The following is a 71609-nucleotide window of genomic DNA, read 5'->3' on the forward strand; positions in this document are numbered from 1 at the left end:
GCCAGGAAATCTTGACCATCTTTGATCAACGAGCTAGTCCTTTAGAGGCTTACTAGGGACAGTGTGTTCTCTATGTATCCACACATGTATTTGAGTTTCCAATCAAAACAATTCTATCATGGATAATAAACAATTATCATGAACAAGGAAATATAATAAGAACCATTGTATTATTGCCTCTAGGGCATATTTCCAATGGTTGCAAGGTCATGATCGAATCTGCGTGCCAAACGATTCTTCAACCATCTTACATAGTCCTTATTGTGTGCATTTGTCTCGGCTGCTCGTGAAAGCACATTGGGTAAGTTGATTTGTCGTGTCCCCTTCACGTGTTCTGCACCACAAGAGTTGATTATTGGGATGTTAAGAAATATCGTCAAATGGGCTTGATTGACCAATTCTTCGAGTGCACAAATCCACTTGCCAGCAAGGACCGGCTTACCAGCCAGCCTTCCCTCATGGCGAGAGAGGGGCACAACTGTAGGTCTAAGTTTCATGTATTTGCTACAAAACTAAACCACCTCCTTGTTTAGTGTCGCTGATGTGTTGGTTTCCCTCCAAGCTTAAAGGGTGATGTACCACAGCGACGACAAGTACTTCACTCAATTAAGAAACCAAGGTATCAATCCATTAGGAAGATCCACAAGACTATGTAAGCACACTATGCACACAAATAGCAAATCCTCGCAACCCAACGCGTGGAGGGGTTCTAAATCCCTTGTGGGTAAAGTAAGGATAGATTGATAGATGCAAATAGAATGCATCAAGGTATTTTTTGGTTTTTTGAAAATATAGATCTAAAAATAAAAGAGCAAATAAAGTAGAAACGCAAATAGAAAAGTAGAGATTTTAAATAGACGATGTGAAGTTGACCCGAGGGTCGTAGGTTTCACTAGTGGCTTCTCTCAGGAAATAGCAAACGGTGGGAGGAAAAATATTGTCTAGAAATTGATAGAAAAGCAAATAATTATGACTATATTCAATATAATGAGCATGTATGTTGGCATCATGTACAAGATAAGAAGACCGACTTTTGCGTGCATCTACTTCTATTACTCCACACATCGACAGCTATCCAGCATGCATCTAGTATATTGAGTTCATGGAGAAATGGAGTAATGCCTTAAGAACAATGACAGGATGTAGATAGTATCTATTCATGTAGGAATATACCCCATAGTTTTATCCTTGATAGCAATGATATGTGTGCGTCATGTCTCTTTCTGTCACTGAGATTGAGCACCGCAAGATGGAACCCATCACAAAGCACCTCTTCCCATTGCAAGATACAAGATCAAGTTGGCTAGACAAAAACCAAATATCAGAGAAGAAATACGAGGCTATAATAATGAAGCATGAATATGTTTTCATAGATCTGATCATAAACTCACAATTCATCGAATCCCAACAAACACACCGCAAAAGAAAGAATTACATCATATGGATCTGCAAGAGATCATTGTATTGAGAAACAAAGTGAGAGAGAAAGCCATCTAGATACTACATATGGACCCGTAGGTCTGATATAAACTACTCACACATCATCAGAGGAGCACCAATGAGGATGGTGAACCCCTCCGTGATCGTGTTCCTCTTTAGAACGGGCTCTAGATTGAATTTCGTGGCTCTGGAACTTGCAGCGGTTGAAACAATTTTTCATCGACTCCTCTAGGGTTTTTTGAATATTGGGGTATTTATAGAGATCAAACGCGGCGGAGGAGGTGCCCGAGGGCCCCACTAGATACCAGGCCACACCAGGGGCCTTTGGCACGCCTTGATGTCTAGTGTGTCCCCTGGACCTCGTTTGCTGCTCATTCTTGGTTCCCAAGTTTCCTTCTGGTCCAAAAATTCTCCATTAAGTTTCGTGGAAATTGGACCTCATCTAATATGGATTTTCCGCGAAGGAAAAAACAGCAAAAAATAGCAACTGGCACTAGGCACTATGTCAGTAGGTTAGTCCCAAAAAATGACATAAAGTTGCTATAAAATGATCATAAAACATCCAAGAATGATAATATAACAGCATGGAACAATAAAAAATTACAGATATGTTGGAGACGTATCAATCCACTACGGTATAACCTTGTAGGATTCTTGCCTCTGGATGACATCGATTCTCACAATAGCGCTTCAGTATTGCCATGTACAGTTCGATGGGATACATGTTGCGATGGAACACAGGACCACAATACTTTATTGCATCAACAAGGTGCATAGTGAGATGTACCATGACATCAAAGAATGATGGTGGAAAGAACATCTCTAAGTTTGACAATATTCTTGCAATATCAGCTTGCATATGATCCTCTGCAATATCTACCACCTTCTGCCATAGTTTGTTGAAGAAATCATAGAGATCAACGAGTGTGTTTCTTATATTCGTGTCCATCATATTCCTTATGGCCACCGGAAGTACTTGTGTCGACATTATATGGAAATCATGTGACTTCATGTGAGACAACTTCCTTTTAGACAAGTTGTCATCCACGAGAATTCTGATGTTTGCAGAGTAGGAATAGGGTGTCTTAATTCACAAGAAAATTGAAAGAACTCTTTTACTTCTACTAAAGTAAGATTGTAACTTTGGTGTAGGTGGAGAAATTTGTCATCATATTCCGCTTCATTCATGCATTTTGATTAACCACCAAGCATATCAAGTCGTGCACCGTCATGAACCATTTTTTCCTTTAATCTTGAGCAGAGTACCAAGGATGCTTTCACATATATTCTTCTCTATGTGCATGACATCAATGCAGTGACATACACCAAAGCACTGATTTCTTCTTAAACACTTGGTCCTTGGGTGTTTATTTGACGTCGAACTAGATCCCTTGCCAAGCACAACTTTAAGTTTTTTAACCATGTTATGGACTACTTTCCCATCATAGGGTCTTGTGTATGCTGCATTCTCTGCAATACAATCAAATTCAGCTATCATTTTTTGGTAAGTCTGGTCTCTCCTTAAGAACCTATGATGATGCAACTACACGGTTTTGCGTGAGTTTGATAGAAATCTACTCGTTGTCCTATTCATGCTTGTGACACATCCTACTGGTCCCTCCATTTTATGCCCCAACGTGTAGGCTCACACTGGCATATATTGAATGGTGTGCAGCAGCAACACATGTAGCCAAAAACTCCTTTGTGTAGCCATCATAACATTTCACACGAGGCTCCCATGATGTCAGAAGTTCTTCTACCAGTAGCTAAAAGTAAATGTCGATGTCATTTCTAGGTTGCTTCGGGCCTTGGATAATCATCAACATAATGATGTATTTTTTCTTCATACACAACCAAGGAGGAAGGTTATATATGCACAGAAGCACCAGTGAAGTGTTGTGTTGGGTACCCATATCCCCAAATGGAGTAAATCCATCAGTACACCCCCTAGCCATATATTTATACGATCATTTGCAAAGTCTTTAAACATGTCCTCAATTTGTTCCCACTGAGCCCCATCTTTTGGGTGCCTCATATATTTATCCATAGTTCGCTCATCATGATGCCACCACAACCTCTTTGCCTCTCTAGTGTTTGAAAACAAATGCTTCAAACTTAGAATTATAGGAAATTACCAAACAACCTTGAATGGGATTCCTGTCATGATCTCCTCGTCCATTTTGTACTTGTCGTTTGCTCTCCTACGCTTGTAGCATGGATGCTTGCATACGCGACATGAACGCAAATCTTTGTAGTCATCACGATACAACATACAATCATTCACACAAGCGTGTATCTTCTGTACTTCAAGTTCCAGTGGACAAACAACTTTCTGCGCTTCATTCATGCTTTTGGGGAGCACTTTATCTTCTAGAATAATGTCTTTGAACCGACTCAACAACTATGTGAAGGCCTTGTTTGATAGATAGTTTTGTTCTTCAATTCATAGAAGTGCTTGTGTGACATTAAACTTGGGATATTTCTTTTTGCAACCAGGATACAAATCTTTCATGGAAGCTTCATCAATAGTTGGCAGCTTCTTCTACTCAGCTAAATATGCTTCTAGGCCCAGGAAATCCGCAACCGTAGCAGCAAAATCTGGCATATTATCAAGGTCGATGTGTTTTCCTAACACTCTTGGTTTTTCTTTGTGGGGGGGGGGTTGGCATGCTAGTCTTCTGTATGTAGCTTGACGTCTGAGCCCCAAGGTTAAATTCAACACCCATGCGACTCTGATCAGGGTTTGTCACCTTGTTGATTGGCACCTCGCCAACAAGCAGGTTATTACCTTCATCCATAACCGGCTCTTCACTGTGTCTAGTCCATCATGTGTATCCACCCATGAATCACCTCTTGTATAAGTGTAACTGGACCTCCTCAATTGGACGTGACACAATATTGGTACAATCCTTGCATAGACACATGACATACTCTTCTTCGCCAATTCTCCTCTTTGTCCGTTTAACGGAAGCCATGAACTCCTTCGTGACATCCACATAACATGAGCTTGTCTGATCCCCCATCCATTCTGATCATTCCATATGCACACGCGAGGGGTAATTCAAAAAAACATTAATATATGGATTAACGGATGCACAAAGATGCGTGAATAAACCACAAGATTTTATTTTCAAAATTTATTGATGGTGATGCATAATGTTATCCAGTCGTGCGATGACACTAATCAGTGACCAGTCAATTTACACGTATCATCATTAGTATCCTTATATTAATTTAATACCTTAATTAGTCCACTCAATGAAAATAATACCTTAATTAATTAGTGCGGCACGTCGAGACAACAGGATCAAGGGGTAGAGCTTATTGGGGACCTATCTGAAGTCCGAGCTCCACTATCCCGCCTACGACAGCGAGGGAGGTGCTCCAATCATGCTGGTGCCAACCACGAAGATTGAGATCCTCCTATATCTCCCGCTGCTGATAGAGAATTGACCTCCTATCATGGCGTCACCGCTGACCGACCGAGGATGGGCTTCCTATAACCTACCGGGAATTGACCTCCTATCTGGTAGTCGTTGCCTCGGTCGCCGCCCATATCTGTATTAGCATATCATTTCTTTTGTCTCCGTACAACGGTTGTTTACCGCCCCATATGGTCATATGTACCGAGTAGCACATCACAAACATTCATGTTAAGGAAACCGTGTATTACGCATGTTTCCATCTCAAACGATTTGGCTTGAGAAACCGTGTGCTGTATACAACAGAGTGCAACAAATAGTTCCCCGGACCGTTATGAGATCCCCATAATTTCCCCTTCTTCCCCAAATCCCTAAATATCCTCCATATCCCTAGCCCCCAAATTCCCTAGTGTGGCGCTAACGTTGGGGGAATGCGTGCGAGTGGTGCTGATGGTTTCAGTGCAACTAATCTAGTTCGTACAGTCACTCTTGGCAGCGCCATTGGCGATGCCACCACGACGGCGGTCACTAACGAGCACTTGCCAAAGGTCATCAAGAGGCCGGTGTACTATGGATCCGAATCATCTTGTCAGGTCCCAATAATTCCTCATCTTTTTTACATGTCCAAAGCAAGCAGCTCACTCAATCCGTCTTTTAGGAAAGCAATGAAATGTCGGATCTAGAGTATCACTCCAGCAGACTCCCGCAACATGAGTTTGATTCCGAGTTTTGCACCACCGAGAAGTATCAATAGCTGAGTTGTGTGCACGAACAAACTCCCGCTTGACATGTATGCATGGAGGCATTCCACATTGGTAGACGGTTTCTCGGTTACCCCTTAGAGGTTAGTGCTAAGTTGATAGAGGCGAAGGTGACCCGTATTTCGATGAGATGGTGGATATAGTTTTGGTGGAAGTCGGCTTTCACGATTTGATTAAGAACATGTGAATATGTCACGCCTTAGCACTCGCTAAACCATCTCCGAGAGGTTATTGACCACACCAAAGCATGTTCAACCTGACCATGAAGGTCTATTTCGTGCACGCAAATGAATAACAAGCAAGAAACTAAAATTTCAATCTGGATATTGAAAATATAAGATAAAAGTTTATTGATGAAGTGTGGTTCTCTGACGTCTTGGTCTGGTCGTAGAACACAAATGAAGAACGTGAAGTTGCATCTATGGCGAACTTGTAATCTAAACAGAACCCAAGTCTAAACGACGCTCTAAGGGATGTATATATGGGGGAATAGAGGGGAATTTCATGACTCCTTGGAGGAGCGTTCTCAAACCAGACCTAACTTAGTTTCCCCACACATACGCACTCTAAAAACATCCTATAATGTGGTATTTTGAAAATACATTAGCCTGGTCCAAAACTAGGGTTACGCAACGCCCACAATTGCCAATGGATGAAATTTAGGATGTGGCATCTTGTATATTTCGTCCAAACCTTCACGCTCTCATTATGGTGGCTTCAAAGTGCGAAAATCGCCACTAGAAACTACGTTGTTCTTTCCCACGTGTGCGCCTTGTTCTCCATGCTTGATTCCGCTCCAATGGCCATCCTATTTGTCCATGCTAGGTCCTTCAATCATAAGTAAAACAAAAATATCTAATTTAGGAAGCATCATATGTTCATGAACATTAGATGAATTTCCAAGAAACGAAAGTTTGTGTTAATTCAATTGGCATGCGCAAGCTCTAGTAATTGGTCCAGTATGTATATCAGCAAGGGTTGTGGGTGTAACAATGGTATTGATGTCCTCATCATTCGCCCCTTCTTGAAATTAAGTAGTCCTCAACGAAAGCTCATCTTCCTCACCCAAATAAGGCTTCAAATCTGCAATGTTAAAAGTGGTACTAACCCCAAACTCTTCATGCAACTCAAGTTTATATGCATTATCATTTATTTTCTCTAACACCTTGAAAGGACCATCAGCACATGGCATTAGCTTTGACTTGGGCAAATAAGGAAATCTATCCTTACACAAATGTAACCAAATAGGATCTCCAGGTGCAAAGACAACATGTTTCCTACCCTTATCTCCAACAAGTTTGTATTTAGCATTCATACACTCAATGTTTTCCTTAGTTACCTCCTACATTTTTGATATTAATTCAGTACATTTTTTAACATCAAAATTAACCTTCTCCGAAGATGGAAGAGGCAACAATCAATAGGTGCATGAGGTATGAAACCATACACAGTTTCAAAAGGGCACATCTTAGTAGGAGAATGCAATGAACGATTATAAACAAATTCAATATAAGGCAAGCATTCTTCCCACATTTTCAAGTTATTCTTCAAAACAGCCCTAAGCATAGTAGACAATGATCCATTGACTACTTGAGTGCGTCCATTAGTTTGGGATGACATATAGTACTAAAAAGCAGTTTAGTCCCCAACTTAGTCCGTAGACATCTCCAAAAATGGCTACGAAATTTAGCATCACGATATGAAACAATTGTATTTGGCACACCATGCAAGCGAATAATTTCACGAAAGAATAAGTCAACAACATTAGCAGCAACATCACTTTTATGCCATGGTATATAGCGTGCCATTTTTTTAAATTTATCCACGACAGCAAATATTCTATCCCTCCCCTTCTTTCTTCTTGGTAAACCTAAAACAAAGTATATAGATATATCCTCCCAAGGAACACTAGGTACAGGCAAATACATATATAAACCATGATGATTGAGTCGTGACTTAGCTTTTTGACATCTAGTGCAGCAGGCAACAAAACGCTCAACATCCCATCTCATCTTTGGCCAAAAGAAATGTGTAGCAAGTACATCCTTTGTCTTCTTCATGCCAAAGTGTCCCATTAATCCTCCTCCATGCACTTCTTGCAACAACAGAAGACGAACGGAGCTAGCTGGAATGCATAACTTGTTAGCACGGAACACAAATCCATCATTAATGACAAACTTGTTCCAAGTTGTCCCTTCTTTACAATTCTGCAACACATCTTCAGATTCAACATCATGCACATATTGTTCTTTGATGGTATCCAAACTAAATATTTTGAAGTCAAGTAGTGAAAGCATAATATATCAACAAGACAATGTGTCAACAATAACATTTTATTTTCCCTTCTTGTGTTTAAAGACATAATGGAAAGGTTCAATGAATTCCACCCATTTAGCATGTCTACGGTTCAGTTTTTCTTGACTTTTAATACGTTTCAAAGATTCATGATCAGAATGTATAACAAATTCTTTGGGCCATAAATAATGTTGCCATGTTTCCAAAGTTCGAACAAGAGCATATAATTCCTTATCATAAGTAGAATAATTAAGACCAGGCCCACTCAATTTTTCAAAAAAGTATGCATCAGGTTTACCATCTTGTAATAACACACCTCCTAATCCAATTACACTAACATCACTTTCAAGCTCGAACGTCTTATTAAAATAAGGAAGTTGGAGTAAAGTAGCATGTATTAACATATATTTCAACATTGTGAAGGCTTCTTCATGTGTCTTACCCCAAGAAAAAAGGCATGTACTTTGTAAGCTCATTGAGAGGTGCAGCAACGGTGATGAAATCTCTCACAAAGCGCCTATAGAAACCAGCGAGGCCCAGAAAACTCCTCAATTCCCTATGGAGTAACAACATAGCCAAGCTAATATACTCGGTCGATGCAAAAGGTGCACTTCTCAAGGTTACCAAACAAACGTACATCACGTAGAGCAATAAAAACAACACATAAATATTCCCACTGTTCCTCCAAGGATCTATTACAAACCAGTATATAATCAAAATAGACTACCACAAATCGTTCAATCAAAGCACGTAAAACCTCGTTCATTAATCTCATGAAAGTACTAGGTGCATTAGTTAATTCAAAAGGCATGACCAACCACTCATATAATCCAAACATAGTTTTAAATGTTGTTTTCCATTCATCTCCCAATTTCATATGAATTTGATGGTATCCACTACGCAAATAAACTTTGGAGAAAATTATAGAGCCACTTAATTCATCAAGCATACCTTCTAGGATCGACATTGTATGAGGGTCACTCCATCATTTTGTAATGTCCGACCGTGTACTTTGTTCGGTTGTTGATTTATATATAAAGCGGGGCGAAAGCCTGTTTCGAGAAAGAGTCTTGTATAACGGGGCTCAATTCTCCTCCACTAATGAAGTGAGACTAAGCTTTCCATTACCATGGCATGACACCCCACATGAGCTTTGAGATTTTCAAAATCTATTTTATATCCGTCTAAAGCCTATAATTCAACACAAGTAAGGTGATAATTTTAAGAATATTAACAGGGGAAACGATTTCCATCAGTCGACCGATAATCACGGTGCATCCATTGCTTCCTCCTAAACATAAAGCAAAGGGCAAGAATCTATTTTAACAACACTGTTGTTGCAAATCTTGGCGACGAGACTATTGTGATATGATACGACTTCGTTTTATAGAAATATGATCATGTAAGGCCTTGTACAATGCAAGGTGCTTAGGGGAAGTGCGTAGAGAAATAAATCAGGATTTACTTAAGCACCGGTGCTTATTTGTACGGGTTAGACGCTTAGTTAGGCGTCTCTTCCGTAAAAATAGGCATTGATGCTTTAGAAAAACCCGGTTTATTTTTTTAAACACCTCTCTAAGCACCTAGCGTTGTACAAGGCCTAACAAGTCCCGTGTTGCAAAAAAATCCGCACTAAAATGATTGTTGCAAAAATAATAAAAAAAGATGCAACAAAGCGTCTGTTGTAAAAAAAACTGCAGCAAGACGTTTGTTGCAAAAAAAACCTGCAACAAGACGTCTGTTGTAAATAAAAAAATCTGCAATAAGACATCTGTTGTAAAAAAACTCTGCAACAAGATATTTGTTAGAAGAAGTTTTCGCAACAAGACATGTGTTGTAATGATGAATGGTGACGTTAGGCCATTTGATGCGTCAAATCTAACGGCTCACGTTCGATCTTTTATAGCGTTAAATCTGAGTTGATCTTTTAGAAAGATCAACGGGTCCACGTCCCCTATTAACAAAACATAATATTTTGTTTTTGAGAGGGCAATATGCAATATTTTATAGACGCTTGATCCATAATAGATACATACACACGCCCGCGCACACAATTCTATGTAAGATCCACTTGCACACACATTTGTATTACGTCTGTAGGATCCCTATAAAATCCATGCTTTTGACAGCAGTTAATCAAGTGTATATGACCAGAAAGCAGATGTTTCAAACACATATATACCCACTCTCTGAACCTGCAAATGCAGCACGTGATCTGATTTCATGGCGCGTGCGCTGCAAGCAGTAGAGTCTACAGCTCATCTCCCGGCGCGTAACCTAGAGCGAGTGGAGATGCCTGACCTTCTCGATGGCCTCCTTGATCCTCCGTGTCGGCTCCTCATATAACATTGCCGGGTTATCGAACTGAGCAGCAAGGCTTGGCTCGTCAAGGAACGCGCGGAAGGTGTCGGCCACAGAGCTGGAGAGTGACTGCAGGTTGTAACCACCTTCCAGGAAGAAGACACAGCGGCCGCCGCACAGCTCCCTGGCCAGCTGCTTGATGCTCGACGCCAGCATGTAGAACGTGCCCGTCGTGAACTGCAGACCCGCTAGAGGATCTAGCGCGTGTGCGTCATAGCTGACAAAAGGGTGGGTCAAGTCAACTTCATGTGTTTGTGGAACATCAATAGTGTAGATATAATACTATGAAGAATTTTCATTTTCTACGTGATTGAGATTCGGAATGAGAAACCACAGTGTATTTGAACAACTCCAGAGAATATTGACTTTCGTTTTTGGCATGTTTCTATTCTCATCTCAAGATAATAAGGGCATGTACAATGATATTATCTTAAGAACGCCGCATAGGATAAATGATAAGGTGAAGGAGAGAGAACTCGAAAAAAAGATTTGCCTTCTCTTATTTGAGAGAAGACAAGAGGTGATCTCTTGACACAATGTCTCAGCATGTTTTTAGGAATAACTTATTATAAAAAATAAGGTCAAGAGATGACCCATTGTAGACTCTTTTTTTATCATCTTTAAATTACATGTAAGATTTAAAATAAAACCATCTTATCAACCATTGTATATGCCCTAATGTGGTTCCGAGGTGTTAACATGTAACTACCTGTTGTACTCAGTCCAACCTGTACTTCTAGATCATTGGATCTCTAACGACTCCCTAGCCTGCGTGCCGCCTTTCCCGGGACGTCTATCTCTCCCTCTCGAGTAGTCCATCCGTTTCTAAATATAAGTCAGTGACTATATATGAAGCAAAATAAATTAATCTATACTTTAAAGTATGTCTATATACATCCGTATATACTTTCCTAATGGAATCTTTAAAAAAACTTACATTTAGGAACGGAAGGAGTACATATGTAACAGCGTTGTCTATTATTCAGTGTGAAGGATATCTATCTCTCCAACTGGGTATCAGCTTCCAGGCACCCTCCTCATGGCCACCGATCCCTCTGCCAGCCCCGGCACCTCCCCGGCCACCAGTCTGCTTCCTCGCCGGCCACACCGCTCTGGCCACCAGTCCTGGCACCACCGCTGCCTCCTCTCCCTTCGTCTTCGGTACCCCTCCTCCCACCTCTCACTTTGCGCCTCTTTTTTCTTCCACCACGTCGCAACCACCACCACCGCCCGCTGCCCCACTCCCTCGCCACCCCATCTTCCATGACAGCATCTAGAATCACATCGAATTCCTCCTCAATCCCGACAACCATAACTACCATAACTATCACAAGTGGAAGTCTTTCTTCCTCCTCGTCCTCCTCCGTTATGGAGTCACCCACTTCATCGAGCAGCCTCTTCCTCCCAATGCCGATGCCCACCTCCGCGAGTTTGATGCCCACCTCGTCCTCTGGATCTACTCCACCCTGGCTGATCCGCTCATCGATCATGTTGTCGGCGCTACCACCACCTATGATCTCGGGGGGCCCATCCGCGACTATTTCCTCGCCAATCGCGCCGCCCGCTACATGAACCTAAACCGGCAATACCACAATCTGAAACAGGGGGATTTCTCCATCTCCGAATATGCTCGCCGCATGAAGCTTCTCACCGCCGGTCTCACCGACATCGACTACCCCGTCACCGAGGTGGACCTCACCACTCAGTTCCTCCACGACATCGATAAACGGCTCGACACGATTCACGTCGTCCTCGGTGACACGGTTCCTCTCCCGCCATTCGTGTCAGTCTTCTCCCGCATCAAGCTTGCCAAGGAGAACTTGTCGCACCGGGAGGCTGACGACAGCGCCACCATCCTTGCCGTCACCGTGGCTCCTTCCTGGCACGGCGGCCCCGCCCCAGGCTCCTCCTCCGGCCCCGGCAACTCCTCTGCTCCCCGCTACGGTGACCGCATCGACCGCGGGCACGGGCCTCCACCTGGTCGTGGCCATGGCAATCGCCAGGACAGCGGTGATCGCGACCGCGGACGGGGCCGCGGGCGCGGCCGAGGACGCGACGATCACGGCGCACGTGGTGCACCCCTCCAGCTCCCGTACAATCCCTACATGGGGTTCTTCGCTCCGTACGGCACGGCGATACCCTCCCCTCGCCCTGGCTAGGTTCCCCAAACTCTGCCGGCGTCCTTGGTCCACCGCTAGGCTTCCATGCACAGGCGTACCCCGTCCAACACATGCTGTCTCCTTCCCCTCCATCACCACAACAACCTGCATGGGATCACCTCGCCATGCTCCACACGGCCTACAACACCAACGGACACTCCACCGCCGGTGCTGCAAAAACAACTGGTACCTCGACAGCGGCACTACCTCTCCCATCACCGGCAACCCTGGTACCCTCGACTTCTCGAATTCTGAATTAAGGCATAATTTCTCTAGTGTTGTGGTTGGCAATGGTCATCATCTTCCCATCGCCGGCACCGGTTCCACCACCCTCTCCCCTTCCCCCTTCCACCTTCGTTACGTTATCTTCTCCCCCAATATTGTGACCAATCTTATCTCTGTTCGCCAATTTACTCGTGATAATTCCTGCTCTATCGAATTTTACCCCATTGGTTTTCTTTTAAAGGATCTGTGCACCAGGATGGTTCTCATGATCTCCGCTCGCTCCGGCGACATCTACCCATTCTTCGGCAATAATTCAACGTGGCCTGCTGCCCTCTCCGCTACCATCTCCACCGCAGATCTGTGGCGCCGGCTCGGTCACCCCAGCTCCTAGTCCCTTTCCTCCATCACTAGCGATTTACTTGTACCCTGTAATAAGACTCCCACCACACCATGTAATGCCTGTCAATTAGGATGACAACCTCGCCTCTCCTTCCCCTCTTCTAGTAGCCGCACATTTGTGCCTTTTGAGTTGATCCATTGTGATCTCTTGACATCTCCCATTGTAAGTTTTTCAAGCTACAAATATTATTTGGTTGTGTGAGACGATTACTCTCTTTTTTCTTGGTCGTTTTCTCTACGCAACAAATCGGACACCTCCCTTACGCTGCAACGTTTTTTCTCTTTCGTTCAGACCCAATACAACACTATCATCAAGGCGTTACAATGTGATAATGGCGGGGAATTAATCAACTCCTCTCTTCGCAACTTCTTTTCCACCAATGGCATCGCCTACCGCTTCTCGTGCCCCCACACTTCCCCTCAAAATAGCAAAGCAGAATGGCTCGTACGCACAACGAACGACGCCATTCGCACTCTCCTCGTCCAAGCGAACCTCCCCCCTCCGTTCTGGGTCAAGGCCCTACACGCAGCCACCTACCTGCTCAATCGCCGCCCCTCCCGTGCCATTCATCACACGCCTTACTTTCGTCTCCATGGTGTCCACCCCACGTACGACCATCTCCGCGTCTTCGGCTGTCTGTGCTACCCGAACCTCTACGCCACCATGGATCACAAGCTCTCCCCTCACTCTACTCACTATGTTTTCCTTGGCTACCCCCTTGAGCACAAAGGTTATCGTTGCAATGACCTCACCCCACGTCGCGTTATTGTCTCCCGCCACGTAATTGTTGACGAAAACATTTTTCCCTACACGCCCGACACACCGCCAGCTACGCCATCCACGACCGTACACAATCCCCACACCCAGCCTCGCCTGCCCGCCCCTGCTCCCCACGATCCGCCTACCTCGTACCGCACCAACCCGACCGAACCTGACGCCTCTCATCGCTCCCCACCAATCGTGCCCACCTCTGCGTCTGCCAGCCCCACTTCCAGCGGATCACCCTCACCCCACCGTGCGTCTACCACTACTGAATCCTCCTCGTCTGACACGCCTGGCTCGTCCGCCATCAACCCACCATCCGAGTCTTCCTTGGCCCCCGCGTCCACCTCCCAATCTGTTGGGCCTCCTACCCACTCCTCCTTGGATCACGCGCCAAACTCGCCTGCCTCCTGCACGATCCCCACAGGCTCCTCCTCCGTTTCCGCACCAACCCACCGAACACCTCCCGACGTTCCCCCACATGCAATACCGATCTGTTATGACCAGAGGCCCAGTTAGCCAAACTGGCCCAGTTATCTTAATAATATTAGGGGCTTAGCCCAGTTTATTAGACGAATATCCAACAGTTAGGTGTAGCAGAGATGCGCATGTTGAGATGGATATGTGGCCACACAAGGAATGATCGGGTACGGAATGACGATATACGAGAGAGACTTGGGGTAGCACTGATTGAAGAGAAGCTGGTCCAGCGTCGTCTCAGATGGTTTGGACATATTCAACGGAGGCCACCGGAAGCGCCGGTGCATAGCGGACGGATAAAGCGTGCTGAGAATGTTAAGAGGGGTCGTGGTAGACCAAACTTGACATGGGAGGAGTCCGTTAAGAGAGACCTGAAGGTTTGGAATATCGACAAAGACTTAGCCATGGACAGGGGTGCGTGTAAGTTAGCTATCCACGTTCCAGAGCCATGACATGGCTTCGAGATCTTATGAGTTTCAACTCTAGCCTACCCCAACTTGTTTGGGACTGAAAGGCTTGGTTGTTGTTGTTGCTTAGCCCAGTCTATTATAGCCTAGGGAACTTACATATAGTCATGTAATCAGCACTTTTGAGAATAAGCAAAGATCAATCTATTTTGATCGACTCCAACTAGGAGCTGGTGCCCTAACCCTAGCCGCCGCCCCTGCGCCGGCGACCACTGTCGATCCCCTCCTTCACCTACAACCTCCGGCCAAGACCCGGTAGAACCCTAGTTTCTACCAGTTTGGTATCAAAGCGCTTCGGTGCGATCATCTCTTCGCCGCCACCCACCTCAACCCTCCCGCTACCGACCGGCACCATCGCCCCGCTGGCCACCACAGCTGGCACCCCTTCTTTGCCGCTGCCGGTCACCTCCGCCGCGCCGGTTCCCACCGTCTTCACTCCGGAGGAAGTCACCGAAGCGCTCCGCGATCTCGCCATCGCGGTCCAGGGCATCCACCTCTACTTGGCTGGGCCCTACGGGACGCCGCCGGCCGTGCCACCCGCCGCTGCTCCTGCCGGGGCAACCGCCGCACCCGGCAGCCTCCGCGGCGCTCGAAAGGGTCGCTGCAGCTGCAGTCGCCTCCCGCCTCCAACCCGCCCTGGCCGCAGTGGCCATCGCCGACTTTCGCGACCTTCACCGCACCCGTTTCCCCCCTGCAGCAGCCGCTGCAACCGCAGGCGCCCCCGCCGATCCACTCCAGGCCGGCTACGACCGCGCCAATGGGAGTCCCGATCCACCAGGTCCGGTTCCCGCCTACGTCGTCACCGCTTCCGGCCTGGTTGTCCGGGTCGTCACCGCAGCCAACGCCCACTCTGCAGTACGGCGGGCCCTCCAGCTCCGCGGGTCCCTACGCCGGCCTCGATGGGCAGCCGTTTCACGGGGGACCCCGTGCGTCCACCGAACCGGCGCCGCCCCCCATGCTGCTCCACACCGCCGACCCGTACGGCCACGGCGGTCATACTTAGACACCGCCACGCTTCGCCACCTTCGACGGCACCGAGGATCCCCTCAACTGGCTTAATCAGTGTGAGCAGTTCTTTCGGGGGCAACGCACGCTCGCGTCGGACCGCACCTGGCTCGCCTCATATCACCTCCGAGGCGCCGCGCAGACGTGGTACTACACCCTCGAGCAGGACGAGGGAGGCATGCCCCCATGGGAGCACTTTCGCGAGCTCTGTCTCCTTTGCTTTGGGCCGCCGATACGCGGGAGCCGGCTGGCGAAGCTAGGCCGACTCCCCTTCACCTCCACGGTGCAGGACTTCGCCGACCGCTTCCAGGCCCTGGCGTGCCACGCACCCGGCGTGACGACTTGTCAACGGGCCGAGCTCTTCGTCGGCGGTATGCCAGATCATATCCCCGTGGACGTAGAGCTTCGGGGACCGCAGGACATCGATGGCCATGTACTATGCCCGCGCGTTCGAGCAGCGGACGATGGCTATGCAACAGGCGTTCCCGGCCCACGCACCTCGCCCACCCCCTCAGCCGGCTATGTCTGCACCCAGCCGGCGACAAGGACGCCCGCCACAGGAGCAACTCGACCGTTCCGTCGGCTAACCCCGGCCGAACAAAACGAGCGTCATCGTCAGGGGTTATGTTTCAACTGCGATGAGCCCTACGTGCCAGGCCACGTCTGCCCGCGCGTCTTCTACCTGGAGGCGGACGACTATGTTGCGGAGGATACAGCTCCCTCCGAGCTTGCCAAGGCGGCGGCCCCGGCGTCAGCCACCGCTCTCGTGGCCTAACTGCATGCCCTTGCCGGCATACGAGCGGAAACAACGATGATGTTGCCAGTGATGGTTAATGGGGAGCGCCTCTTAGCTCTCCTGGACACGGACTCTACACACAACTTCCTACCCGCGTCTACTATGCGTCGCCTGGCCCTCCAGCCGACGGGCGGCGAGCAGCTCCGAGTTACCGTGGCTAATGGTGCCCATCTCCGCTGCCACGGAATTGCGCAGCAGGTTCCCATCCACATCGGTAACGAGTCCTTCGCCATCACGTGCGTCGGCATCGACTTGGGCGACTACGACTTCATCCTTGGCGGCGACTTCTTGCGGACGCTCGGACCCATCCTTTGGGACTTCGACGCACTGACCATGACTTTCTGGCGTCAAGGGCGCATGGTGCAGTGGAAGGGCGAGGGTGGCACTTCTCCAGCAGTTCCCTCTCAGTTGTCGACCGTCATTGCAGACTCCGAGCTGCCCCTGTTGGCTCATCTCCTACAGCGGCACGACGACATTTTACCGGTGCTCTTTGTTCACAAGCTCGAGGGCTCGTGGCGTTTCTGCCTTGATTACCTCGCTCTCACTGCCAAGACGACGAGGGTCAGTTTTCCTATATCGGTCGTGCAGGAGCTCCGGGAAGAGCCGTCAGGGCCACGCTTATTCCCTACGCTCGATTTGCGTTCTGGTTCCCATCACGACCACTTTGAGTTTCTGGTGATGCCTTTCGGTCTCTCCAATGCATCGGCGACATTCCAGGCCTTGATGCACCACGTACTTCGGACCAGCTCAACCCTCCGAAGGCACCTTGGGAGCAGCTCAAGGAGTTCCGCCAACATTTTCTAGACGTCCAGCTCGAGGACGAGCTGTTTGGGCAGGCGGGGAGAAATGTTATGACCAGAGGCCCAGTTAGCCAAACTGGCCCAGTTATCTTAATAATATCAGGGGCTTAGCCCAGTTTATTATAGCCTAGGGAACTTATATATAGTCATGTAATCAACACTTTTGAGATTAAGCAAAGATCAATCTATTTTGATCGGCTCCAACTAGGAGCCGATGCCCTAACCCTAGCCGCCTCTTCCATCGCGCCGCCGCCCCCATCTGTGCGAGATGGCACCCCTGCGCCGGCGACCACGGCCGATCCCCTCCTTCCCCTACAACCTCCGGCCAAGACCCGGTAGAACCCTAGTTTCTACCACGATCGCACCTCCCCTTAAGTCTCATCCCATGCGCACCCGAGCCAAATCTGGTTTCTATCAACCAAGACGTCTCTTTCTGGCCAATACTTCCCCACACTCCATATCTCCGATTCCACCCACCTACCGATCCGCCCTCAAGTCACCGTCAGTCGATCTAGTGTGAAGGCTGAGTATAGGGGCATCGCCAACTGAGTCGCCGAAACATGTTGGGTGCGGCAACTCCTTCATGAGCTCATGCGTCCACCATCCCGGGCCACCATTGTATATTGCGACAATGTTAGCGCCTCTTACCTTGCCAGCAATCCGGTGCAGCACCAACGAACCAAGCACATCGAGATCGATCTTCATTTAGTTCGTGACAAAGTGGCGCTTGGTGACACTCGTGTTCTTCACGTCCCTTCAAGCTCCCAGTTTGCCGATTTATTCACGAAGGGCTTACCTACACCGGTCTTCACCGAGTTTCGTTCCAGCCTAAACGTCCATCCCAATGGCGTTCCGGCTAAGGGGGGTGTTAACACACCTGTTGTACTTAGTCCAACCTGTACTCCTAGATTATAGGATCTCTAACGACTCCCTGGCCTGCGCGCCACCTTTCTCGGGACGTCTATCTCTCCCTCTCTCGAGTACATATGTAACAGCAGTGTGTATTATTCAGTGTGAAGGAAATTTATCTCTCCAACTGGAGGAACTCACCCAGCTGAAACGAGGATGATATCGGGCTTGAACCGCTGCGCAGATGGAGCAATGACATCATCAAAGGCGCACCTCATTGAGTAGTCACCTGAGCCACCGGGCAATGGCAGGTTTAACGTTGTTCCTTCGCCACTGCCCTGACCAATTAGGTTCATCTTACCAGTACCGGGATAGCTTCCTAGCTACATAAATCAAATTCAGAAAATGAAAATGACTACCATGGTAATGGTAAAACAAGTCAGCAGCAAGTATGTAAGGTGATAGTCTGATAGACCTGGTGGGTTGAGAGGAAGAAGATGTCTGGATCGTCATAAAAGGCATCACATGTGCCATTGCCATGGTGAACATCAAAATCTATTATCATTACTCGCTTCAATCCATGTTGATGCTGAGCGTACCGAGCTGCAACTGCAATGTTCCCAAAGACGCAAAAGCCCATGGGACCATCAGGAACAGCATGGTGTCCGGGTGGCCTTATTAGCGCAAATCCAAGAGGTGGACTTGGGCCCAGCTTTGATGCTGCAACCTAGGAAAACATACAACATTTCTCGGGAAACGAGCACTGCAAAGGAAAATTTACTGAATCAAGAAAGAAGAAACACACTGAAACCACCGAGGAAATAACAGGAAGAAAATTAGTTACCACTGAATCAACCAATGTAATTCCAGCACCAGCTGAAAGAAGTGATTCTGTGAAAGTCTACATAAACAATGAAATTACTTAGAGAAAGAGAAGGAATATCTAAATTTTGATAAGTACAATTGTACATAATATCAGCCAAGGAAGTAAAGTACGAACTATCCGGAGGGTCAAAGAACACTAAGAACTATCCTCCTGGTCAAAGGAAAGTATGAACTATGAAATTACTTAGAGAAAGAGAAGAATATCTAAATTTTGATGAGCACAATTGTACATAATATCAGTTAAGGAAGTAGAGTACGAACTATCCGCGGGGTCAAAGAAAACTAAGAACTACTCTCCTGGTCAAAGGAGAGTATGAACTATCCTCATGGACAAAGAAAAGCACGGACAATCCTTGAAAAATAATTCAAATAACGATAATGCTTATTTCCAGACGTACTGGCTTTTGTGATAGATCCGCTAGCCACTACTAGGATTCGAACACACAACCTGTTGGTCGCAGCCATGACGCGCTACCAGCTGAGATGAGTAACTGTTATGTTTCATGTGCAGATTAACTGGTATTTATACCTTACAAAGTGACAGCAAGAAAGGAAGACCACAGTGCCTTTGACGAGAGGACAAAACCATTTGCTCCAAGTTTTTTAATGGACTGATGCAACGTGTTTTGTACTCCACCTGTCTCTTTTTTGTAGTGATGAATATTTTTCTACAAAAATAAATGTTTTGCTCCTATAGAATTCGAACATCAGTCTTTTTCTCGTGTGTCATCCCTCGGTAAATTCTCTGTAACGAGTCCGATAATTATACGCACCACAAACATGATAGCTTATGTACAAATATCGTGGTAGCGCTTTTTACCCCAGAACAAAACTAATGTAAATGTATCATTGATATATTTTTGTATGAATAGCATGATAACTCACACATCGCATATCTGATAACTTATGCACCCACGTCCTGGTAACTTTAGTGACCGAGGGTGGGGGGGGGGGGGGAGTTGATGAAATATACGCCGGTAACTTTCGTGTGTGAATAGCATGATAACTCACACATTGCAGACTTGATAATTTATGTACCCCGGTCATGGTAACTTTCGCAACCAAAGGGGGTTGAGGAGTTTATGACCTTTTATGCGAATAGCATGGTATCTCACACATCACAAACCTAATAACTTATGCACCCCGTCCTGGTAACTTTTGGCAACGAGGGTGCGGGGGTGGGGGTAGTTGATGAAATATCTCCTCCGTAACTTTTGTCTAAATAGCATGGTAACTCACACATCATAGACCTGATAACTTATGTACCCAGTGCTGGTAACTTTGGTGACGGGGGTGGGGGTGAGAGTTGATGAAATATCCCCTCCATAGGTTTTGTGTCAATAGCATGGTAACTCACACATCGTAGACCTGATAACTTATGTATCCCGGTCCTGGTAACTTTGGCAACGGAGTGCGGGGGGAGTTGATGAAATATCTCCTCGGTAACTTTTGTATGGATAGCATGGTAACTCATAATTCGCAGAACTGATAAGTTATGTATCCTGGTCCTGGTAACTTTGGCGACGGGGGTGGGGGGCTGTGAGTTGATGAAATATCCCCTCATTAACTTTCATGTGAATGGCATGGTAACTAACATCGAGACCTAATAACTTATGTACCCCGGTCCAGGTAACATATCCCGGTTTTTACTTCTATGCAAATAGTACGGTACTAGACCTGATAACTTAGGTACAAAAACCATGATAATATACCCCGGTTTCCGAAATATACCCCAATAACTTCTGCTTAAATAACATGTGAACATATGTACCGTAAACATGATAGTCAACGTATAAACACCGTGGTAACTTTTGACCAAGGGAAAAAAGTTGTTAAAAACTTACACCTATAACTTGCATGGAGAAAGAATGGTATTTTTGCACATCACATAGCTAATAACTTACACTCAAACATCATGGTAAATTTTCACCAGGGGAAAAGTTGTTGAAATATTGGCCGATGATTTCTGTGCAAAGTTATCATGCTGCCCATGCTAAACTTACCACACGCTTCTCACACTCTACTTATCAGCCTTATAACGATATAGTTATCACCCTTTTTTATCTTGTTTTTTATTAGGGCGCTAATGTTGAAGTTACCAGGATGGTCATGTCATAGTTATCACGTTGCTTATGCAAAAGTTATCGAGACTATTTTTTAGCTAATATGGTAGAAAGAAGAAGGGTTCAAATAACCCCAATTTTGTATTATGGACAACAAAGAAAGATGGGTTAGTTGGTTAGTGAGTTTAGTAGTTTCTTAGGAGACCCAAGTTCAATTCCTGTTATAAGCAGTTTATTTCTTTTTCTCTCCTATCTAGACTAACTGATATAAAACCGGACTAGGGAACAAAAATCGGTGGGAAGAAAATCAGGGAGAAAGAGAATCGGGAAAGCGGGACGAGCGAAAGGATCGTCCGGATCTGTCGCTAACGTCCGGTCGACTGGACGTTAGCATAGTCCAATATAATCCTATCATAAGAAGTCATTCTCTTATTAACGTTGCACTCAACAATATCATCTTGACTTCCTTTATCAGAAGTAAGACTAATAATTTCCCTATGTCTTCCATTTTGTTTACGAAAAAGGGGCACAAAATGCTCCATCGCATAAACGAAACTCTATTCATTTCAATAGATTAAATGGTGTATCTGTTACATCATTTAAACAATGGTTTGTCCTATTGTTCCTTTCAACTTGCACTGAGAGATTGAGAGGTGCCAGAACAGTTCTGAACTGCTAGGTGACATGTTTACAGGCAGCAAGCTATGCAGCTCTACCTAACATTCACAGCATGAATATCAAGACCTCAACTAATCACCAAGTCACTAGATGATACATTTTTTTCCTTTTTTTTCGAAGGCAAGACTAAAATTTAAATTAATTTAATAGGAATAAATCATACCATCAGTATAAGCACTGAAATTGAAGGTTTGTGAGTACAGCCTCTGGCAGTGCATTAATGAAACAGTAAAGTGCACAGAAGACTGCCTATGAATGGCTTAGAAGAAAGGGAAAAAAATTTTAAAAAGTGCATAGAGTATTACAGTCTGTGTAGCATATGTTGGCCCAGTTCCTTCGATGAATATCAAACCTTCATCCAAAGCCTTACTCATAGCCTGCAATAGTGACCTCTTTAAAGCTGTATTTTTTTTAAGTGAGACCGTAGAACAATTGTCCTACGGCAAATATATTAATAAAAGCGTATATATACAGAGGAAAAGAAAAGAACCTATTCTATCAAACTCTTATTACATTTATCCAATGCCAGCTCTTGGGAAATTCATGATTAAGAGGATAATCTATAGATGATGTTCAATCCAGCTAAGCAGCAAATCCTTGAATATTTTCTTGATTCTGTGTTGAAGTAGCAACAAGTCTGACTTTAACATAGCCTTCCAAGAATTGATTGAAGGAGGGAGAGCTCTAAAAATCTTGTCACTTCTTTGCATCTGTTAGGAATATGCAACTTAGTATTCCCATGAGGCCATAGGCCGATATATATACATGTACAAGTGTGGACTATATGCAGAAAACCCCTTATATAATGGGATAAATACGAAGGGGTGCATGGCTATATTATATATACTCTAACACCCCCCGTGAAACTCATGGTGGATGAACAACACTGAGTTTGGAGAGGTAGAAGCCATGTTGCGCTCTAGTCTGGGCCTTCGTCAGGAAATCCGCCAACTGTAACTCGGAAGGCACATACTGAAGAGCAATAACCTGATCCTGCACACCAGCACGCATATAAAAAGCATCAACACTAATGTGCTTGGTGAGCTCATGCTTCACAGGATCGCGCGCAATGCTGATAGTACCTGTACTGTCAGATAAGAGCAGAGTAGGTGTAGTGACAGAAACACCAAAATCCTGAAGTAACCACCGTAACCAAGTCACCTCTGCCGTCAAAAGAGTCATCGCTCGCAACTCAGCTTCTCCACTCGAATAGGAAACTGCGGTCTGTTTCTTCGCCTCCCAGGCAATGAGAGAACCACCAAGAAAAAGACAGTAAGCAGAAAGTGAACGGCGATCTGAAGGATCACTAGCCCACGTAGCATCCGAATAGGCCTAAAGCTGTAAAGAACTAGAGCGAGGAAAAAATAGACGGTGAGAGATCGTGCCCCGAAGATATCGGAGAACACGAAGGAGGTGACTATAGTGAACCGAGGTGGGAGCGGAGACAAACTGACTCAGAATATGAACCGGATACGAGATATCCGGATGAGTGACAGCTAGATAGACAAGACTGCCAACAAGATGACGATAAAGCGTCGGGTCAGGCAGGGGGTCACCATCAGTATCACGAAGGTGAACATTGAGCTCCATGGGAGTCTGAACAATGCGCTCGTCAGCAAGAGCAGCACGAGCAAGAAGATCCTGGATATACTTTTTCTGGGATATAAAAAAGGCATCAGAGGTAGAAGAGACTTCAATCCCAAGAAAGCAACGAAGAGGTCCAAGATCAAACATAAGAAACTGCACTAAGACGGGCCTTTACAAAGGCAATATACTCGGGGTCATCACCAGTGATGATCATGTCATCAACATAGAGAAGAAGAAGAGCCCGACCACGAGGAGAAAGGTGGACAAACAATGCTGGATCATGAGCACTGGCTGAAAAACCAGCAACAGTTACCACAAAGGCAAATCGCTCAAACCAGCCGCGGGGTGCTTGCTTAAGGCCATAGAGAGAGCGACGAATACGACATACCATGCCATCAGGAACCGAATACCCAGGTGGTGGCTGCATGGACACCTCCTTACGCAGCTCACCATTAAGAAATGCATTCTTAACATCAAGCTGAGATACAGACCAGTGGCGTGCAAAGGCCACGGCAAGAAGTGTACGAATAGTGGTCATATGGGTCACATGAGCAAAAGTCTCGTCGTAATCACAACCATGCTCCTGCTTAAGGCCACGAGCCACAAGACGAGCTTTATAACGCTCAAGAGAACCATCGGAGCGAGTCTTAACCTTGTAGACCCACTTACAAGTGATGGGACGGACACCTTCAAGAGCAGCAATCTCCTCTACCATCACGAACTGCCATTCAGGATGAACAACGGCCTGACGATAGGAAGTCGGCTCAAGAACAGCAGCACCAGCGGTGGGAAATCCAAGGCGATCAACAGGCGGACGAGGACGAGAACGCAAGCCATAGGGAGGCTGAGACGAGGATGACGACACATCCGCATAGGCATCCACATGACGTGAACGATGAGTGTAACACTGAGGAAAAGATGGAACAATGCAAGGAGGATCGCCAAGGTAGAATCAGGGGGTGAAGACGAAAAAGTCACCGGAGATGAAGGTGCAGAATCCGGTGACATGCTAGGGGAGGAAACCGTGGGAGATGGTGGTGGTAAATCGGCAAGAGGTGGAGAAGCAGAGGTAGGAGAACGATCAGACAAAGGTTCGATGGGGGTGAGAAGTGTGTCAGGAAAAGTGAGGAAAGAGATATGCTCCACTGAAAAGGTCAAGGAAGATGGGCGCGGGTAGAAGGGACGAGACTCATCAAAAGTCACATCCCGAGAGATAGGCATCCGACGACCGATAGGATCCCAACAACGATAGCCCTTATGCTCATCACTATAGCCTAGGAAGACACACTCAACAGACTGAGCGGTCAGTTTGGTGCGTTCTCGAGGGGCAAGAAGAACATAGCAAACACAACCAAACAAGCGAAGCATCGAATAATCGGGAAAACGATCAAAAAGACGCTCGAAAGGAACATCACCCTGTAGAGCAGCAGAAGGTTGTAGATTGATGAGATAGGTGGAGGTGGAGACGGCCTCAACCCAAAAATGAGGCGGGAGAGAGGCAACAATCATCAATGCACGAGCCGTCTCAAGAAGGTGACGATGTTTGCGCTCAGCAACGCCATTCTGAGCATGAGCACCAGAACAAGAGAATTGAGAAAGAGTCCCTTGCTCAGCAAGAACACCACACAACATCTTAGAAATATACTCACCAGCGGAGTCAGCATGAAACACACGAATGGGCGAAGAGAACTGAGTGTGAACCATGGCAGCAAAACGCTTATAAATAGACAACAACTCACTACGAGAAGTCATAAAATAAAGCCATGTGTAACAAGAGAAATAATCTATGAAAATAATATAATAGCGATGACCCCCTTTCGAAGTGAAGGGAGCCGGACCCCATAGATCAGAATGGACTAAATCAAAAGGACGCTTAGACATTGACTCACTATGTGAATATGGTAACTGAATCTGTTTGCCAAGACACAACCCTGACATTCTAAAGAGACATCTCCTGAGACAGACCCGAGAAGACCTCGACGAACTAAGGACGACAAACGAGAACCACAAAGATGACCAAGTCGATGATGCCACTGCTAGAAGGAACCGGTAGCGGAGGAACTGGCGATAGTGGTGGCAGCGGAAGGAACATGAAGCCAGTCTAACTCCCAAAGACCCTGAGAATCACGGCGGTGAGGGCCAGCCCCAACCAGAGTGTGCGTGCGACGGTCCTGGACAGAACAAGAGTCAACGTCAAGGATGACGCGACAACCAGAATCAGTAAGTTGACCAGCGGAAAACAGATTCATGGTAAGTCGAGGAACATGAGCAACATCAGGGACAGAATAAGAAGTAGTAAGATTGCCTCTACTAGCAACAGAAAGAGTACCATCAGCTGTGAGGACATGAACATGATATCGAGCGATCGAAGAGAGGACAAAGTGGAAGAATGAGAAGACAAATGAAAAGAAGCTCCAGAGTCCAGAACCCATGGGGATGTACCTGACTGTGTAGAAGGTGGTTGCTCAGTGCAGGAAGCATCAGTCACAGAACCAGCAGTACCCGTCGAAGAAAACCTGAAGCAGCGAGCAGACGCGTAAGTCTCAGAACATCCTGCTCAGTCAAAGCGGTGGCTGAAGAGGTCGAGGTAGTAGAAGAAGTCCCTGAAGATGATGACCGCGCCTTACGCAGGTGTTTCTTCTTCTGGAAGCACTGAGACTCGACATGACCATCCAGGTTGCAGTAGCCGCAATGTGGACGGGGGCGGCCCAAGCCGCTAGGAGGAGTGGGCAAGAGTGGCGGAGCACTCGAGCGAGAAGGAGTCGGTGCAGCATGTGGCGTAGTGGGAGCTCGAGCAGCGAGCACAGAGGGAACCTCTAGTAAACCAGCGCCACGTAAGCGAGTCTCCTCAGCACGAGTCTCAGAAAGCGCCTCCATGAGAGAGATACGGCCACGAGCAAACAACTGAGCACGCCGAGGCTCAAACTCCTTACGAAGCCGAGACAAGAACTCATAGACACGATGAAACTCCAAATTGGCCTGCACAGCTGGCAACACGGGCAAGTACGACAACCAGCATTGCGGAGAGAATCAATCTGGCGCCAGATAGCAGAACTCTGTGCATAGAAATCATCAACAGTGGAGTCACCCTGTTGAAGAGCATGCTCCTGACGGACCACAGAGAGGTATAATGCATCACCAGAGGGCTCATAGCGCTGACGAAGACAGGTCCACATCTCAAATACAGTAGGAAGGCCCAGAAACTCAGAGGCAAACTGAGGCAGAACACTAGCAGTGAGAACATCTGCAGCACGAGCATCATCATCAAGCCACTGGGTGTAAACAGACAGAGCACCATGATATGCCTGAAGAGCCTCCTCATAAGTCAAAACCTGCTCATCATAAGTACAAACAGGAGCCTCATCAGCAAGCTTAGCTGCATCCTTCGCAGCCTGATTAGCATTCGCAGGAAGAACCGGTGGCCTCGGTGGAGTGGGGGCCACAGGAGGAACCGGACGTGGCGGACAACGGACCTCGTCAGAAAGAACGCCCCATAGACGGATGGCACGCATGTGAATGCGCATGAAGCCAATGAACTCGGTGTAGTTAGTGCCATCAAAAATCACCGGACAACGAGGAACAGCAATGTAGCCTGATGCAACAGACATTTTTTTTTGGAATATGCAGCGCCCACGGCGGCAACAGATCACGAAAACCAGTAAACGGCAGAAGACCGGCGGGATCCGGCAATTTGGAGGAAGATCAAGCGATGAAATCCTCGTGCTTCAAACGGGGCCGGCGGATCTGGCGATCTGGCGAGCCAATCGGGGCCGGCTGGAGATCGAGCGGGGCCTGCGGGAGCAGGAGGAGGAGATCGAACGGGGCCGGCGGATCTGGCGAGCTCCGATCGGGACGAGCAGAGGCCTCGAGAAGCTTTGAGCGGGGACGAGCAGAGACCTCGAGCAGCTTCTAGCGGGGACGAGCAGAGGCCTCGAGCAGCTTTGAGCGGGGACGAGCAGAGGTCTCGAGCGGAACGGGCAGGAGGAGATCGAGGACGGGCTTCGATCGAGAGCAGGAGATCGAGGCGGCGACTTCGATCGGGGAGGAGAGACGGATCAATCGCACGAGTTGCAGCGTGCAAAAAATTGACCTAGCTCTAATACCATGTTAGGAATATGCAACTTAGTATTCCCATGAGGCCATATGCCTATATATATACATGTATAGGTGTGGACTATATGCAGAAAACCCCTTATACAATGGGATAAATACGAAGGGGTACATGGCTATATTATATATACTCTAACAGCATCCAAATATGCCAACATCCCATAACTATGATTTCAATAGCAATTCCATGAGGCAGTCTGAATGGCCATGTTGATCTCATCAAAAACTGATATTCCTCTGTACTTGAGTCCCAAAATGAAGTCCCAGCAGTTTAATGCAAAAGGGCAATCCCAGAATAGATGGAGGGATGTTTCCTCTATGTTGTCTTGGCACATTTCTTAATTATATGAGGGCAGGTGGAAAGAATTTCTATGAAGGATGTTTCTTGTGCTGGCCCTGTCATGAAGGAGGAGCCAGAACAAAATCTTGTATCTGAGAATGACTGAACTTTTCCACGGGACTTTGAATAGCTGATCTGCCAATGGGTCCAGATGTTAATCTCTTGTAGAGTTTCATGGAAGAGAAATTAAATCCTCCCCAGGGATACTTCCATTTGTCCTTGCTATCAGAGAGCTGCACAACATCTTGGATGATTAGTTGTAGTTCCTGAAGCTAAAGCTTGCAGAGAGGTGTATGAAAGTGTTGATTAATCTCAGAGATTTGGCTGAATTCCTGGTTTGAAATGTGTTCTTCGGAGCAAAAGGAGAACAGCTAAGGATATTTGTTAATGAGTTTGCCTTGACCCCAATCATCTTGCCATAGAAGAATAGTGCTTCCCTGTCCAATGACACCCTGTGCTATAGTTTTAAATTCTAGTATTAGCTTGGCAATACTCTTCCACCAGAAAGATCCTCCAGGTTTCGGGGTCGCCACGCCATCAGAATAGTAAGTGTTCCAGATCAATTTAACCCAAGGGAGGTCCTCAGCATTGAAGAACTTGTGTAGATATTTCATAAGCAGACATTTGTTATGGACTGTCAAATTCAGAACCCCCAAACCTCCCCTATCCTTTGGGAGACAAACTTTGTCCCAGGAAATGAGAGCAGTGCTTTTTTTCTTCTTGTGCATATTTGCTCCAGAAGCATAGCCTTAGGTACTTGTTCATCTGCTCTAGAATTCCAGTAGGAATCACCAAGGTATTCATAAAGAATGTGAGCAAACTGGTGAAGATTGATTTAATGAGAGTTAACTTATCTCCATAGGAAAGGAGTGTTGAGCAACCAGCCAATCTTCTATCAACTCTTTTTAGAACTGGTGCAAAATCTTCCAATTTAGGTTTGGACAAACACAAGGGGAGACCCAAGTAAGTGAAAGGCAGGCTTCCAACAGAGCACTCAAGGATATTAGTCAGTATCAGCATTTTATTGTGATCAATGTTGATTGGTACCATGACAGATTTATCAAAATTAACCCTTAAACCAGTGTAGGCAGTGAAATGGAGCAGATGGTTTTTCAATTGTTGGATCTGAGCTGGGCATACTGGCATAATTAACACAGTGTCATCAGCATACTGGATAACAGGAAAATCAGTGCATGTTTGATTTTGAATAGGTGCTTTGATGAGGTTATTTCTCATGGCTTCATTAAGAATTGATTGAAGCAAATCAGCTTCTAGCACAAACAGTAGGGGAGACAAGGGATCTCCCTGTGTAACACCTCTTTTGCAGAGAAACTGTTTTCCTGGCACCCCATTAAGCAGGACAGAAGAAAACCCGGAACTGAATAGCATGTCCATCCACATCAGCCATCTGTTACCAAAACCCCTTGCTTTCAGAATATCTTTGATAGTTTGATGCTCAATAAGGTCAAAAGCTTTTTCAAAATCTAACTTCAAAATGGCAAGTTCTTCTTTTGAAGCATGGCACTGATGGATGAATTCACATGCCCAAGCTAGACAGTCCTGAATAGATCTTGCTTTGAGAAAGCCATATTGATTAATATGAACCAGCTTCAGAATGACTTTTTGCAATCTGTTTGCCAAGAGTTTAGTGATGATTTTAATTGAGCAATTTAACAAAGAGATGGGCCTGAAATCATTGGCATTGATTGGACTGTCTTTCTTGGGGATGAGAGTGATATATGATGAGTTAATAGACTGAAGGTTGATCTTTCCTTGGAAGAAATCTTCAATGTGTGCATAGAAATCAGGGGCAATTATCTCCAACGATGCTTGACAAAATTGGTATTGAATCCATCTAGGCCAAGGGCTTTGTCACTTGGAAGGTGTTTAACCACATCATCAATCTCTTCCTTGGAAAAAAGTGCCTTGATAGCAGAGATCAATAGTTGGCTGGATCAGCTCATCCAGGTATAGCATGTTAAAGGTGGGCACAGAATTGCTAAGTCTTTGCTTAAAGGCACTCCATAGAATGTTTGCTTTGGTTGAGTGATTACTCTGGGAAGCACCAAATTCATCCTGAAGCTTGTCAATATGTTTCACTCTGTATTTAATGGTAGCTTTTGCTTGGCAGAACTTTGAATTTGCTTCTCCAAACTTGGCCCATCTGATTATGGCTCTTTGCTGCCAATAGATCTTCTGTAAGTGTAGAAGTGATAAAAGATGATCCTTGAGAATTGCTCTGCCATTCCATTCTGCATTTGTTAAAACTCTGAATTCCTCAATAGTATGAAAAAACATGATTGTCTCATTGGTAGCCTGAATAGAAGAGGTCAGTTTACATATAGATTGAGCCCAAATCTTCAGTCCTTTTCTTAACCTCTTGAATTTAGCAGAAATCCTTTTAGCACTGTCTGCTATGTGGGTTTCTCGTTCCCAAAATCTTTAAAACCATTAATTTCCATCCAAAAAATTTCAAATTTGAATATTGCAGCTTTGGGAATATGAGTGCCAATTTGAATAAGACAGGGAGTATGATCAAAGACTGGTCTTGCTAGAGACAGAGCTAAGGTGTTTGGATACTGATTTGTCCAAGCTTCTGATGTAAAGATCCAATCCAGTTTTTCCAATAAAGGTGCATCTTGCATATTGCTGCAAGTGAAGCTTCTTCCTTTCAGAGGAATTTCAATCAGAGCTAAGAAGTTGATGACTTGATTAAACTTGAGCATGTCAGCAAGAGCAACGGTGCTCGCTCTCGCAACCGCGTCGCCCCCTCGGGTGACCGGCCGCGCCTCGGCCCTCCTCCTCCAGATATCCCCCTTCCCTCCCTCCTCGTCGCCGTCGCCGGCGCCCGCTGCTGGGCCTGGCCCGGGCGACGATGGCAGCGGCGGCCCCTAGCCATTCCCCTCTCGGTTGCTCTCCGGCGCGTGGCGGAGCGGCGCCGGGGGGTGTTCCTAGGCGGCGACGGTCCGGCGTGGTGGCGGCGGGGTTCCCTGGTGCGACGCGGGAGATCGGCTGGGTAGCGTGGTGGCGCGGCGGCACGGCTTGGCTGGCCCCGTTCGGCCCAGATCTGGGCCCTTTAGGGCCCCATCTGGGCCTGGGCGGCCCGACGGCAGGGCGGGTCGGCGGCGTGGCTTCCAGGAGATAATATAGTAGCGATGGCATCCCTTCGAAGCAAAGGGAGTTGGACCCCAGACATCAGAGTGAACAAGGTCAAAAGGATGCCAAGACACGGTCTCCCTATGAGGATAAGGTAACTGAACCTGTTTACCAAGCCGACAACCCTAACAGTCTAACGACACACCGCCAGAGACGGATCCAAGAAGACCACGCCGAACTAAGGATGAGAGACGAGAGCTACATAAGTGACCAAGGCGATGATGCCACTGCTGAAAAGAGCTGGTAGACAAGGCAACAGAGGTGGAGAGACTGGCAGCGTTGGCAGCGGATGGAAGGTGAAGCCAGTCAAGCTCCCAGAGACCCTGAGAGTCACGGCGCCGGTGGCCAGTACCAAGAAGAGCACCAATGTGATGGTCCAGAACTGAACATGAGTCAAAGTCAAGAATGACCCTGCAACCAGAGCCAACAATCTGACCACCAGAAATGAGCTGCATGGTAAGCCGAGGAACATGAGCAACATCGGGAACATGAAAAGATACAGTGCTAAGAGTGCATCGGCCAGTAACCGGGAGAGAAGTACCATCAGTAGTAAGAACATGAACAGGAGAATCGAGATGTCGAGTAGATGACAGGGTTGATGAATCATGAGTCATATGAAAAGATGCTCCAGTATCAAGAATCCATGGGGATGTACCTGCTTGTGTAGAAGGTGGTCTCATAATGCCAGAAGAGTCTGTAGCAGAACCAACAGACCCTGTCGATAAAGAACCAGAAGATGGAGCTATCAGGCATTGAAATCGTCCAATCTCCTGCTCAGTCACGGGCGCAACTGAAGATGTCGATCTAGACGCACCCGAAAATAGAGAGTCGGAGGCAATCAGCAAGGCGCGAAGTCGCGCAACCTCATCCTTGGTGAAGTACACAGCTGAAGTAGTGGCACGAGGAGAAAAGCGACCACCACCACCTGTGGAAGCCGCTAAAGATGGCGGTGTAGCATGACCAGTTCGTCGACAAAGGCCGCTGGAGAAAACGAGGCCGTGTGCAGACAAGGACCAAGCGTCAAGGGAAGACGCGTGGACGAAGCGCGGTCCATGGAGTCATTGGCACCAGGACAACCGGTAAAAGTCGCGAGAGGTGTCAGGGAAGAGCGACATGCACCGACGAAAGTCGCGAGAGGAGTCGGTGTAGAGCGACAATCACCATATGTGGAGCTCGTAGGAGGAGCAGCAGAAGAGCTACCAGCACAGCCGTCAGGAGTCACCGGGAAGCAAGGACTGAAACGTTGCGTGCTGGTGTAGACATTTTTTTCTTTTTTTTTACCAAAGAAACTCAGTCAACGAAAAGCAGACCAAACCAAGTCTGTGATCTGGTAGAAACACATGCTCGTGCGGGCAGGGCTGGAGGCTGCTCGATCTGGAGGCTGATTGAACGCACACACGCACGCACGTGGAAAGGATCGACCAGTGGTTGGAGTAGCAAAACAACTGGACCCGTTGACCAGGGCGTTCCTGCCTGTGAGACGAAGCCGGAGAGCAGCGCGATCTGATCCAGAGGCGACCAATAGCAGCGGCCGGCGGCAGGAACCGGCAGCCGTCGGCGGCTCTATCCAGAGGCGTGCGCGACGTGACCCAAGGATGGCCAGCTCGATTGGAAGCAGACAGGTGTTGCAGTCGACTCGATCTAGAGTCCTTGAAGCTGGCGGATCGCGTGTCCTTCGACCTGAATCGATTCGTGGTCGGGAGGCCGTGGACGAGCGGAAGAAGCAGCAGCAAGCGATGCGACGTCCGGGAGAACGCAGCGCCACAGTTCAGTTACCTGAATGAGTAGTTACCGGAGCAGGCAAAGCATCAGGTTTTTGCAACACTGGTTCATCAACTGTTACTGTTCTTTTATCATTGTCAGCAGCAGCAGAAGCTTCTGCAGAGTGAATAGCATCAGGTTCAGGAAGCACTGTTTCTATTGTCTGTAACATCAAACCAGAATCAAGGGCAGCCTCCAAAGGTTGATCATGCACAAGTGGTTCCTCTAGCTGAAGAATAAATTCTGGTTCCATGGCTGCAACTACAGGTTCAGGTTGAGGGATATTTAAGTCAAAGTCAGCCACCACTTGCATCTCAGGCATATGTAGGGGTGCTGGAAGCTCCTCAAAGAGATGCAACTGTGGACCACCATCTGCAGATTCAGCTGTACTGGCAGAAGCACCTGGTAAACCTAGAGACAGAGTAATGCCACTGTTTTCATCCTCATTAAGCTGAGCAACAGGATTTTCCAGAGGGGCCATGAGATCATTAAGTTCCAAAAATTCCCCAGCATGAAGCTCAGCATCAACCAGATTTTGCTGATTTGGCATTGCCCAATGACCCCACCCTTCCTCTTCCTCTGCATTTACTAAAGTGATGTCTGCATTGATGTTTTGGTGACCATTAATGTGTTGTTGAACATGCTCATTGTTCTGAAGGAGGTGGAAAGCAGCTGGGCCAACAAAAATGTTGTTCTGATTGGGATGGTGAAACTGTTCAAGAGGTCTTGGGTAAGGGTTCCAATCAAGGGGCACTGGGTCTTCATCTGCTGGTGGGCCACCCAGTGGGATGTCCTGGAAGATGACCACTGGGCAGGTCCAGGAGTGGCCTCTGAAATTGCTGGCACCAGAGACTAGAATACTGGCAGGCACATCTCTAAGAGCATCCATGCTAACTTTAACAGCAACAGCACCATCAGAAGATTTTGCTCTATCCCAGGATTTTGCTCTATCTACCAAAACTAGCAGTTGCATTGGACAGCTCCTGAAACTTCCTCAAATCTGCAGGAAACCCTACTAACAACAGCCAAACATCTCTGGAGAGAGTGAAATTTTTCCAGTTGAGGCCTTCATCATGTTTTTGAAAAGCAATGCGGATATCATCATAAGGATGTGGCCCTTTGTTAACAAGCAAATCCCTATCGGCCACACTGTTGAGTCGGACAAAAGCTTGCCTGAACGGACACTTTGAAATGGATTCAACTGCAATGCGCCTAGAGTGAAGAAACTCCAACAAGATCTCTTTGACATTAGCAAAAGCTACCTCACCTTGAGGCATTGGGACGATCGTGGCGATGGCGAGGTTCTCATTGCACTGAACTAGCGGACCATGGAGGACCCTGACACGGGCCGGACTCCCTTGGACTTCGATGGCGTGACATCCAGCAGGCAGAAATGGCGAAGGATCGAAGGGGAAGGTGGCCATCTCCGGCGACGGCGAAGGTGACAAGCTCGAGGTGGCTAGGCAGGTTTCTCCAGACAAAGGGAGGGAGAGACGCAGAGACGGAGGAGGTCGGTGGGAATGCGAGTCGCCAGGGGCACTTTCGTCAAGATTCAGGGGTCCATTCTAAGCAACTGAATGAATGCGGGCTTGAGCGAGGGGACGCGAGCTGTCGCTGACTGCGGGACCCTTCTCCATCTGATGGCTGGCAGCGCGGCAATCATCCAAAACAGGAGGATTCTGTCTCAGATTAGCAGGGTAATAAGTCATAACAGGGGCACTGATTGAGGTCTTCAAGTGGCAATTAGCCTGAATGTGGCCCGGCCTGTTGCAGCCTTTACAACGGATCCTGCTAGTGCATTTGGGCCGCAGGTGGCCCAAAGAGAGACAGCAGACACAGAAGCTTTTCTGCTGGGCTTGGGCCAAAGCTGGATCAGAGTTGCGAAAAGAAGGCCTGGAGTTTTGAAAACCCGAGGAAATCGCCCTACCCAGCGCAATGTTATTGGGCGAAGTTAAGACAGGGTTTAAATCCGACACTAATTGAGCAAGACGTTCAGAAACTGAAACACGATTCGAAATGGGAGATCTGGAAGTTTGATTTTCAGAGGGGAAGATCCTGGGAGATTGAACCACATTTGCATATGATAGTCTCTCATTTGAACAATTGACTACAGTCCATTCTCGATCAAGTTCTTGCTGATAGAGACGGAATTCTTTTTTGAAATCCAGGCCACCATTGCCCCAAAGAAGAAAACCAAGATTAAACAGATCTGAGGCAATATTTCCTCCTTTAATAATAGCAAATCCAACTTCTTTGGAAGAAACACTGAACTTGAAAGACCAATTTTGCAGCAGGTAGCTTTGAAGCGGGATGCATGACCCCCCAGGCAAGATTGAAGGATAAGACTAACCGATTCAGGGTTGATGCGAATCTTGGATCGAGGGAACTCAGCGACCATGATGAACTCCCGATGCTTTCCTCCCTCAAAATGATTGATGCAAACTCCATATTCTTTCCAGATGAAGGCTTCAAAGGCCAGCCCTGGCTCGAACTTGAGATCCGAGAGCCATCCAGAGAGGTCTCTAAAGCTGTATTTTTTTATAGTCGATTTGATATATTTCCAACTAACAAGATTTTAATTCTTTAAGTTGGGAAAGGTAATGCAGATCAGAAGCAATTGCCCTGGATTCTTCTTTTTCTTCTCTGCAAAGTAAGGCTACGACAATAATAAGAACACTTGATGGCAATTACCTTTTCGAGTCCAGTGATGTATGTTCTTGAATGAACTCGTGCAACATCATCAAGTGAAGCAGGGTAGAAATTTCGGATTTCAAGAATCTGTGAACCCCGATGCTGAATACAAAACAAATAAGATGTCATATAGTTACAAGCTCATGTCAGAACATTGATTTTTTCCAGTGAGATGTGATAGAGTACAGATGAGGATATGAGAAAGAAATATGCAAAACTTATCGAGATTTAACTGAAAACACTTAAATTGTACTCCCTCCGTTCCATATTAGTTGTCGCTTGTGTTGAAGTGTATATGTGGATTGCCAAGCCCTTTCCATCAGTTGAGAATTTTGGTTGCGTTGACTAGTGCATGAAGCTTAACATAGTATCAGAGCTAAGGTCTTGGAATTCAAGTCCTGGCTTTCGCAATTTATTCAGAAATTGCTGCTGCCCCCTCTGTGTCCACATATAGGCCTCTTGAGCCATACCTCTAAGTCTATCCGGACTATTGATTGCGTTGGCTCATGCATGAAGCTTAACAGATTGTACTAAATCAGCGACCACTAATATGGAACGGAGGGAGTATCTTCTTCTTATTATTGTTTACCTATCACTATAGTCCATTTTTATCATGCAAGAACATGCAACTGCATACTTTTGGAACAAAATAGAGCATGCCACTTTTAACTAAAGTATACGCACTCGGAGAAATTTAAAAGATAAGGGCAAAAAAAATCTGTTAAAACTTATAAAATGTAATATTACAAAAGTTATAAGAATCCAAGGTTCTATTTTGCTTACATACCTTCGATGTAAGCTCCAATTTTTCGAGAGCATCAACTATTGCTGGCACTCTTTTGTTTGATTCTGGATGTGCTTCCTAAATATCATTATATAAGTATATTAGTATATAAATTAGACAATACAATTTGACATGTCATGATTATGCTACGATGTACCATTTGTTTTACATAATTTACACTTTGGAGTTTGGACACACAACTTATACAGTATGATTTGATACCAGGATGTCCCTAAGCAAAGATTGTATATAATATAGCTCGACAGTAAGTTATTCTCTTGACAGATTGAAGTTACAAAACATAGTTGGATAGGATACCTTTATTCCCCTCAGTTTGATCAAATTTAGTACTTCAAATCACCCAGCATCTATATATACATACAAATACTTGTGACCTGGATGTGAAATCAGCGAAGCATTAGAGATAGCTTACCTTGTTATGACCCATGGCAGGAGATGCACAATAGAGGATGCGAGCATCACGAAGCAAACTACCCGGCAAAGACGAATCCTTTGGAGCACCATTTACATGTGAGACAGAAGCTCCATTGTGACTCGCTGCACACTGTGCAAACCGACCCCCATTCAGGTTCTGATTTCTCCCGGTGGTTAGTAAGCTGCTCCAGGTCAGGGGATGATGTGTTCCATAGACACGGTACTGTCTGAGCAAAGGAAACGCCCTTCCTGAGAGACGTGGCAGGCAGTTGTCTAAATATGTTATGGAGGTCAGGTTACTGCCATACACGTATAAACAGAAAACAGACTAAATGAGCAGCAAAAGGATACCAAGAACTCTGGTAAACTGGGGACCTAGTTACGCCTGGGCATTTACACAAGCAGGTGGTAGGCAAGTGACATCTACTAGTGGAAGCATGAATCGGCAAGCGACGGAGCAAGTGGGTCTACCATCCTACCTCCAAGCATCGGTAGGGATGGTGGTATCCGCAGCAGCTCCATCACCTCAGTAAAAGCGCTCTCTCTCTCTCTCTCTCTCTGGCTCGATCTCCTCTTATCCTCCCTCGGTTGAACAAGAATCACCGTCGCTAGCGGCTCCGTTCGCTAGTCGCGTCGCCACACAACGGAGCGCGAGATGGGCTGGGCAGAGCCCAAGCCCAGTCTCACTCACTCTGGGCTGAATGAGTGGGCCGAATCAACTAGCGGCTCCGTTACAGAATCACCGTCTGTCGTCTTTCAATTGATTTCTTTGACCCCCTCAAAAAACATTTTTTGATTTCTTTGACTTGTTGGTTCGATTTCTCTTCTCAAAAGAAACCCCAACACCGGCGTCGGAGCAGCGGCGGCAAGCAAAAGAAAGAGGAGGAGCAAGTGGTCATCTTGGTAAGCTATCAACAAAAATTACAATCAAAGAGGAGGAGCGAGATGGCGCAGCCGAGCAAGGAGCCGTGCAAGAAGGAGGCGTGCGACATCCAGGCCTGCCTCTCCAAGAACCTCTTCGATTCCAACAAGTACGGCCCCGTTCTCTCTCCTTCTCTTGCTCTTACGGTTGCTGCAAGGGATTCATGCTGCATAGTTCTGGATAGTAACTGGGGGGTTGGGGAATTCGAGCCCGATGCTTGGGCATGCCCTGGGGTTGGGATTGGGGAGACCTAGGTAAGCATTGGAGCTGGACCTAGTAAGAATTGGGATTTAGGAGCCATCGTGACCTCATGCCACGGTGGACTTCCTGTCAGGAACAGAGTTACTGACGAACTAAAACTCTAGCGAATAACAACGAACTTTGGAGACTCAAGTTAGGCCAAGGGATGGATCTATTGCCCAGCAAAGGGTAAAAATGAGTTGAGCATGCCGCCGGCGGCTTAGGGTTTCACCCACACATGATTTACATGCCTCTAAGGGCTGGAACTAGTGGGCCAGTAGAATCTATGGCGGAACGCCTTGGCCACCAAGGTTCTAGAGGCGGCATGATGCCCACAATTCCCCTGGTGAATGTCTCTGAGGATCTCCTGTCCCTTTTCTGATTCGACGCAGCGTTGGAACACGCCGGTCACGTTGCGCCGTACTAGCTCGCGATTGATGATGGCATAGGCTGCAGACCTGCGCTGGATCTGCCTCGCCTCCGCCTCGTCCTGAGGAAGTTCGCCGCGGAGGAGGAAGGCCAGGATAGTTTGAGCCCATGACGGAGCCGACACAAGGGTTGCCTCCGCCTCGACCTGACTGTTAGGGGCTTCTGCAGCCCCCGAGCTTGATGGAGCCGCGGTCGTGGACTCGAGACAAGGTGTCTCTGGTGTTGCTGCGGCAGTTGGCTCGCCGTCTACCTCCATGACGTCCACCCACTGGGTGTCGAGATGATAGGATTCGAGGCCAGGCGGAGCCGGAGTTGTTGTTGCAGCCGGTGCCGGTATTGGAGTCGGCGTGGCCAACGTAGCCGGCACAGAAACTGTAGCCGGCGTAGTTGGTGGAGCCGACGGCGCTTGCACCGTGGACTCGGCTGGTGCCGCTATTGGAGTCGGCATAGCCAGCGTAGCCGGCCTAGGAGCTGCGGCCGGCGTAGCTGGTGGAGCCGACGGCGCTTGCACCGCAGAGTCAGTCGGCACGAAGATCGATGCCTACTCGGGAGACGGCCTGATAGACGGCTTATAGAGTTGCTCGAGGGAGACGCCGGCTGGAATAGCCTGTCTCGTGGAGCCGATCTTTGCCAGTGTATCAGCCGCCTCATTTTCTGCCTTGGGAATGTGGTGGAACTCACGGCCTTCGAAGGGGCCGCTGAGCTGCTGGATGAGGAAGCGGAAGCTTGCCATGTTGGCGTCCCTGGCGTCCCATTCGCCAGAGACTTGCTGTACCACCTAGTCTGAATTGCCGAAGCATATGAGCCGCCGGATGCCAATCTCCTTGGCGAGCCGGAGGCCGTGAGCAAGTGCTTCGTACTCGGCGACGTTGTTGGAGGCGGCGAAGTGGATCTGGAGAGCATACTTGAGCTGGTCCCCTTTCGGAGACATCAAGACGATGCCGGCTCCCAGTCCTGTCCGCATCTTCTAGCCGTCGAAGTGCCTTCGCCAACGCGTGGAGTCTGGAGGCGGTGGCTCGAACTGGGTATCGGCGGTGGCAGCAACAGGGTCACCAGCATCTGTTGACGCCTTGCCGTGAGCCGTGCTGGTGCCGGCGCCGATAACCATCACCTCCACGGCGTTGGAGACGGCAGCAACGTGGTATGGGGTGAAGAACCCCACCGACGGCGGAGGGCCGTCGAAGACGAGGACGTTGCTAGGATATACGTCATTGGCAGGCGTCTCAGTGATAGAGAGCCTGCTGAAGCTGGCGCAGAGCGCCTCAACGTCGAAGTCCTCGCCGAAGTAGCACGGACCGTCATTGAGACGTAGATCGCTGAAGAGGATGCTGAGGTTCTCCATAGCAGCGACGACAACGCTAGGAAGCGCCTCGTCATCAGAATCTTCGTCTGAATCCGCATGGCGGACGGGGACGTCGATCATCATCGGTGTTGCCTCGTCGAAAGCGGGCTCCATGGGCATGCAAACTGATCCGGACGCGATGCATCCGGTGGTGTAGGTGCGGGGCCTCGCCCAGCGCGTAAAGCCAGCCGATGCCGCGATCGGCCCCACGGTGGGCCCCAAATGTCGGTGAATACTCACAACATATGCCATAGGTAGGCTAAAGTCGGTGAGAACCGAAGGGACAAAAGAGGGCGCTGAGAACGACGTTGGTACAAGCATGAAACGCACGATGTATCCAGGTTCAGGGCTCTCCTTAGAGATAAGACCCCTAGTCCTGCTGGAGTGTTTGATGTGTATGAACAGAGTACAGAGTTGCTCCTGGAGCTGTGTTGGGAGGAGGAAGAGGGGAGCAGCCGGCTCGTCTCTGTCTCTCTCTATGTGGTTGGTGAGTGTGTAGTGTTGTTCGTCCGTGGAATGATCGGCCCCCCTGCATGGAGGGCGACCGGGGGGTTTTATAGACGAACCCGCCGGCCTACAATATGGATAAAGGGTACAAGTGTGGGACCTGGCTAGCAGCCTCGCCGGCTGGCCAGGGGCCAACTAGAGTCTTGTCTTGTCGCTTGAGGGGCCCGCCGGCTGCATGGTCTCGATTTGCAGTGGGACCCGCCGGCTGGCCAATGAACCTCTCGCGTAAGGTTGACGCCGAGCACGCGCTGTACGTCAAGCGTCGTCCAGCGAGATTCGTCATGGGCAAGTAGTACGACCGCCTTCACTGTTCCCCACGCCGAGTGCAGTAATGGAGTGGGAGTGCGACGGTCCGACACTATGCTAGGTGATGGATCAGAGCCGGGGTAGGTCAGCGGCGTGGCCGCCGACGCTCGTACCTGCCGGACGCCCCGATCCAGTACCTTTGCTGACGCGTAGCTACCTTTAATCGTAAGGTCTCATCCTGACCTACGATCTGATGTGACTTGTGATCCTCGGCCGGCTAGCCTGCTTGGCCAGCCAGCTTGGGCGCGGCCGCCTCGTTCCTAGCCGGCTGGCTGGACCAAGCCGGCCCAGAAGAGGTAACCGCCTCGACTCTAGCCGGCAGGGGTTGCCTGGCCGGCCAAAGGGATGGCCGCCTCGTCCTCTAGCCGGTAGGTGCAACCTAGCCGGCCAGAAGACTTGGGCCTTAGGAAATTGTATATATTCATATCCTTTGGGCCGGAAATGAAGGAGCAGGCTTGATGAGCCTACCCCGGGGTTATCCCCCCGACACATAGATACTTGCAAAATGGCATCAGCTGGAACTTGGTCCAAGTTTTCTAACTCTAGATCAGCAAAATCAGTAACATAGATAGTTTCAGGCACCTCCTCTTCCAGTGCTTGCAAGGCTTGCACCTGTGCTCTTTGGCTCATCTTGCAAACTTGTCTATGGCCAGGCACCCAAGGCTCTCTGCATTTGTAGCACACTTGGTTCTGTTTGGCCTGCTGTATTATTAAGTTTCTGTTTTGCCCTACAGCAGCCCCTTCCACTCTAGGTTGCTCAAACAAGACATGCCTTCTTGGTTGAGGAATATAAGGTTTAGGGTGTGTTTGGTTGGAGGGATATCCTCCCAGGGACAGGGATAACCACTTTTTTCTGTGGTTGCCATGCGTTTGGATCTGAGGCGAGGAGGGATAGAGTCAACCAGATGCTGGGAATATTCTCCAAAAAAAGGGATGTGGCCAACCGCCAAAAACGGGCGGGCGGTGGCAACCACTCTGGGGTGGCCGGCGCGGGAGGCGGCCGGCGCGGGAGGAGGCTGCCGGCGCGGGAGGCGCGGCCGGCACGGGAGGAGGCGGCCGGCGCGGGTGGCGGCCGGCGCGGGGGGAGGCAGCCGGCGCGGGAGGAGGCCGACGCGGCAGGATCCCATCCTCCCAACCAAACAAAAAAAGGGATAACCCTACCCTTCCAACCAAACAAAAAAAAGGGCTATCCCCAGCCACCTAATTGGGGATACCCACAACCACCCTAGCCTATCCCTTCAACCAAACACACCCTTAGTTTGCACCACCTGCACTGAAGGTTGAGCCTTTTCCATTCTCCTAGCATACCAGATAGCAGTTTGCATATCCCTAGGTTTGAAACATTCCACATGGCTCTTTATATAAGTATTAAGGCCAGACACAAAGCTAGTCACATAGTAACTATCAGGAATTCCAGGGTTTTCCCTTCTCATAATATTCATCAAATGCTCAAACTGCTCCACATGCCCAGCCAAGGATGAAGTCTGATGCACAGCATAAAAGGAACTCACAATGTCACAAGATGAATCCACAGCAAATCTCTCAGATAGATAAGAGCAGAATTTGTGCCAAGGTACATTACTAGGAGCAAAACCTGTACCTCTCCACCATTGAACTGCAGGGCCTTTCAAGTAAGAAACTGCTAATTCTGTCCTATGTTCAATTGGTGTTCTAGCAGCAGCAAAGTACTGATCCAGATTCTGTATCCATGCTTCAGGATCCAGTCCCTCAAACTCAACAATATTCAGCTTTGCAGGCTTAATTGTAAGGACAGGCCTTCTATTGTCTGTAGGAGAATACTGCCTGTGTCTCTGTCCATCAGGCCACTCTTCCACTGGACCATTGTCCACCTGTTGCACTTGCAGTTGTTGTTGCTGCCCAGTACCCTGATTCACCTCCAGCTTGTTGTTAGCAAAATTAGGATGCCCGTAAGGTGCTTTGACAGTCCCATCCAAATTTAGCTCTTTCCCAGTGTGATCTCTCAGCACTCCTGAACCTACTGCTAACACTGCTTCTTTTTCTTGGCCATGAACTGAGGGTGGTGTGAAATTATGCAACTGCTTTGGTCTACCAGCAGGAATAACAGGGGAATGCACCTCTTCAACCTTTTTCTGGGCACTACCTTGCTCAGAACGATCTACTTGCCCCTCTTCAGAACCATGGTCCAACAGCAACTTCCTAAAGTTCTCCTGAATTTTATCAAAATTCCCTTGCATAGTGACAAAATTTGTGTTCACCATGGCACGAAACTCATGAAACTCCTTCCTATCTTCCTCTCTATTGCTCTGCAAAGTTTTGACATCCAATTCAAGCGACGCTAGCTGCAGATCTGCAGTAAGCACTGAATCTTCTTGCCCTGCCATCATGCCTCAAGAACAGGGTGGGTGGTGGGATTCATCTGAGAGTGCCTTGAGTAGACTGGTTCTTCAACCTTCTGTCGATCTGGATCTGGTGCGGATCATCCCTCAGCTGCTCTTGTACTCCTTCTACCAGCCGAAAACCGACTGCCTCTGATACCAATTGTCAGGAACAGAGTTACTGACGAACTAAAACTAGCGAATAACAACGAACTTTGGAGGCTCAAATTAGGCCAAGGGGTGGATATATTGCCTAGCAAAGGGGAAAAATGAGTTGAGCACGCCGCCGGCGGTTAGGGTTTCACCCACACATGATTTACATGCCTCTAAGGGCTGGAACTAGTGGCTTATATAGGCCAAGAAGGAAAGGAAAAGGAAAGGAAATAAAGCAGCTAAATAACGGTAGTAGGGTTGTCGGATTCTCAACAGCGACGCGGGCGCTGCGCTCGACCATCGGATGCTGGATCGACGATCTTCACTTCACTTAGCTCGAACCGGTATCTTCTCATCTCAGCCGTCAGATGCACCATCAACCACCTACGCCTCTTCCGACACAGAGAAACAGGGGAGGCTTCCTCGTGCCTGACTCTTCCTACATACTACTCCCTCTATAAAGAAATATAAGAGCGTTTAGGTCACTAAAGTAGTGGCCTAAACGCTCTTATATTTCTTTATAGAGGGAGTACTTCCTAAATATATGACCTTTTAGAGATTTCACTACGGACTACGTACGGATGTATATAGACATACTCCGTCTGTAAACTAATATAAGAGCGTTTGGATCACTACTTTAGTGATCTAAACACTCTTATATTAATTTACAGAGGGAGTACTTTAGATTATAGATTTATTCATTTTGCTCCATATGTAGTCCGTGTTAGGAAGTATTAGTATTAGTCTAGGAGTCCTTATTAGTCTATGTTTACTTTTCTTGCACCTCAAGTCATGTGTAATATATATATGCTCCTTGGGGCCTTCAATAAAGATAAGTTGCTTTCCTAACATGGTATTAGAGCTTAGGTTATTTTTTTGGGGCGCCGCAACTCACCCTCCCGATCCAATCTCGTCCCGCTCGCAGCCTTGGCCTTGCTCCCCAGCCGGCTCGATCTGATCGCCAGCCCGCCAGACGATCTCCCGATCGATCCCCGCGGGCCTCCCCGCTCGATCTCCTCTCGTCCTGCTCGATAGAAGCCTGGGAACGACCTCGTCATCGCCTGGTTCGTCCAAACCCGGTCGAGATCGGGGCGAGGAAGCAGGGGGACAGGGCAGCGGCAGATGGGGAAGGGACGACGGGGAAGAGGGAGGCCACGACGGCGGCTAGAATGCGGGATTGGGAGACCCATGGCTCGGCACGACGCACTGGATCCAGGGCCGCTGGAGTCCTGTCGGGTCCAGATCTTCAACCGGTCCCGCCGGCCCCTGCCGGATCTCGCGACGCCGCCGCTCTGTCCCGTCGCAGGCCCGCTCTCCCCTCCTCCTCTCGCATGCTCCCTCACCGCCGTCGCCGAATCGCCCTAAGCCCTCGCCGTCGGGAGGCGGGAAGTGGTGCGTCGCCAAGGACGGCGCCAACGGGACGCACCTCAAGTCATGTGTAATATATGTATGCTCCTTGGGCCTTCAATAAAGATAAGTTGCTTTCCTAACAGTCCGTAGTGTAATCTCTAAAAGGTCTTATATTTAGAAACGGAGGGAATATCTTTTTTACTTATTTGCTCTGATAGCGTGAGTATGTTTAGTTGGGTTGGGTCTTGTTGTGGCACTCCATGTTTAGTTTTGGGTGCTTATTAGGTATCACCATATCACCATTGCTAGACAGCATTATCAATATTTCTTGTTTTATATGTTGGTGTTTTGATTGCATCACCTATTAATTCATCATAAGAGATTTTTGTTGTTTTGGAGATTTTTCATAAGAATACAAGCACTACTTCTCCCTTGTTAATACCCAAGCTCAAATAATGCTGCTCCGAGCAGCATTGTGGCACCACCTCCTCGAGCCCCTACGCCAAGGGCGGATTAGGCGAAGATGCCCAAGTTGTCAGAAGAACCCATTACCAATTAGGGGTGCTAATCATGTTTTCTTTTTTCCAGGTGTTTGAAAGTCATTCAGTCACTACAATCTTGTTGTGAGCAATGCGAGTACAAATCAACACATTGTGGTTCTTTGTCGGGCTTGCTGAAAAACATTTCAAAGTCATGTAATAAGAATAACACTTAATAAAGGTAAGATTTATCTTCATAGTTACCAAATTTATTGAAATTCTCCAGTTCTTTAATTCCATTTCTGTTTCTATATTAGCACTTGGAAGCTGTAAATTCTAAATAGCAGAATCGAGTGGTAGAGATTTTTTACCTGAATAAATTTATAGTTAGCCCCCTTACAGAAAATATAGGTTTTATGTATGTGTACATCAGTTGCCTGTTAGATGGTGCTGCATGGTGAATATCTACTTTGGTTACTCAAATGCATGGTTTTTAAGGCGACGCCTTACCGCTTTAGGGAGGGGGAGCGCTTTGACGCCTAGGCGACGACTAGGCGGACGCTTTAGGCGCCTAGGCGCCCAAAGCGGTCGATTTTCGAAAGCGGAGGGGGAGCGCTCTGACGCCTAGGCGTCGCCTAGGCGACGCTTCAGGGACGCCTTAAAAACAAGGCTCAAATGTCTATTTTGGTTACAAGGAGATGCTTTGTTTTGACCATTTCTTTTTTCTGTTACTATTTACATTGATATGTGATAAATTTATCAAGACAAGGCGCAGACTTACGAAAATATAATTTCTCATTTTTTTATCTCAAGTCTAAACATTAGGTTGTCTTCTTTGGCATCTCAACACAGGTCTGTATAGATATCCTTGAGAAACCAACGATTGTTGATATATTTTTGGATGAACTACGCACTAAAAGAAATATAACTTGGGGAAAATATGATACTTTCAAGACTGATGTAAGTGTCACCGTAATCAACATAGCTAATTTTCTTTTTGAGAAGGGGAATATATTAATATCGCGAAGATACCAATCACATTCAGCCTCTGCACCTACAAGATGTCACAAAAACATCCAGGATGCACACAGCCAAAGGGGGGAAATAAAAAGAAAGGTCCCGTCACAACGAACTCCTCTCAACAGCAGCACACACCACCACCACCTAATACGACACACGGAAGACACAAAAAGTCTCCAAAAACGTCTCCAAGAAGGGAACAGTGCACAAGCACCGTCGTTGCCCGATCCAAGATCTTAGGTTTTCACCCTTGAAAAAAGTCCGAGCTCTCAAAACAATTCCTTCAGCAAGGCAATCGTCAGGCACAACCAATGAAGGTCAGACCTTAGGTTTTCACCCTGAAAGTCACGACTCGGCACCCAAGGAGCACCACCAAAAATGAAATCCGCTAGTGTTGTCGCCCCACTTATCAGTGCTGCCCCTGAGAATTATCTGACACCTGGCTGACTCCGTCACCACCAAGGCTTCGTCGTCTAACTAGATCCTCCGATCTCGACCACCATGACCTTCTCCACCGTTGTATCCACCATGGAAATCGAGAAGCCGACATGTCCCAAGGTGTCAGCAACCAACAAAGCTTTGCGCCACAGTCTCGAACCTTGTAGCTAGGGTTCTACCAGGTCTCGGACGTAGGTTGTAGGGGTGAAAGTGCGGGCTGCGAGGTTGGGGACGCCGGCGCCGGCGGTTGGGCGCCGTCGCGGCGTGAGAGAGAGAGAGAGAGAGGCGGCTAGGGTTTGGGGCTCTCGTCTCCTGAGGGAGACGACAACAGAATATACTGTTTACTGTCTGATTAATATCGAAGGGGTACATGTGTTTATAAAGGAGGACAGCCTCCACTAAACCCTAGATAACTTGGACTCTAACTTGGACTCTAATATAACTTGGACTTCTAAGATAGGTAAGATAACTTGGGCTAAGCCCGTAATTAACCCTGCCCATTGGGCCTCCTCCGTTGGTACGTTGTACCGGTCATAACATCTCTCCCCGCCTTCTCAAACAGCTCGTCCTCGAGCTGAACATCTGGAAACTGGTGGCGGAAATCGTCGAGCTTCTCCCAAGTCGCTTCCTCCTTTGGCAGGCCGGTCCATTGTACCAAGACATGCCAGACGCCGCGACGCTGCTGCGCCTGTAGCACCTTCGCCACCTGTGCGGAAGCTGGAAGGAGGCGGCCATCCAAAGTAGGAGGAAGGGCCGGTGTCGCTGCAGGAGGGTCCCTGCGGTAGGCCTTCAGTAAGCCGACATGGAAGACGTCGTGGAGGCGAGAACCAGCTGGCAGCTCCAAGCGGTATGCGAGTGTGCCGACACGCTCCAGCACATGAAAGGGACCGGCGTAGCGAGGTCCCAATTTGCGCTTGGAGCGCGGGTCCAGAGACTGCGTGGTCCTGTGGAGGAGGCGTAGCCACACCCAATCGCCCACCGCGAACTCCGCCTCGCGATGATGAGCATCGTAGTACTTCCGAGCCAGCTGTTGTGCTTGGAGAAGACGCTGGCGTGCCTCAGCCAGAATGTCGTCGCGGGTGCGGAGTAAGTCGCCCGCCGTCTCGGACCGAGCCGTCCCAGGCTCGTAAGGGAGCATCGCCGGAGGTGGGCGCCCGTAGACCACCTCGAAAGGCGTGGTGCGCAGGGCGGAGTGATAGGAGGTGTTGTAGCAGTACTCCGCCCACGCCAACCAGTCCACCCAAGCTCGTGGACGATCACCAGTAACACAGCGCAGGTACATGGCGATCACCTTGTTGACCACCTCGGATTGGCCGTCTTTCTGAGGGTGGAACGCCGTGCTCATGCGGAGCTTCACGCCCGCCAGTCGAAAGAGATCCCGCCAGACATGTCCCGTGAACACGGGATCACGACCGCTGACGATGGACGACGGAAAACCGTGGAGGCGGACGATGCCGTCGAAGAAGGCCCGCGCCACGGAGGCGGCTGTATATGGATGACCCATGGCGATGAAGTGCGCGTACTTGGAGAAGCGGTCAACCACCGTGAGGATGACGGATTTGCCGTCCACCTTGGGAAGGCCCTTGATGAAGTCCATGGAAATATCCGCCCACACCTGGGAGGGCACGTCCAGCGGCTGCAGTAGACCCACGGGTCGTAGTGTCTCCGTCTTGTTCCATTGGCACGTCACGCACGACCGCACCCAGTCGCGGACCATCGCGCCATCAGCGGGGATGTAAAAATCAGTACGGAGACGATGGAGAGTCTTCTGCACGCCCTCGTGCCCTGCAGAGTGCGCCAAGGTCAGGACCTGGTGGCGCAGGTCGCCATGGTCGGGCACGAAGATGCGGCGGCCATGTAGGAGTAGCCCCTCGTCCAAGCGCCAGGGCGCGTCCAGCTCGCCGGCGTCAAGGCGCTGGCGCAGGCCCTGGGCGTCCACGGCCGTCGAAGTTGCCCGGCGAATGTCGTTGATGAAGGTGAAAGATGGCCCGGAGCGAATGCACATGATAGTGCCAGCCATGGCGACGTCGTCCGCGACATCCTCAGTGTCGCGGCGGGACAAGGCGTCGGCGACCGTGTTGAGACGGCCGGGGCGGTACTCAACAGTGAAGTTGAAGCCAAAGAGCTTGCTGATCCACTGGTGTTGCGGAACTGTGGAGAGGCGCTGGTCCAGCAAGAACTTGAGGCTGTAGTGGTCCGTGCGCACACGGAATGACCGGCCCCAAAGATAAGGCCGCCAGTGGCGCACCGCCTGAACCAGCCCAATAAGCTCGCGCTCGTAGGACGCGAGCTTGTGATGGCGAGCGGCGAAGGGGCGGCTGAAGAAGGCGAGCGGTCCCTCGCCCTGGTGAAGGACGGCGCCGAAGTCGATGCCAGAGGCGTCGCAGTCCACGATGAACGGCATATCAAAGTCCGACATCTGGAGGACGGGTCCCGTCGTGAGCGCCTGCTGGAGAGTCTCGAATGCCGTAGTCGCCTCCTCATCCCAGGAGAAGGCGTCGCGTCGAAGGAGACGCGTCAGTGGCGCGGCGATGAGGCCGAAGTCCCGGATGTACTTCCGGTAGTAGCCGGCGAGGCCCAAGAAGCCACGGAGCGCCCGCGGTGACCGCGGGATCGGCCACGCGGCGACGGCGACGACCTTGTCCGCGTCCATCGCTGCCCCGTCCGCCGAGATGACGTGCCCCAGGTACGCGACGGAGGTCGTGCCGAACGAGCACTTCGAGCGCTTGAGGTGAAGACGATGCGCTCGAAGCTCGTTGAAGATGATGGCCACATGTTGTAGATGCTCCGCCCAAGATGCACTGTAGATGAGAATGTCATCAAAGAAAACAAGCACAAAGCGGCGCAAGTATGGGCTGAGCACGTCGTTCATCAGGGCCTGGAAGGTCGCCGGCGCGTTGGAGAGGCCGAACGGCATCACCAGGAACTCGAAGTGGCCATGGTGAGTGCGGAACGCCGTCTTCTCGATGTCGTCAGGGTGCATGCGCACCTGATGGTAGCCCGAGCGAAGGTCGAGCTTGGTGAAGAAGCGCGCTCGTGTAGCTCGTCCAAGAGCTCATCCACGACGGGGATGGGGAACTTGTCCTTGGACGTCAGGGCGTTGAGGGCGCGGTAGTCGATGCAGAAGCGCCATGTGCCGTCGGACTTGCGCACAAGGAGCACCGGGGCGGAGAACGGAGATGTCGAAATCCGGATGATGCCCTGCGCGAGCATGACCGCCACCTGACGCTCGAGCTCGTCTTTCTGCAGCTGAGGGTACCGGTACGGACGCACGGCTACAGGTGCCGTGTCCGGCAGCAGGTGGATGCGGTGGTCACAGGGCCGCACGGGAGGGAGGCCCTGTGGCTCGTCGAAGATGTCGCTGTGCTGCTGCAGGAGGTCGCCCAGGAGGGGATGCGCCTCGTCCAGTGCGGACGCCATCAACTGGAGCTGTGGAGTCACGGCGCCGGAGCCGCCGATGCCTGTCCACTGAACGCGACGGCCGCCCTCGCGCCAGAAGATGAGGGACAGCACATCGAGGTCCCAAAGGATGGGGCCGAGAGTGGACAGGAAGTCGATGCCGAGGATGAAGTCGTAGCAGCCCAGGTCGATGCCGACGCAGTGGATGGAGAACGGCTCGTCGCCGATGAGGACGGGAACCTGCCGCGCCACCCCCTGGCAAGCAAGGCGGTCCCCGTTGGCGACGGTGACGCTGAACTTCTCCGAGCCCGGCGGTTGGAGTGCGAGGCGGCGCATGGCGTCCTCGGACAGGAAGTTGTGCGTCGAACCCGTGTCCACGAGCGCGGTTAGACGCTCCCCGTTGATCGTCACCGGAAGCAGCATCGTCTTTGCCGTCTTGATGCCAGCCATGGCATGAAGGGAGACGACGAAGGCGGTCGCGTCGACCGGCCCGTAGATCGTGACGCCGGCCTCGGAGAGTGTGGTGGCGTCGAGCTCCGCGGTGAGGGCCTCCACCTCCGCGTCGTCGACGGTCTCCAAGTAGAACAGGCGGGCGCACGTATGACCCGGCGCATACGGCTCGTCGCAGTTGAAGCACAGGCCCTTGCGGCGCCGCTCGGGCTGCTCGGCCGACGTCAAGCGCCGGAAGGTGCGTGTCGGCGCGGGGGCAGCCGCCGTAGCGGCCGGCAGGGCGGGGCGTGTCGGGGTGGCGGCCGCCGGGGCGGGGCGGGTCAGGGAACGCGTGCCGCGGCCCGGGAACGCCTGCTGCAGGGCGTTGGCGCGCTGCTTGTACGCGCGTGCGTAATACATGGCCGTCTGCAGGTCCTGGGGGTCGCGCATCTCGACGTTGATGCGGATGTGGTCGGGAAGGCCGCCGACGAAGAGCTCGGCGCGTTGGCGAGCCGTGACGTCAGGCGCATGGCAGGCCAACGTCTGGAAGCGGTCGGCGAAGTCCTGCACCGAGGTGGTGAAGGGAAGGCGACCGAGCTCGGCCAAGCGGCTCCCACGTATGGGGGGCCGAACCGGAGGAGACACAGGTCGCGAAAGCGCTCCCATGAAGGCATCCCGCCCTCGTCCTGCTCGAGGGCGTAGTACCAAGTCTGGGCGGCGCCACGGAGGTGGTAGGAGGCGATCCACGTGCGGTCGGATGCCATGGTCCGCTGCCCCCTGAAAAACTGGTCGCACTGATTGAGCCAGTTCAAGGGGTCGACGGTGCCGTCGTAGGTGGCGAACTCCAGCTTGGTGAAGCGGGGTGGCTGCTGCACGTGTGGCGGGGCCGCGTAGGTACCCTCGTGACGGCCCAGCGCGGCGGAAGGAGAGTGTTGCGGCACCACGGAGCTCCCGGCGTACGGATCAGTGTACCCGCCGAACCCCCCGAAGGTGGGGGCGGGTGGCCGCAACACCGTCCGCTGTAGTGGCGCCGTCGTGTAGGTCGGCGTGTCCATCCACGTCGGTAGCGGGGACGGCGACGGCGGCCACCGGACCTGGGTGATCGACAGGCCCTGGGGCACGACAGTCGCCGGGGGCGGTGGCGCGAAGGGCGCCGTCGGCGGAGGCGGTGGTGGCGGGGTTGCGTACGGAGACTGGAGGAGAGTCCGGAGGTTCGAGACCGCCAGGTTGAGGTCGCGGATCGCCGAGGACATCTCCGCCGGGGAGAGGACGGGAGCGGGTTCGGCCGCCAGGGCCGCGGGACCGGAGGCGGCCGGGCCTGAGGTGGCCGGCGGCGGTGAGTGGTGCGGCGGCGGCTGCTGCTGTGAGGTGGCGGGGAAGGCGGCGGCGGTGGTGGGAAGGTCCGACAAACTCATCGAACCCAAGCTACCTGATACCAAATTGGTAGAGGCTAGGGTTCTACCAGGTCTCGGACGTAGGTTGTAGGGGTGGAAGTGCGGGCTGCGAGGTTGGGGACGCCGACGCCGGCGGTTGGGTGCCGTGGCGGCGTGAGAGAGAGAGAGGCGGCTATGGTTTGGGGCTCTCGTCTCCTGAGGGAGACGATAACAGAATATATTGTTTATTGTCTGATTAATATCGAAGGGGTACATGTGTTTATAAAGGAGGACAGCCTCCACTAAACCCTAGATAACTTGGACTCTAATATAACTTGAACTTTTAAGATAGGTAAGATAACTTGGGCTAAGCCCGTAATTAACCCTGCCCATTGGGCCTCCTCCGTTGGTACGTTTACCGGTCATAACACAAAGCTTCGCGCCACAGTCTCGAACCTCGTAGGTTGATATGGACGTGGACGACCGGAATCTAACCGATCCAGATATCCTGAGCAAGATCACCGGCGGCTATCAGAACACGACAATGGCTAGATCGAGGAGGACAAATCTTGCAGGATTTTGCCGTGAAACGAAAAAGAGCACGAGGACCGCCACCATAAGCATCATGGCAGCAGGACCCCACACCGCCCCGATCCAGCCCACCGCCGTCTAGCCGGCCGCCGGCACCACCACGGTGCCTAGTAGCACAACAGTTAGGCATGCGCACACATCCTGTGACGACCCGGCGCTCGGGATCCCGCGATCCGCTGCCCCAGGTGCCGCCACAAGGATCCGCCTCCTGGCCGAACATCCCCGGTGGAAGGGCCGCTGCCGCCGCCGCGTCCAGAACCGCTGCTCCGGGATCAATGCGCCGCAGATCGAACGGCACCCCTAACCGAGACCGCTATCCCCGCGAAGTCGCCGGACCGACGGCCCACCATCGGAAAAAGCAACCATGGTAGAATATGCCGCCGCTCCAGATCGCGTCGAGCGTGGGCCCTCCAGCTGCGCCACGGTCGCGAGGCACTAGGGCCCGGCCATCCCCTTCACTGGCGGCGCGAGGGGTTTCCCGGCGGCCGCCTCCGGGGACGACGAGCGGAGGTGGATGGGAGGAGGAGGTGGTGGCTGGAGCACAAGGGATTTCTCCCCCGGTCACCCCTGGAGGGAGCCAACGCGAAGGATCCTATTTTTCTGGATCGCAACATAACTAAATTGCAGCGTGAAACCAGCAGATGGTCAGATTCGCAAGCAGAATCAACCTCTTACTAGCATTCTGGTCTATTTTGAGACTGTATATAAGTACCATGTAGACCTGCCCATAGAGCAGGCTAGCCATTAATGTTATATACAAAATTGTGTGCTGATTATGCTACTGACATACTGCTTTCTGTTTCATTTGAAGGCTGAATAAAAAAATTATCTAGTTGACTGAGGATGTTTGTCTTTGCAGGTAATTTTAGGTTTGCTTGGGAATTTATCAGGATATCAGTTTCTCTAATCCATCATTGTACAGTATATGTGGATACTGAAGTTTACTTAGTGGATCCTGTTGACTCAAGCCTATCATATTTGGTTTCAGTGTGGGTGCTATGATATGATGAGAGGAAGTCACATGCTCGTCTATTTGATTGGCTTAATTATTGGTATTTCTTTTTCCTACTTGCAGTATGACTGGAACAATAATAATGCGCCATCCTCAACCTGCAGAAAGGTGCTCTGGTTGCTAGTTGTTCGGTGCTAAGTTTGTCAACATGTTTGTTTAAGACGGATACTGATATTGCCAATACCTGGTAGTTCTTATGCTCAAGCACAGATGTAATTCAACAAAATAAGTGAACCCTTGCCTTGCTGTACACTTATCTGCATTTATGATATGGGAAGTGCTTTGAATTACATTAGTGTTCACCCTGCATGTTCTACGGTACAAAAAGAAAATCAAGTTTGTATGAACACGATGTGCAGAAATAAGGTAAAATGATACTGTAATAGTTAGCCCCCTCTTTCTACAAGCTAGTGTGCAGTTAGGATGTTGGATATGATTCCAGTCAGCAGTTAATATGCTAGATCATATCCCGTTGCTTAGCATTTGTGGCTACTCTCAGGTTATTCGTAAGTATTTGATTATGGTATTACTCTCGTTGGGGTGTCATGACTAACTACCTTAGATTGTACTCCCTCCATAAAGAAATATAAGAGTGTTTAGATCACTAGAAGAGAATCTTATCTTGTGTGATGCAGTACCTACCAAGCAAGTGCAGATTGGTATGCATTGCAATTTGCAAATGACCTCAAGCTGACATGTGCATGACATTCTGTACAACTGTTTTTTGCTGTCCACTTGGGAGTTGGGACCAACCACAACCAGTTTGTTGGTGCGTCCCCACACACATATCCATTCCTGAACTTGTTGCTTATCTTCCATGGGTGTTTATCATCCACTTAAGCACTAGTATGAATTGTGCAAGTGGGACCGGTTTGTATTTTGCAGATCCTTTGTATTTGTAATGATAAAGTTTTATCTCGTTAAAGCTGTTTTTTGTTTCTTCTTTGTGATAAATTAGCAAAATCTAAGCACTGTAGGATGGGATGGTTTCCTTGAGGAAAGATGAGGAATCTCTTGATGCCATTTTCATTAGTTCGAACCGACTTCTTTGTCAGTTTAACCACCGTGTCAAGTCACAGATGCAAACCATTGTGATACGTGACTCAATTAATTCTGTCATGATGATTTCCACTAATATGTTAGTGCGCAGTCGTTCCTGCACTATCCATATTTTTGCATGATGGTTGATGAATGTCAAAGAAGAAAGAGCGAATCATCTTTTCAATTTTGCAGACAAACTTAGGTTCCACAGTCTGAAATTTTTTCCAATCTGAAATTTCAAACAGAACACATAGCCAGAATTGAGCAGCACAAGTGAGAAAACAAGTCAAGTGAGAAGATGTATTTATAGATCGACAATGCGATGCTATATATACACCTGAGATTGATTTATGCATGCACTCTATATAATTCTCGCATCCAAACTGCTGTCAGTTTGGTGGCGTCTTTCTTGAGATGGTGCTGGACTTGCGAGCCAAGAAGAGCTTCTTGAGCAGCTTGAGCATCATCATCAGGCTCAGCCTCCTGCGCCGGACCACGCTGCTGCCGGTGCCGGAGGCGACCACCACATGCCGGGATGGTATTCCGTCACCTTCGCCGGTGAACCACGCCTCGCTCGACCACTCCATGCTCAGTGGGCACGGCTGCGGCGCCCGGGCCAGCTCCTCGTTGAAGTCCTCCCACAGCATGTCCATCTTGTGCTCGTCTATGACGGCGAACCTCTCGGAGCGCCCCCGCGGCCCCGGGTAGATGTCATTGTTGGCTTTCCCTGCATCCTCGGCGGCCGAGAAGCACCGCCGGTGATGGTCGTGCGCTCCGGCGTCGTCCGGGATGATGAACCATGGCGGCGGCGAAGTGAAGTGAGGGAAAGGTAGCTTCTTTGCGCCGCACTGCACGGGTGTCATGGTAGGGAATGTGAAGTCCTCTACCATGGCTGTGTTTGTTTGTGTATACGAACTTATGGATGGCTCTCAGTCTGTGCCTGAATTGTTTGCTGTATTTGTGGAATTGCCAATGGAGGTTGCAACTTCTTACCTACCTCTCGAAATCCCTACAGGCTAGAGGGAGTATGTCTACGGCTGTTTCTTTTATCTCTGAAGCCCAAGTGATGGTTGGCGAATGGGAGTATTATAATTTGGTGGTTGGCTTTATGCTAAATTGGCTTGATTAGCTTGGCCTATCAGGGAACGCCAATCAGGAGCACCAAGACAAAAGGACCTGCTAATTAATTGTTAATGTTTAGTTGCAACATTCCAAGGTCATGATATACAGCTAGAGCTCGACATGAGAACGAAAATTATTGGGCCCAAGAGAATGTCCAGTTCAGACATAACTGAGCCTAAAAATAATAAGTTTTTTTCCTTTTCTTTTGCTGTTAAAATAAATCTAAGTGGAGGGTTGGTTCGGAAACAGAATCAGGCAAGCTGGAGTCCATACAGCATAAACACTGTACTAGTGACGTTGCGTTGGTGGTAGTGATGTGTTTTTTAATGGTTTTGTGGGGGGGGGGGGGAGCATAGAAGAATTTAGAGCATCTTCACCCCGTTGGAGCCCCAAGAGCACCATCGAATTTTAAAAGTTGGTGTCTCCGAAAGCTTCAACCGGCGATAAAAGGGGTGCATCTTTCGAGCCACACCCCCATCTCAATCAAAAGTTTGTGAAAGAAATGATCAAGTGGGTCAAAAAAAACATGTGGAAAGACGTGAATCGTCGAAACTTCTGCCGGCGCCCCCAAGAGTCCCCCAGCACGCCGGGCTTTGCCTGGGTATGCCAACGCTATTGTGACGTCCTGGGGGGACGTTGGGGGCGTGGCTGGGCCGTTTTTGGCCAAAAAGCGCCCATGAGTCCAATACCGAACCTAAAAAGGTGTCCTGAGGGGTATCCTGTGGCACGGCTGGAGTTGCTTTTAGGGCCAGTTCTTTTGCAACTTATTTAAGCTTATTGTCAAAATAAGCTAGAAGTGCAAAATAACTCTTTTTTGAGAAGCCACTTGAGCTTATTTTCCCCTTCCTCTCCTCACTATGAAAAAAAGCTGGGGTGGAGTGGCTTCCCGCAGCTTATTCACTTACAGCAAAAGGGTATATCATACTGCCCATGTTGTTTGATGTTATTATGTCAAAAATGCCACCACACTCGACCCAACCAGTCTCCTCCCGAGCCCGCGCACTCGAACCCTCCTCCTCCCGCACTCAACCCCTCTTCCTACTCCTCTAGGGTTCGGTCGCCGCCGTTAAATCCCATGCCAGATCCTGCGGCCTCGAACCCTCCCTCAGCCCGAGCCCCACGCCCCACTCCCTTCCTCATCCCGAGCCCGACGCCCCCTTCCTCCCCGCGAGCTCCTGGCACGGTCCGGCACCTCCAGCGACCCACTCCGGTGCGGCCCCAGCTCCTCTAGCCGTCTTCACTAGTCCTTCAGCCGGCATTGCTCCTCCGACTCGGGCGCAACCCCAGCTCCTCCAGCCACTGCCGCTGCCGCTGCTCCTTCAGCCGTCGGCACTGCTCCTCCAACCGGCGTTGCTCCTCCGACTCGGGCGCAGCCCCAGCTACACGCGTCGCCGCCGTTGTGGTATTGTAGGCTTTTCACCGTAGAACTGGGAACATAAGCTAGACAAAAGAATTGGATGGCTTTTTCTCATTGACTTATTTCCACGACAGCTTTTGTGAAGCTTATTCCCATCACACCTTATGCATAAGTTGGACCTCAAAAGAACTGGCCCTTAGAAGGAGACATTCAGGACAGTGTCACCACCACCACCACCACCACCACCAGCACCACCAGCAGCAGCAGCACCACCACCACCACCACCACCACCACCAACAACAACAACAACAACAACAACAACAACAGCAACAGCAACAGCAACACCAACAGCAACAGCAACGGCAACAGCAACAGCAACACCAACACCAACAACAGCAGCAACAACAGCAGCAACAACAACAACAACAACAACACAAACAACAGCAACAGCAACAACAGCAACAACAACAACAACAACAACAGAAACATCAACAACAGCAATAACAACAACAACAACAACACAAACAACAACAACAACAACAGCAACAGCAGCAACAACAGTAACAACAACAGCAACAACATCAGCAGCAGCACCACCACCACCAGCAGCACCACCACCACCACCACCAGCAGCAACAACAATATTGGTAGGAAATCATGATGCAAAATGGATGTATCAATATCCATGATGCTAATGATATGCAAAGCCACAAGCTTGGGGTGCTATGTTTGATGAAGATGATAATTTTTAGTCCCCCAAGTTTTGATGAGAAAATTTATTATGATGATGGCGTGCCTCCTATCTATGATGATTATAGTGATGGCATGCATGCAATAAAGAGTGATAGTAACCATGAAACTTGTCATCGTGATTTTAATGTTCAATTTGGTTATGTCAATCAACTGTCTTGTAATAGTTATTTTGTTGAGTTTCCTCCCACTACTATGAATGAGAAGAAAATTTCTTATGTGGAGAGTAATGAAAATTTTGTGCTTGTGGATCATGATAATAATGCTTTATGTGATAGTTATATTGTTGAATTCCTTCATGATGCTACTAAAAATTATTGCGGGAGAGAAACATATGCTTGTATGTATTGCAATAATACCAAATTTCCTCTCTATGTGTTCATTTTTTGAAGTTTTGCTTGTTTTGTCTTCCTGTGCAAATTGATTCTTGCTGCAATAAATCATTTTATTGCAAAATTCCTATGCATAGGAAGTGGGTTAAACTTAAATGTGCTTTCGATGTTATTCATGATGCTCTCGTGCATGCTTCAATTACTATTCTTATGTGAGCATCAATGAAGTCATCATGCCTAGCTAAAAGGCACAAAAGAAAACCGCTTGTTGGGAGACAACCCAACACATTTACTTTATATTTTTGTGTGTTCACATGATTAAGACACTGTAGTAATCATGTTTTAGTCTTTTATTTCAATAAGGTGCCAAGTAAAGCCTTTGGGATAGCGTGGATACTTGGTTGTTTGACTTTGTGCAAAAATAGAAACTTTTGCGTCCAATGTATAAATTATGTGATTTTACTGGGATTCAAAACATTCTAAAAAAATTACATAGTAGTTCACTAAATTCTCTACATTGTCCTAGTGTTTCAGAATTTTAAAAGATAGGGACGTATGGTTTTAGTTCACATCTTTATAGACTGTTTTGTTTTTGATAGATTCTGCTTTGCATGCATAGTTTGCTTGTTTTAATGTTTCTATAGCTTATATTTAGTGATATGAATTATGGTAATGATAGAGTACAATAGGTATTATGTGAGAACAATTATGAATCTTGTCTTGACAGTACCTAAGTGAATGATCTATTTTTATTACACTAACCCGTCTCTCGAAGTTCCGTTAAGTTTTGCATGATTGAAGTTTTCAAGTCTTGGGTGAGATATCGATATGAGGAGAATAAGGAGTGGCAAGACCCTAAGCTTGGGGATTCCCAAGGTACCCCAAGGTAATATATAAGGAATACTCAAACGTCTAAGCTTGGGGATGCCCCGGAAGGCATCCCCTCTTTCGTCTTCAACACTATTGGTATATCTTACTTGGAGCTATATTTTTCCCGGAAGGCATCCCCTCTTTCGTCTTCAACACTATTGGTATATCTTACTTGGAGCTATATTTTTATTCGTCACATAATATGTATTTTTCTTGGAGCATCATTTTATTTTGTTATATTTTTTATTTATAATCTTTTTTAATAAAAAATGCCAATAATTTCCTTAAAGGTGCTTGAATTGCATGTTTGATTTGTGTTGTTCAAAAACAGGAACTTTTGTTGTAGTGTTTGAATTTATTTAGTTTACTGGTCGTGGAAGGTTTCTAAAAAATCTACACAGTGTTGTCATACAAATTATTTATCATGTCATGAATTTCAATAATTTTTGGAGTTATAGAAATAAACCTTGCAAATGAATTACTACAGAGTCTTCTGTTTGGATAGATTGCTACCATAGTTTTGTTATCTACTTATCCTATAGTTTTCATGACTTATATTGGTAGATATAAATTGTGTAAATGATAGTATAAAGTACCTAATGTTTGCAAATTATTAAGCAACTTTTCATGGAAGAATATTAACTATTGATTTATTCTGATATGTACTAACCTATCTCACGAGTTCTTTTCAAGTTTTGTGTGATGAAGTTTTCGAGACTTAGGTGATAGCGAGATATGAGAGGATTGAACAAGATACAAAAGGTTTTGCTTGGGGATTCCCAAGGAACCTCAAGTAAATATGACAAGAAGTATCAAGCATCTAAGCTTGGAGATGCTACGCATCCCACCTCTCTTCGTGAACGACTATCAGTTAGCCTATGTTATCCTAAATTTCTATTCGTTCACATGATATGTGCTATTCTTGGAGTGTCTTTTTTGTTTAGTTTGTTGTTTGAAATAATTCTCAGATCTAAAATTCTTTATTTTGAGAGAGTCCTCAGATAGCTACTTAGTTGTTTAACTACTCAATGATCTTCACTTATATCTTTTTGAGAGTAGTTATATGTTCACTCTTGTGCTTCACTTATATCCTATGAGAAAATTTTGAATGAATTGAATCTAATAAATGTGAAATTATATATACTTCATATGATTGTCCCATGAGGAGTAATGACTTCACATACCAGGAGTATAAGCGGTAAAATTTATTGGAAGTTAGCGAACATAGTGATACGTCTTGTGACGCCCCAATAGTTAAGCTACAGTAATCACATGCTAAGGGTGCCATGTCATCAAGATTGATTAGGACAAAATGCCATTGATAAAAATCAATGGCAAATTAAAACTTGCAAGTTGAAAATTCAATATTCAAATAAAGGGTGAAATAAGAATTTCACAAACTTGAAAACTAAAATCATGGTTAGGTTACAAATATTCCTTAAGTATTTGTAAAATATAAAGCAACATTTTTGCAAGTAACTAAAAGCTCTAAAACAATTAAAACAGAGGCCAAAAGAATAGATAAGAGGCCTTTTGACTTATTGAAATATGCAAACCTATTTCGATTGCCCCCAAACTTTTTGTAGCCCTGTCAAATATTACATCATTAATGTTTGACCAAGTAGATCATTTTTACAAGGGTCTCTCGTGCTTTAAAATATTATAACAATATATAAAAAATTGTAGCACGATCATTTTTTAAGGAAAAGGACTAACCCCGTGGACTTTGGCCCCTCTGACCGGCCCAGGCGGCCCAACCTGGCCTCCCCAACCGCCGGCCCAACCGGGAGTATAACCCTGAGTGCCCCCGCAACCCTAACGCCCACTCGCTGTTGGAAATATGCCCTAGAGGCAATAATAAAATAGTTATTATTATATTTCCCATTTCAAGATAATCATTTATTACCATGCTATAATTGTATTGAATGGAAACATAAATTCATGTGTGGATATATAGACAAAACAATGTCCCTAGTGTGCCTCTACTTGACTAGCCTCTTGGTCAAGGATGGTTAAGGTTTCCTAGCCACAGACAAGTGTTCTCACTTGATGACGGGATCACATCATTAGGAGAATGATGTGATGGACAAGACCCAAACTATAAACATAGCATATGATCGTGTCATTTTGTTGCTATTGTTTTCTGCCTGTCAAGTATACATTCCTATGACCATGAGATCATGTAACTCACTAACACCGGAGGAATGCCTTGTGTGTATCAAACGTTGCAACGTTACTGAGTGACTATAAAGGTACTCAACAGGCATCTCCGAAGGTGTCCGTTGAGTTAGCATGGATCAAGACTGAGATTTGTCACTCCGTGTGACGGAGAGGTATCTTGGGGCCCACTCGATAATACAACATCACAAACAAGCCTTGCAAGCAATGTGACTTAAGAGGTAGCCACGGGATCTTGTATTACGAAACGAGTAAAGAAACTTGTCGGTAACGAGATTGAAATAGGTATGGCGATACCGACGATCGAATCTCAGGCAAGTAACATACCCAAGGACAAAGGGAATGATATACGGGATTGTGTGAATCCTTGACATAGAGGTTCAATCGATAAGATCTTTGTAGAATATGTAGGATCCAATATGGACGTCTAGGTCCCTCTATTGGATATTGACCGGAGAATGTCTCGGTCATGTCTACATAGTTCTCGAACCCGCAGGGTCTGCACACTTAAGGTTTGGTGACGTTTTCGATATAGTTGAATTATTGATGTTGGTAACCGAATGTTGTTTGGAATCCCAAATGATATCCCGGACGTCACGAGTGTCGCCGGAATGGTCCGAAAACGAAGATTGATATATGGATTATTGCATTTGGCTTCTGTAATGATTTCGGGCATTACCGGTAAAGTACCGAGAGTGACGAATGTGTTCTGGGGTTTTACCGGGAGGGGCCACCCACCCGGGAGAGAACCGAATAGGTCCATGGTTGGCGCACCAACCCTTAGTGGGCAGATGAGGCCAGCCCAATAAGACTATTACGTCCAAGGCAATAATATAGAAGGAAAATAAAAAAGAAGGAGGTGGACAAGATAGGAAGGAGTCCTCCACCAAACCGAATTGGAGGAGGACTGCTCCCTCCTTTCCTCGGCCGAAGGCTCCTCCTTGGAGTAGGAGGCAAGACAATCACCCTATGGTTCCTCCTATATATGGTGGAGGGTCTTAGGGTTTTTGCACCTAAAGCCTTTGTGCAGCCCTATCTCCCTCCACTACTTCGTGACACCTCGTAACTAGATCGGTACGACACGGCGAAGCCCTGCCGGAGCTGCTCCACCATCATCACCGCCATGCCGTCATGCTGCCGGAGAATTCAACTACCTCTTCGTATCTCTTGCTAGATCAAGAAGGCGGAGATCGTCATCGCGTTGTACGTGTGCTGAACGCAGAGGTGCCGTTCGTTCGGCGCTAGATCGGGGACGGATCGTGGGACGGTGGCAATTTGGATTGCAAAGACTTTCCACTACATCAACCGCGTTTCTTAACGCTTCCTGCTTAGGGATCTACAAGGGTATGTGGATCCGATCTCCCTCTCGTAGATGATCATCACCATGATAGGTCTTCGTGTGGAAAGGAATTTGTTTTTGCCATGCAACGTTCCCCAACAGTGGCATCATGAGCTAGGTTCATGCGTAGATGATATCTCGAGTAGAACACACAAGTGTTTGTGGGCGTTGATGTTCAATTTGCTTCCCTCCTTAGTATTTTCTTGATTCGGCGGTATTGTTGGATTGAAGCGGCCCGGACCAACTTTACTCGTACGCTTACGAGAGACCGGTTTCATCGACTGACATGCAACTTCTTGCATAAAGATGACTGGCGGGTGTCTGTTTCTTCAACTAATCGGATTTGATCGAGGCGGTCCTTGGAGAAGGTTAAATAGCAATTTGCATATCACCGTCGTGGTTGTGTGTAAGTAAGATGCGATCATACTAGATACCCATAGCAGCCACGTAAAACATGCAACAACAAATTAGAGGACGTCTAAATTGTTTTTGCAGGGTATGCTTGTGACGTGATATGGCCAAAGACATGATATGATATATTGGATGTATGAGATGATCATGTTCTAATAGTTAAATATCGACTTGCACGTCGATGCTACGGCAACCGGCAGGAGCCATAGGGTTGTCTTTAAATTTATTTTGTGCTTGCAGATGCTCTTGCTATATAGCTAGGCAGTAGCTTTAGTAGTGACAACATAGATAGCGCGACAATCCAGATGGCAGCACAATGATGGAGATTATGATGATGGAGATCATGGCGTGGCGCCGGTGATGATGGAGATCATGCCGGTCCTTTGGTGATGGAGATCAAGAAGCACAAGTTCATGGCCATATCATGTCACTTCTGATTTGCATGTGATGTTAATCCTTTTATGCACCTTATTTTTCTTAGAACGACGTAGAATTATAAGGTGATCCCTCACTAAAATTTCAATATAAAATTGAGTTCTCCCTGACTGCGCACCTTTGCGACAGTTCATCGTTTCGAGACACCACGTGATGATCAGGTGTGATGGACTCAACGCTCACATACAATGGGTGCAAAACATTGCACACGCGGAACACTCGGGTTAAAGTTGACGAGCCTAGCATGTATAGACATGGCCTCGAAACACAAGAGACCAAAAGGTCGAGCATGAATCATATAGTTGATATGATCAACACGGAGATGTTCACCACTGAAACTATACTCAACTCATGTGATGATCGGACTTGAGTTAGTGAATTTGGATCATGCGACACTGGAATGACTAGAGGGATGTCTATTTGAGTGGGAGTTTATTAGTAATATGATTAGCTAAACTCAATTGTCTTGAACATAGTCTAAGTAATCTTTTCAAAATTTTATGTTGTAGATCAATGGCTCGCACAGTAGCAACCCTGAATTTTAATACGTTCCTAGAGAAAGCTAAGAAATCTGAGGCTTATCCTCCAAGCTGGCCAAAAGCAATATGTGCTTGATGCTGGGGTAGGTGATGCACCATCCGCTATGGCAATCCAAGATGTTTTGAACGCATGGCAAGCGCGTAAGGATGACTACTCACTAGTTCAATGTGTAGTTTTGTATGGCTTAGAACCGAGACATCAAAGACGTTTTGAACATCATGGAGCATATGAGATGTTCCAGGAGTTGAAGTTTATCTTTGAGAAGAATGACCGGATCGAGAGGTATGAGACCTCCGATAAGTTCTATGCTTGCAAAATGGAGGATAATTCCTCTGTCAGTGAACACGTGCTCAAAATGCCTGGGTACTCTAACCGTCTAGCTGAACTGGGGATTTAAATCCCGTAGGAAGCTATCACTGACAGAATTCTCCAGGCACTGCCACGTAGCTATAAGAGCTTTGTGTTGAACTATAACATGAAAGGGATGAATAAGTCACCCGGTGAGTTATTTGCGATTCTGAAAGTCACCGAGTCAGAAATCCAGAAAGAGAATCAAGTGTTGATGGTCAATAAGACCACTAGTTTCATGAAAAACGACAAAGGCTGGAAGGGTAACTCCAAGAAGAGTGGAAAAGTTGTTGCCCCTCCGACGAAGAAATCCAAGGCTAGATTTAAGCCGAAAACTGAGTGCTATTATTGCAAGGGGACTGGTCACTGGAAGCGCAACTGCCCCAAGTATCTGGCCGATAAGAAGGCGGCCAACGCCAAACAAAGTATATATGATATACATGTTATTAATGTGTACCTCACCAGCTCTCGTAGTAGTGCATGGGTATTTGATACCGGTTCTATTGCTCACATTTGCAACTCGAAACAGGAACTGCAGAATAAACGAAGGATGGCGAAGGATGAAGTGATGATGCGCGTGGGAAATGGTTAGAAGGTTGATGCGATCGCCGTCGGCACGGTCTCACTTCAGTTACCATCAGGATTAATGATGAATTTAAATAATTTTTATTTAGTGCCTGCGTTGAGCATGAACATTATATCCGGATCTTGTTTATTACGAGACGGTTACTCATGTAAGTTAGAGAATAATGTGATGGACAAGACCCAAACTATAAATATAGCATATGATCGTGTCATTTTGTTGCTATTGTTTTCTGCCTGTCAAGTATACATTCCTATGACCATGAGATCATGTAACTCACTAACATCGGAGGAATGCCTTGTGTGTATCAAATGTCGCAACGTTACTGAGTGACTATAAAGGTACTCTACAGGCATCTCCGAAGGTGTCCGTTGAGTTAGCATGGATCAAGACTGGGATTTGTCGCTCGTGTGACGGAGAGGTATCTCGGGGCCCACTCGGTAATACAACATCACAAACAAGCCTTGCAAGCAACGTGACTAAAGAGTTAGCCACGGAATTTTGTATTACGAAATGAGTAAAGAGACTTGTCGGTAACGAGATTGAAATAGGTGTGGCGATACCGACGATCGAATCTCGGGCAAGTAACATACCGAAAGACAAAGGAAATGATATACGGGATTGTGTGAATCCTTGAAATAGAGGTTCAACCGATAAGATCTTCGTAGAATATGTAGGATCCAATATGGACGTCCAGGTCCCGCTATTGGATATTGACCGGGGAGTGTCTCGGTCATGTCTACATAGCTCTCGAACCTGCAGGGTCTGTACACTTAAGGTTCGATGACGTTTTCGATATAGTTGAATTATAGATGCTGGTAACCGAATGTTGTTCGGAATCCCGGATGAGATCCCAGATATCACGACTGTCTCTGGAATGGTACGGAAACGAATATTGATATATAGGATTATTGCATTTGGCTTCCGAAAAGATTTTGGGCATTACCGGTAAAGTACGGGGAGTGACGAATGGGTTCCGGGGTTTTACCGGGAGGGGCCACCCACCCGGGAGAGAACCAAATAGGCCCATGGTGGCACACCAGCCTTTAGTGGACTGGTGAGGCCAGCCTAATAAGGCTATTTTGGCCAAGGCAATTATAAAGAAGAAAAAAAAGAAGGAGGTGGACAAGATAGGAAGGAGTCCTCCGCCAAACCGAATTGGAGGAGGACTCCTCCCTCCTTGCTTCTGCCGAAGGCTCCTGCTTGGAGTAGGAGGCAAGCCAACCACCCCTTGGTTCCTCCAATATATAGTGGAGGGTTTTAGGTTTTTTGCACCTCAAGCCTTTGTGAAGCCCTCTCTCCCTCCACTACTTCGTGACACCTCATAGCTAGATCGAAACGATACGACAAAGCCCTGCCGGAGCTGCTCCACCATCATCCCCGGCACGCCGTCATGCTGCCGGATAATTCAGCTACCTCTTCGTCTCTATTGCTAGATCAAGAAGGCGGAGATCGTCATCGAGTTGTATGTGTGCCGAACGCGGAGGTGCCGTGTAACACCCCAAAAATCGGGTTATCGATTTTTGTGCTGTTATTCCTTCCTAGCTTCTCTCTCCCGGATTTTTCCTCTCGAATTTGGCGAATGACCAGGTGAACCCAATTTATCCTCAACCTCTCCGTGCATTTCCCATATCCTGTCGTTCTGTTTTCAAAGGAGACATCGTTTCCCTTGCTCTGTTGATCCTCCAATTTCCTCCGGAGCTCATTATTCCCTCATAGACCCCAGATGTGCAAAAATATTGCCAAGTCTTATGCAATATTTCTTTTCTAGAATTAATTCCTGTTTATGCCTTTCTAAGGAATTAAATCTAAGAAAATATCTATCCATCTCCCAAGGTCATGAAAACTTGCAGAGATATTCCTTGTGGTCATATGAAGCTGTCATAAAATATTTGCTATCACTTAGTAGGGAAAATGCCTTTTTCCTATTTAAAGCCAATATTCCAATCCGGGGCCTTTCCAAAGGAACTACCATTTTGGTAGCGAGGAAAAATCCCAAATAATTTGTGGCGCTTCTCATATCCATATATTCATCATTTCCATCAAGAGATCAAGTTCTCCTGTTAAAAAATTGAGCACAATATCCCTTTGTAGATTCTGTCCAGATTTTCTGTTTGCAAAGGAAGTGCTTGATTCCTTATCTCCCTTGAGCTGAAATTTTGTAGAGTAGTTCATTATGATAAATCATCCTTGTCCACCAAAAATTAGGGCCTGACATCACTCCATTCTTCCTCAGTGAATTATTTAAGATTCTGTCCAGATTGGAGCATTGTGAAGGAAGTACCATTTATATTTGTGAACATGGTATGAAACTTTTACAATGCCTTCATATGACTAAATCATGAGTCTCCTCCAAATTTCAGCCATTTCCATTTAGCCATTTGACCCCAGCATCATCTTCTTCTTTTCTGGTCAGTATGCCAAGTTACAAAGGAAGTACCCCTTAGACTTATCGGATGGTGCTGAATTTTGGCCAACATAGTGACTTTAGTGAGTGGTCAACCTCAGACAAATAGCATGACAATAGGTGCACTCTGGTGGTCACACCACATCACAAACACCTTGCTGTTGAAACCTATTTGACGTTGGTGTGGTCACATCATTGCTCCACACTGCTATCCTGATGCATAGGTCAACTCAGAACAGTGTGTAGATAACCCAAAACATGATTTGAGAGCTTGTGGGGCAAGGCAAGGCCATGGCCATGTGGTGACCATGGGCAGGGAGTGCCGTAACTGAGCTCTGTGCGTTTGAAGTGACGGGAGCTTGTCTCCAGCGAGCACCAGCGTGTCCAAGAGTGACTAGGAGGTTCCCCTAGCCCACATATGCCCTCTAGAACCCTCTCCCCCTCGTCTCCTTGCTCCTGGAGGTGTCTGCCATTGGAATCCTGCCATGGAATCTCGGAGCTTCTCCCGGCGTCGCGTGAGCTCCTTCCCTCTGCTATAAATGGAGTGTTCCGAGCCCTTCCTGTGGAACAACAACCTCCCTCGCCCTTTCCACAAGCCTCGGAGCTCCCCATTGCTCCCATGGCCGAAGGACGTTGCCGTTCCCCTCGGCCACCACATCCTCTCCAGCCGTGGCGGCACTGTGGTCCACCTCCGGCGACCCTGTGGCCACCCTCGGGCGCGGCGAGGAGCACCCAACCCCCTCGGCCCGCCGGTCGGCGCTCCCGCAGCCGCCAGTCGCTGGTTGCACCAGCGGCCGATCTCTCATGTGCCCCTGTTCGAAGGAAGAAGAAGGAGACGGGCAGGAGAGAGAGAGAGGGAGGAGAGAAATAAGGGACGGGCCCCGTCCGTCAGTGAGAGAGGGAGGGACTGGATAAGGCCGGCCCACCCGTAAGTGAGAGAGTCCCGGGCCCGCGGGTTTTAAGTGGAAACATTTTTTTCACAAGACGCTTTCCTGTTCTAAAAGCGTACTCGGCTGGAATATGTTTTCTGTTTTAGCTCCAAGGACCTGTTTGCAGTAATTCTTTTTACAGATTGGTCCCTGGTGCTCTAACGAGCGTATCTCCGCAACCGTAGCTCCGATTGAGGTAAAACCAGCGCCAACGTCTTCGTCTCGTCGAGCCCGTTTAGATAGTACATTTTTCATATTATGTTTGCACAGTAGGAATGACTGTTTTGCCGTTGCCCTTTGTTTGAGCCTCCCGAGAGGGAAACCTCTCCGGGAAATCCTTCCTGTGTTTTATCGCGCTTCTTCCCGGAGTATTCGTCGACCCCCAGGAAAGCCAACCTCTTACCATGAGCTCCAGACTTGCGTGATAACTTTGCTTGCACTCCGTGTGTTTATCTGTATCACCTTTTAACTTGAATTCGTATATAATTGTAACAACATTAGTAATATTTCCTAGTATTACTTTTCATCTAAGATATGCCCTCAAACCTTGATGCTCTTAGATATTAAATTTATAATGCTTATGTCCGAGTGTATGGTGATGTGATGTGGGTGACTCTGACGAACCCTTGCTCGCATAATGGCACCATGCCTGAGTCTGAGATGTTTCCGGCCGTCCGGGGTGGATGCCAATTTTATATTTCCTTTGTCAGCAGCTGTCCCGTGTGCTGCGCTGCTTTTCGGCCGTCGCGGGCAACTACTAAATTTCTCTCTGTGGGGGTGACCCTATGCTCTGAGCTGTTCTTCGGCCGTCTTAGGGAACTGCTACATTCTTCTTATCAACACCGCCTCATGCTCTGAGCTGCTTTCCAGCCGTCTTGAGTTGGGGTTGAGTTATTCCGGTAATGTCCCAGACCTGTGTTGTAAATACTATTCTGGTGGCTACCGATCTATTTGCCGATTTTATGTGAGGGTTCCGAAGGTCTACCGTATAACTAGATTTTGTAAAAGTAATAGTTTTCCATTTACATTATACTGTTGAGATTACTGTCTATGATTTCTTTGTGTTTCATCCGACAGTTTATGAATATGGTACTGGATTGATCTGATTAATTATCGGATTGCTGTAACATCATAGCATCAGCCATGACAAATAATGTTCAGGATGAGATACCTAGTTGGTAGATCTGAGTCACATGTCCGGGCCCATCGGTGCAACCACATTTGCCGTTGTGGGACGACCATGACTTGGGCTGATCGCGTGACCTTTCACCGGTACCTCCAAAGAGGGAGGGTTATGCACGCGTGCTACCCCGATCAGGTAGGCGGTGATAACCCTGAGAGCCAGTTGAGTTGTTTGTGCCGACATCCCCGGATGGGACAAGTTAGTTTGGCCACGACGGTGGCAGGTGTCATGAGGACACAAGGCCACCCAAGGCAGGACTCCGGGGAAGGATGAATGTCGGTGGTATGGTGAAAGAGTCATGGGTCAGGCAAGTTTCGTTGGAGTAACACTGGTCCACTCGAATGGGATCACGAGGTCACTGCTCCATAGTGTGGGTAAAGTGTGCAACCTCTGCAGAGTGTCAAACCTATTCGAATATCCAAGTCCATGGTAATGGACAGCCCGACCAGACCTCAGTAGATGGTCAACCATATTGATGTTAGTAATGATGGAAGAACTCGTCTCGTGTGAACATTAGAGGATGTTGCCAACATGATGTGTTAGCCATGAGAAGGCTATATGATGACTGGTTAGATGACTGTGTGATGTGGTTTTGAATCCGTTCAGACTGGATTACGAGTATGTTGAGGGTTGTGGTACAAACTTGAAGAGAGTAAGTTGATATTCGGTGAAAACAAGTTGGTTAAGCACTTGTGGTGATCTTTGTCATGCTAGTGAGGTACATTATAGGTTTAGTCTGTGACATGATATGCTGGATTTATATTTTTCCTGTTAATTGCCATGCTTAGAATAGCTATTATATAACTATTATGCTTGCTTTGTTATATGCTTGTTTGGATGCCATGTATTTGGTTGTCTTGCGAGTACATTCAAAGTACTCACCTGGCCTTGCACGTGGCTAGTTGCAGGAGAAGACTCGTCGTGCTAGATCATAACCAAGCCAGTGCTGCGAGTTATGGAGCCCAGCCAGGGATGTCGTTGCCGATGTATCAAGACCTCTGCTGCCACTTAGTTAGCCTTGGAGTTGTGTAATATTGTTGTAAGCAACAATATTGTAATACTCTTTTATATTAATAAAGCCACTTTTGCTTGGAGTTTCTGTATCATGTCTTCGGCGTGCGTCCAGTCTTATCCTGGGGACAGATGTGCGTCGGCCCTCTATCGGGGTGCCACATGCCGTCCGTTCGGCGCTGGATCGGGACGGGTCGTGGGACGACGGCGATTTGGATCGCGAAGACGTTCCACTACATCAAGTGCGTTTCTTAACGCTTCCCGCTTAGCGATCTACAAGGGTATGTGGATCTGATTTCCCTCTCGTAGATGATCATCACCATGGTAGGTCTTCGTGTGCGTAGGAAATTTTTTGTTTCCCATGCAACGTTCCCCAACACTTGCCCCACTCCCGTGGTGGCTGGCTCCCTCGCCCACGCGCCGGCCAGATGCGGTGGCCGCCGCCCACCTCCGGCGCCCGCGGGCCTCTGACCACCCTCTCCGACTCTGGACTACACCACCCCACCGACGCCGGCCCTCCCATGGTTGCCCCATCGCCCCTGCGCACCCTCGCCATCGTCGCCCCGCGTCGCCCCGGCCACCTCCGTCGACCACCGCCGGCAGCCCCTCCCTCATCGGCGGCTTCCCCGCCTCACCCCTCGAGCCCGCTGCCTCTACCCTACACCGGATGTGAGCGTGCCCCCTCTTCTTCTCCCCTCTCGCTCTAGCGACCTCCCCCATCTCCGGCCACGGCAACCTCTCCGGTCCGTCCGACGAGCCTCGGCGCTGGTCGCGCCCCATCGTGCCATCCCATTCCCTCCCGCTAACTGCCGTGCCCGCCGCGACCTCCTGGCCCCCTTTGGTGCCCCGCGCCGTCCGTCGCCTCACCGCGCGCGTGTCGTTGTTCCTGTGTACGCTGCTGCTCCCCCGCCTACCCCCGAGCCATTGGCCCGTCCGACACGCTCACCGGCCTCGCCAGGAGCCCATGGACATGGCCGGCTTGGCCTGGCCTCACCCCTCCCCATGGCCTCGGCCTACTGTGGCCAGCCTTGGACATATGGGTTTAGTGGGAGATTAACCCCCCCACTAACCCCCCCCTCAGCAGTTGACATCAGGGGCCCACACCCCCTACTAATTAGAACTGTTAAAAAAGGAAATTATATATATAATGAATTAACAATAATTATTAAAATATTTAAGTTAATTAGGTAGTTCATTCATTAGGTTATTAATTATTAAGTTAATTAGTTAGTCTAATTAAACTCTATTTAATCCATCATGTTAATGAGAGATTAATCAGGAGAGTTAATTAATTGGGTTAATTAAAGCTAATTAACTCTGTTAATTTAATTAAGTAGGGTATGACATGTGGACCCCACCTGCTTATTAAATCTGGTTATTAATTATATAAACCTGGAATTATAATGTGTGTATGACATAGTGGCTCCACTAGTCAGTTGACCAGTCAAACATGTGTGTTGACTGCTGATGTGAGCATGACATCATGTTGATGTCATTATTAAATTATTTGAATTTAAATTAATTCTATTTAATTTTAGGATATTAATAAAACTTTAAAAATTAATATAAAATAATCTGTAATCCGGATGAAAATAACTTGTACATGAAAGTTGATCAAAAAACGAGACGAATCCGGATACGCTATCCGTTCGTCTCTCACGCGTCCCTAGCATAGCAGACGTGGAACTTTTCCATCCGTTTTTGCATGGCCGGT

The 71609-nt window shown here is 48.1% G+C and overlaps 3 protein-coding genes across 6 annotated transcripts; 1 reads left to right on the forward strand and 2 right to left on the reverse strand.

Moving 5' to 3' along the window:
• Positions 1–9875: 9875 nt before the first annotated feature.
• LOC123399874 (histone deacetylase 14) lies at positions 9876–37279 on the reverse strand. 3 transcript variants are annotated; one of them, XM_045094257.1, is made up of 10 exons: positions 37192–37279; positions 36711–36985; positions 36281–36355; positions 35494–35595; positions 22154–22225; positions 19067–19123; positions 18698–18949; positions 18424–18605; positions 10989–11104; positions 10410–10496 (listed from the first exon to the last, which is right to left on the reverse strand). In XM_045094257.1, the coding sequence occupies exons 1-9, from the start codon at positions 37232–37234 to the stop codon at positions 11032–11034; spliced, it is 1131 nt and encodes a 376-aa protein (XP_044950192.1). In that variant the 5' UTR covers positions 37235–37279; the 3' UTR covers positions 10410–10496; positions 10989–11031. The 3 variants fall into 3 exon arrangements, with proteins under 3 accessions (XP_044950191.1, XP_044950190.1, XP_044950192.1); XM_045094256.1 differs by lacking the exon at positions 10989–11104 and having other exon boundaries at positions 9876–10496; positions 36711–36961; XM_045094255.1 differs by lacking the exon at positions 10989–11104 and having other exon boundaries at positions 9876–10496.
• Positions 37280–37363: 84 nt separating this feature from the next.
• On the forward strand, positions 37364–53349 carry LOC123399876 (cx9C motif-containing protein 4). 2 transcript variants are annotated; one of them, XM_045094259.1, is made up of 4 exons: positions 37364–37456; positions 37547–37743; positions 44907–45038; positions 52907–53349. In XM_045094259.1, exons 2-3 carry the CDS (start codon positions 37658–37660, stop codon positions 45031–45033), a joined length of 213 nt encoding a protein of 70 aa, XP_044950194.1. In that variant the 5' UTR covers positions 37364–37456; positions 37547–37657; the 3' UTR covers positions 45034–45038; positions 52907–53349. The 2 variants fall into 2 exon arrangements, with proteins under 2 accessions (XP_044950194.1, XP_044950195.1); XM_045094260.1 differs by lacking the exon at positions 37364–37456 and having other exon boundaries at positions 37474–37743; positions 53123–53349.
• Positions 53350–54303: 954 nt separating this feature from the next.
• On the reverse strand, positions 54304–55388 carry LOC123399875. The gene has a single exon (XM_045094258.1). It carries the CDS (start codon positions 54988–54990, stop codon positions 54490–54492), a length of 501 nt encoding a protein of 166 aa, XP_044950193.1. The 5' UTR covers positions 54991–55388; the 3' UTR covers positions 54304–54489.
• Positions 55389–71609: the final 16221 nt, after the last annotated feature.

This window comes from Hordeum vulgare, chromosome 5H, assembly GCF_904849725.1.
Source record: "Hordeum vulgare subsp. vulgare chromosome 5H, MorexV3_pseudomolecules_assembly, whole genome shotgun sequence".
NCBI classification, from domain to species: domain Eukaryota; kingdom Viridiplantae; phylum Streptophyta; class Magnoliopsida; order Poales; family Poaceae; genus Hordeum; species Hordeum vulgare.

What these genes read in the sequence shown, in the direction of transcription:
- LOC123399874 (XM_045094255.1), bottom strand. Translation starts at nt 37,234, where the DNA reads ATGGAGCTGCTGCGGATACCACCATCCCTACCGATGCTTGGAG. An exon ending in ATCCCTACCGATGCTTGGAG is followed by an intron (nt 36,986 to 37,191) that starts GTAGGATGGTAG and finishes TAACATATTTAG; the next exon opens with ACAACTGCCTGCCACGTCTC. An exon ending in TTACATTGGTTGATTCAGTG is followed by an intron (nt 18,950 to 19,066) that starts GTAACTAATTTT and finishes ATGTTTTCCTAG; the next exon opens with GTTGCAGCATCAAAGCTGGG.
- LOC123399876 (XM_045094259.1), top strand. Translation starts at nt 37,658, where the DNA reads ATGGCGCAGCCGAGCAAGGAGCCGTGCAAGAAGGAGGCGTGCGACATC. An exon ending in AACCTCTTCGATTCCAACAA is followed by an intron (nt 37,744 to 44,906) that starts GTACGGCCCCGT and finishes TCTTTTTTCCAG; the next exon opens with GTGTTTGAAAGTCATTCAGT.
- LOC123399875 (XM_045094258.1), bottom strand. Translation starts at nt 54,990, where the DNA reads ATGGTAGAGGACTTCACATTCCCTACCATGACACCCGTGCAGTGCGGC.